This window comes from Lepidochelys olivacea, assembly GCF_965140295.1.
Source record: "Lepidochelys olivacea isolate rLepOli2 genome assembly, chromosome: 18".
NCBI lineage: Eukaryota > Metazoa > Chordata > Testudines > Cheloniidae > Lepidochelys > Lepidochelys olivacea.
The window spans coordinates 15,901,033-15,973,121 of record NC_140428.1 but is presented as its reverse complement, the minus strand read 5'-3'; the positions used below and the strand labels follow the sequence as shown (position 1 = coordinate 15,973,121).

The 72,089-nt window shown below is 47.2% G+C and overlaps 2 long non-coding RNA genes across 2 annotated transcripts in view; one reads left to right on the top strand and one right to left on the bottom strand.

Moving 5' to 3' along the window:
• The window catches only part of LOC311532705, a 16,350-nt gene extending 14,998 nt beyond the window's left edge, over positions 1–1,352 (bottom strand). Inside the window, exon 1 of the long non-coding RNA XR_014714435.1 lies at positions 1,070–1,352. This is a non-coding gene — a long non-coding RNA (uncharacterized lncRNA). The remainder of the gene's footprint in view (positions 1–1,069) is intronic.
• A 21,909-nt stretch (positions 1,353–23,261) lies between these two features.
• LOC311533048 lies at positions 23,262–69,597 on the top strand. Its single transcript, XR_014714495.1, has 3 exons — positions 23,262–23,377; positions 67,939–68,129; positions 69,381–69,597. It is a non-coding gene; the product is annotated as an uncharacterized lncRNA (long non-coding RNA).
• The last annotated feature ends 2,492 nt before the right edge of the window (positions 69,598–72,089 follow it).

Genomic DNA, 72,089 nt, shown 5'->3' with positions numbered 1-72,089 from the left:
ATGGGAGAATTGTATGTCTCCTGCTCTGTGTTTTACCCGCATTCTGCTGTATATTCCATGTTATAACAGCCTTGGATGATGACCCAACACATGTTGTTCGTTTTAAGAACACTTTCACTGCAGAGTTGACAAAACTCAAAGAAGGTACCAATGTGAGATTTCTAAAGATAGCTACAGCACTCAATCCAAGGTTTAAGCATCCAAAGTTCCTTCCAAAATCTGACCGGGACACGGTGTAGAGCATGCTTTTGGAAGTCTTAAAAGAGCAACATTCTGCTGCAGAAACTACAGAACCCAAACCAGCAAAAAAGAAAATCAGCCTTCTACTGGTGGCATCTGACTCAGACGATGAAAATGAACATGCGTTAGTCTGCATTGCTTTGAATCATTATCGAGCAGAACCTGTCATCATGGACACACGTCCCCTGGAATGGTGGTTGAAGTATGAAGGGACATATGACTCTTTAGCACATCTGGCATGTAAATATCTTGCAACGCCGGCTACAACAGTGCCATAAGAACACCTGTTCTCACTTTCAGGTGACGTAAACAGGAAGCAGGCAGCATTATCTTCTGCACATGTAAACAAACTTATTTGTTTGAGTGACTGACTGAACAAGAAGTAGAACTGCATGGACTTGTAGGCACTAACATTTTACATTGTTTTCTTTTTGAATGCAGTTATTTTTTGTACATAATTCTACATTTGTAAGTTCAACTTTCATGATAGAGAAATTGCACCACAGCACTTGTATTAAGTGAATTGAAGAATACTATTTTTTTATTTTTACAGTGCAAATATTGATAATAAAAATGAGCACTGTTCACTTTGTATTCTGTGTTGTAACTGAAATCAATATATTTGAGATTTTATATAAATATATTGGATGTTTTCCACATAGTATTCTATTATTGTTTAACAGCATGATTAATCATGCTTAATTTTTTTAATAGCTTGACAGCCCTAATTAAGTGATTATAAGGGACAACAAACAGATCAAAGCAGATTACCTAGCAAATAAGCTTTGTTTTAATTTGTTAGATAGGATATGAATTAGCAGTTTCTCACCCCAAGAGATAGTATAAGCAGGCTTGCAGATTCGTAAGGGACAAGCTGCATTTGCTTTGCAGGTTGGGATCCCAGGTTTTCATAGACAGGATAGAAATTCCTTTAGCTTGGGTCCAGCATTTCCCCCTGTTCAGTCTTTGTTCCTCAGGTGTCTTCTTGTGTGGGGAGTGAAGAACACCAGATGATGTCACTCCCTGCCTTATATAGTTTTAGCGTAGGTCACTGGAACCCTTTGTTTTAAACTTGGTTCCCAGACCAGTTTGTGGAAAAAATACAGACAGCCCAAGATGGAGTCCAGAGTCATGTGACCTGGTCACGTGCCCTTGCATACCTTGCTGAGTCATAGCAGACATTACTTACAGGCTGCCTGGAATGTTTCCAGGAAGGTTAAGTTCTTCCAAGGTCCATTGCATTTTCACTGTTGTACCTGAAAGGCTAGTTCTGGGTGTTACCCAGAGTAAGCACATTTGAACTACAGATACATAGTCAATATTCATAACTTTAGATACAAAAATGATACATGCACACAAATAGGATAATCACAGTCAGCAAATCATAACTTTTCCAATGACCCCTCATGTGACCTGTCTTGTACCAAATGCCTCAATTATGTCATAACCACATCATAATATCACTCTGAAGAATATGGGATGCAGTGTCACAATCACTCTAGAGCCTGAAATCTTCTGAGCACAGCACTGATGCAGCAGCATGTGTAGGGGGAGTGTTTGTGGGTCCAGGGGTCAGAGAGCAGTCTGATCTCTTTCGAGTGGTGGTCTCGCAGCTGAGGCTGCCAACTCTTGCCAGACATAGTGCTGGTTTCTGGCAAGGCTGAGGGGACTCTGTGTGCATGGTCATGTGATAACCAGGAGCTCTGGTGCAGCTTTTCCAGAAACCAGCCTCCCAAATCATCCTCCCTGCTGAGTACTGCTCACCTGGGAAACCTAGCTCTGCTTGTGTGAACCCTGTTGGACTCAGCCCCCTCCACACATCACGCCCAAACTATCACAAAGACTGGAAGGCCTGGGCCACCTTCCCACTTGCCCCATGAAGTGCAAGGTTGTTCCTACCAGCATGCTTCTGGTGCAGGTCTAACGTCCTAACTGGTGCTTTCAGTGCTCCCTGTCGGTGAGTTTTCTGATAGGGAAAAGTTAGGCAGACTTTCTTTAATGTCCTCCAGTTGCCACTAATGAGCAGCGGGGGTGCCACTCCATGCCACCCTAATTATCACCCCTCTCCCAAGCCTGTGTCTTGTACAGGGGGATGCTAATGCACTAAACACTCCAACAGTTCCTAACTGCAGTATGTGGGCAAGGGATCTTAGTGGTTTGTGGATGGGTCCCCAAGCAAATACCCATTCAAAGCTTCAGTGGCCACTTCTGCTTTCCTCTTAGCCCCACCCCCACCCTTCACTTCCATCCTGGAGGGATAACGGAGCCGCACAGATGGCAGCACTGGGAAGAAGGGTGCATTAGTTCACCCTAATGTGCAGGTTTTATATCTCTAAGGAGCGACAGGGATCTTAACATCTGCAGCTTTTCCTAGAGTATGTGAAACCCCAGCCCCTTAAAGCCAGCACACAATGGTCTTTGTATTCTTACTTAAGGACTGAGCGTTCTATTGAAGACTTTAACCCCCACTAGAACACCAGCCACAAGCATCCAGAGCTGTTGAGCTCAGCAGTGGGTGGGTTCTTCCTTCCTCGGGGACAGACGCTCATGCAGGGCTGCTGATTGAACAGAGAGGGAGCAGTTGGAATTCCAGCCACTGGTCATTAGAGCTCCCTATTCTCCTGAAGGCCATGGCTCCTGGTGCCCCCAAGGTACAGCCCTGGGGTAGGTGTGAGATCCACCCCAGGGGAGCTCCCAGAGCCATGTGCGTCAAGAGGGTGCAACATTTCTGGGAGCCCCCTGGTGTACACCTGCTACTCCACCCTGTAAGGGGTGCAGCAAATGTCTGAGCAGGACCACAGCTAGTCCTTCTCCCGGCATCTTCTCCTCCCCCGCCAGGTTGGGCTGCCTAGTGACTGCAGGAGGGCTCCGCAGGGGCAGCTCCTGCAGCTGGGATTGTTCTGGTCGCAGGCTTCTGCTGAGCCTTGGCTGGAGCGGGCAGCGTATGTGCTTCCTCCATGGCAGTCAGCCCCAGCTATCCCTGAAATCCAGACATTCCTGGGGCTGTGCATGACAGTGCAAAGCATCCCTGCCAGGCAGTTTAAGGACAAGACCTGAAGAACCATCTTTTTAACTGAAACTGCACTGGACATTTTAGCTGGGGGTGAATGTAAACGATCTACGTTAGCGTTTCCCTGGGGTGCTGGAGCTAACACTCCTGCTCTTATTAAAATGCCATCGGACTGTCGGATGGCCACATGCATTCAGGAACCTCAGTGTTATGCCTCATCTTAAATATGCTTCTGAGCACCGTGCCGGGGCACTGGTTCAACCCTGCCTCAGACGGAACCTGAACGGAGTCACCAGCACCGCTTCCTGCAACAAGCTCGGCCCTCCTGGGAATGCTAACTTGGCCCAGCCGTGCCTCGCGTATGAGAAATGCTTGGGATCGCAGCCCAAGGTAGAACTCCTATGAGATGGATAGGGATGGGGGGAGGGCTAAAACATTTCAGAAAGACCCTCTTAGCTTGAACCCTTGTTCAGTTAATACTCTATATTTCATTTACTTCTTGCTAGAGTAGCAAGACCAACAGTCCTTACCCAGACCAAATTCCTTCTGGCTGTGCAAGGCATCTTATCTGAGCAAGGGCTGAAGGGGGTTGGACCCTTTATTACTTAACCCCTTTCAGCAAAATGCAATTTTCATAGAATTAGATCTCCTACTACAGCCAAATTGCACAGGTCCTAAGGCCGTTAATCATTCTCGATGGAAGTAAGTGCTAGGTATGGAAAGACTTCAGGATTAGGGCCCTATACTTTCCCACACAATGTGGGCTGTGCGTGGTTCCAGAGGAAGCTAATGCGGATTAGTGCTGCATCAGTCAGATTACCCCCTGTTCTTGAGTACTTCTGGCTTTCCCAAGGAAGCGCAGATTCACTGTCTCAACACGCCAGGCTGTGCACGGGTTTCACAACATGTCTGCGTTGTGACTGATCGATTTGGTCCTTCCTGTGACACATTTGGCAGGCTGTTTCAAACATATTGCTCTCTTAGGGCCTGACTGGCTGGAGATGTAAAACGCAGGGAAGCTGGCTACGAACCACTTTTGGGTGATTCTTGAAAGAGTCGGAGGCTTCAAGAAGATGGTCACCATGACTACGTCTATGCCTTACTCGCTTCTGTGGGACCCAAGAAATGGTGACAAAACAGCTGTTTTTGTGCTATTTCTACTCTTCTCCTTCTAGTGGGAATACAAAGGCGAGCATCTGTCCTGCCAAACTGGGAACCAAAGCCCAGATCATTTGCTTCTTCCTTTGTCCTTATTACCAAACTACTGGAGTTTCAGTATGAATAAGACTGGAATGGCTACTTTAAAAAAAATCAATTTATTAAATAAAACATCTTTGGTATTTGGGTTGCTCTGAGCTGTAGGGATGGTGTCCCTAGTCTCTGTTTGCCAGTAGCTGGGAATGGGCAATGGATGGATCACTTGATGATTACCTGTTCTGTTCATTCCCTTTGAAGCACTGTCGGAAGTCAGGATCCTGGGCTAGATGGACCTTTGGTCTGACCCAGTCTGGCTGTTCTTATGTTCTTAAACATATGTTTAAGAACATATGTTCTATCCAGATTCCGAAATGCGCCAGACTTGTGCTGAGTGTCATTCAGAGCAGTGGTAGGAGTAAGGCAGGCTAGCTTGTGTGATCTAACACCAGGTAGCCAGAGACAGGATGGTTAGCATCAGCCAGTCACTGCTGGGTGGTGTTAGCTGGTCTACCACCCAGGGGCACTGTTTGAAGTGGACAGCTGGTGGTTTCTAGGACTGTTATGAGAAATAACAGAGGTGCCTTTGTGTGCTCCAGAAGCCTCACTGAAGTGGCATGAACAGCCAGAAAAGGCCTGGGACTCTTGCCCAATGTGAGGAAGGAGAAAGCAGAACAAGTGCCTATTTATTAATGATCTTGTAATGGGGAATCCTCTGTCTACATTGGCTGCCCCAGCCTCTGCTGGTCCAGTTCACGGACTCCATCTGTAAATAAATGGAACCGCCTATTGCAATCACTTCTGAACCAAATGCTCTTACTGACTTCAAGGATGTGGCGTGGGGGAAGGACCTTTAGTGGTTCTTTGTTTTTGGTTTTTAGATGAAAAAAGCCTGTGAGGATCTGAGCTATAACAACTTCTAAAGATTTCTAGGGCTGGCTCTGATCAGGTTTATGGGTTTGGAAGCTGTTGATTTCTAGACATCTTTGTTCTGTGTCAACTCAAATGCAATTATTCCACTTAGCATCCTCCACTGCAAATCATTGATCACCGATCAAAGCAGCCAGTAATTTAGCAAGGCGTTGGGTATTTGAGACAAGAATCACCTGGCCAAAAGAAATGGAAATCACTAGAGAGACTGAACATCACTGACACTGGGTGGTACGATATTGGCCTGGAAAAGCGTGCATTCTGTTAAGAGGAAAGGTTAAGAACCTGATTCTGATCTTGCATTGGTTTAAATAGGGAGGATTCATACTGAAGTTAATGGAGCTATGTCAGTTTTACACCAGTATCTGTAAGATCAGAATCTGGCCCTAATATGTTATGCTGAAATCCTCAAGATTAGGTCCTTAGTCAGGTGTGTGTATCCGACAGCCTTTTATGTAAAAAATTAGTTCTTTATTGTCTTTTCCTGATTGCTCAAGATTATATTTGCTGGATACCGAAAAAGTCCTATTCACTCTCTCTTCTTCCTTACCTCCCTGAATGTGTGCAAAATAGTTAAAACAGAAAATATCAGGGTTGGGTGTAATGTGCAGAATAATATCCCGTTACACAACTAGTCTTTATCTCTCACTATTGACACCGGTTGGAGAAGAGGTACTCAGTCTTTACCAGCTGTCGAGGCACTTTGTCATTCAGTGGAGCCACTAAGCAATCATGGTATGATTACTGTCATATCCTTTTTATAAAGGATGCTGAGACAATCACTCCGACCAGGGCAGTATCCTTACTGCCAGCTGCTATGTTTGGGACAGTTCCTGAAGCAAAAGGGATTCCTTTGCGACACGTGGGTCTCCAGATTGCATCACTCTTTGCTGGTGCATCAGCATTAGTTGTGGTGGTCGGGAATCACTTAGTCAGTGAGTCTTCCATTTGCCAGTGTGAATGCTGGTGAAGGCTCAGTTTGCTGCCTGACTCCAGTGCACTGGGACAGTGTGCAGGGAGGCTTGGCAAGTCAGCAATATTTTCTCCCAAAGCAATGTATTCTGGAATGGATGGCGCAGCTCTGAAGGGCTCCCCAGAAGTTTAACATTGGATGACCCGGGGAGGAGTAGGCTATTGCTAACCCCACCAATCAGACTAGAGTCTGAGGTGCTTTGGACCTCCGGAACGGTATTTTTGGCTTGTATATTTATTTTGCTATGTATTAAAAAAATATATGGTCACGATTACTGAAGTCTACTTTTTTTCCCTATTAAACTGACTGCAGAGTGAGTCAAACATCCCAGACGGCTGGGGTCTGCATTCCAGGCTACCGCCACAAAGCAAAAACAGCATCATTCAAACGCTTTGTGAGATCCCTAATAACTGGGGGGTGCAGTTTAATGTATTTAGCTGACACTGAATCTGATGGCACCTGCACAACCCTGCCCTAGTTGGTGAAAGGGGAAGAATTCTCTCCCTCTCTCCCCTCCTGGAGGCTGGAAGGGCAGCGGGCATCTCTCCACTTCTGCTGATGGCTGCGAGGGAAAAAGATGCACGTGGCTACTTATGTCACACCTGGGATGGGATGGTCGGCTTAGTTCAGCAGTAATCCATTTGCTTTGCACTCTCCATGCTGCCTGGTGAGTGCTAGGCAGCATAAGGAGTGCTCCTGAGATCTGCCATCCCTTGACTGTTCATGAGACCCAGGCCAGAAGTGGAGTGCTTCTAGAGACGTAGGTCCTGATAGACTCTGTGGCGGGAGTTGTGTGACTTGTGGCTGTACCCTGTATATATAAACTGCCTTAGTCTCTAAGAACAAAATTCCAACCAAACAAAACGCCACCGCAAGTCTTGTTTAAAGCATGCAGGGACTTTGTTTTCCATCTCCCTCCTGCAACAGGTGAATAACTTCTCTCTCACTTGCTATGAGCCGGCAAAGGGAACATCAACAGGCGTGTAGAAAACTGTATGTTTTCTCTGAGCCAGCTGAGGATGAAGAGTGAAGCAGGCAGCTGAAAATGACCATGGCTCAGCCACTGTGCAATGGTAATGCTACAGTTATGTTAGTCATATGTGACTAATGTGGCCTTGCTCTTGTGCCATGGATCTAATGCTGTCACGTTGGGATGGGCCATAATCTAAACATGCTGACCAGGGTCTGGTTTTCTCACTATTTGTGTAACGGTCCAAACAAAAACCCTAGCTCCAATAGGGTGACCAAATGTCCTGATTTTATAGGGACAGTCCCGATTTTTGGGTCTTTTTCTTATATAGGCTCCTATTACCTCCCACCCCCTGTCCCAATTTTTCATATTTGCTGTCTGGTCACCCTAAGCGCCAAACACGACTGAAATCTGGTGAAATTCAGGATCTGTCTCTGAAATCCATCGTGCCAGGACTATCCTGGCCCAGCTGTCTCCATATGATTAGGATGTCCTAATAAAACATGCTCCTGACCCAGGTATGGCACAAGAGGGCTGCCTCCATGGTACAATTAGCATGAGACAGATGACATAGCAGAGACATATCCTAGTCGGGGTTATCATGTCACTGATATAAGGATATAGCTGGATATAGGATAATCCTGACTGCCATGCCCTGCTAGTTCAGTCTCACGGCAAGAATATCGTAACCAAAGGGACCGTACCGGCTAAAACATGAAGTTCTCCTGGTGATATTTTTCTCCCTCTGTTTCTCTCTCTCTGAGGTGCTGTATGTAGAGCACACACTGGCACCATGTGATGCTGGAGTTGCTATGGTAACTTACCAATGCACTTGTGTTTGAATATCCGTGTAACAGGTCAGGTGAAGCCACGCAAGTTATTTTCCTATAATTTGCTGAGTGGTCCAGTAACTCAGGATCTTCAATTCCCTTGTTAGGCCAGCTGATGGCTATGGAAATAACTGAGATCGGAGGAGAATTGGGATAATTTAGTTGATACCTCGTGGCACTTGCAGAATTGCTACTTTGGTAATATGCACTGCAAAGCATTTCCTTACAGCAACTTGGCTGTGGTGGAGAGGCGTGCGCGTGTGTGTGTGTGTGTGTCCACATGCACTTTATAAATGCACAGTGAGGGCAACTGGAAATGTTACTGGTGCATGACTTTGAAGCAGTGGGTGCAGGCTGAGCCTCCTTTCTAATGGAACTACTCTCAGCAAGGGTCTCCTCCAAAGCTTTTCAGCCACCTCACTCCACCCAGTTCGGCAAACAAGGGGGAACAACTCCAAAGTTACTGCAAGCTGCAGACTAAAGTGCTGATTGCATCACACACACGCTTGGCAGTAATTGCACACGGGTAATCCCAGCTGTCCGGAGTCTGCCCAGACAGCAGGCAAGGGAAATGCTCTGAACACCTCCTCTTCCCTCCAGCTTGCATGTCTCCTTTGGGATCAGGCCAGGAGTCACACCGGCTTCCCTGCAAAACGTCTTCAAAAGAGGCAGGAATGAACAGTTAAACACCCCCTGGGCTTCAGCTGCTGTTTAATATTTAACAAAACCAGTGGATTTTTTTTTATACTAGCATGAACATTACTGAAGTCAGGGCACATCTGTGAATTCCACTACACATCTATGCAGCACTGCCTGTATTTTAGTTCTTTGGAGATTCTCAGTGCTCACAGCATAGTAACCAGGTATAAAAAATAAGCCTTCTCCTATACACATGAACACACAGCAACAGACAATCAGGGCACCAGATCGGCTGGCGCATAGGTGTGGATCCTTTCATCCTCTAGGTTACAGGTGCCTAGGATCCAAGCCAGGTTCATACTGGTCAATATCCTATAATCATTGGACAGATGTCTGGTAGCCTATGTGAAATGAGCTGGTGGTTTTAATGGGCAGATGGCCATATTTATGAACTAGACCTCTTCCCCGCACCTCACCATTGGCCCTCTTCTTGACAGTCTCCACAGAGAGGCTGTGTCTGAACAGGTTATAAAACATCAATTCTCCTCTGGCCACTAGAGGTGACCCCTTCCAGCCAGTGCAGGAGAAGCAACCTTTTGTGTCTCAGCCAAGCACTGATCTCACGTGGGCAGCTGACAATCTGTGTCAGTGCTGACCAGGCTGAAACTGGTGCATTTTGGAGAAGGCATCCACAGCCTTGGGAATGCCTATGTCCCCGCTAAAAGCCTTCCTCATCCTCTGGTTTCTTTTTGGTTACAATGAACTGATGAGCCCTTAGTTCCTTTCTGCTCAGCATGGACCTTCAACACCTCGAGGACACAGGGTTTGCTTTTCTGTCCCTGGCCAGGATCTTCGTCCTTCTCTTGTTCACTGGTGGCCTGCCTGGCTGCCACTGTCCACTCTAGAGGTGTCAGCACTTCAGGGGGGTGGGGTGTATGAGCTTTCATCTGGTCTCTGGGCCCACCCCCTTTAAAGGGAGAGAAGCCAGAGTGAAAGTATTTTGGTTGTGTGAAACTACAATCCGGTGCAGCAGATCTGGGGTGGAATTCTCAGGACCAAGGCTTATGCAGCAGGCCAGCTGTCCACTGCTGTTGCATAGGTGAAAGAGGTAGCAGGTGCTGCACGCTGCTCTGGTGGCACACGTATGATCCGTGCTGTTCCTGGACACAATGCCCCTGCCCCTTCTGTGGGGAATTACCCCTAATTTCCTTCTCTCCATGTTCCCTTGCAGACACCAGCTATCTCATTCTCACCCATGGCACTGCAGAATCCCTACTTACAACGTTTGCTGATCTGCGCACCAAGCATGCAGCATCTCCACAGATCTGGGGAGCTCCTGTCCCTGTTTGGGGATGTGCTAGGAAATATGTTAAAATATTGCCCAACGTTTCTTTTGCAGGGGGCCTAGAAATGTCCCTTGGGTGGGCCTGTGTCTGAATGCCCCCTGTGGGCAGGATGGATTGCAATCTGCTTTGCTTGGAAGGTAGCTGCCTTGGGTGCAGCAGGTACCTCTCCAGCTCCTCATCCCTTGGCCATGCTTCGTAGGTACAGTACAGCGCCTGCTTGCACAGCGACCGCAGCAGCAGTGGAATTAGCAGTTTGAATAACCCACATAAAAACGAGGTCAGTGTGTTGCGTTGAGAGAGGAAGGCTCGTCTTCGCTGGGGCTGCACACATTCCTCTCCGCCGGGCTCAAGGAATTTGGGCAAAACCAGAAGAAAGATAAACAGGTTAATTATTCAAAACTCGGATTCCAAGATTCCTCTCTGCTGAGCGCTGGAATATAGCACACTCTGAAATATATATTCATTTCCCACTAAACTAGGGCATGTTAAACTAGGCCAGCATTTTACTGCGAAATGATTTATTTATAATACAGAGGAGAAAGGAGGTAGTAACTTTATGCAAACAGTGTGCGCTCTGCTAGTTGGAAAAGCAAGAGGCACTGGTTAGTGGGAGTTGTGTGGCTCAGAGGTTGGTTATCTAGCTTATCTCACTTGTATCGGAGAGCTATCCACGTAAAATCAATAGCAAAGTCCCTAGTGGGCTTTAGAGCTTTTCTCCACTAGGCGAGCAGCAGATCCAGGGATAAAAAGTTGTGTCCATCGCTAGTTAGTATCCTATATGACATGAGTTTGAGGGTCTTGGTCTAATTCCTCAGTTGTTAGGCAGCCCCAGAATCACAAGATTGGCTTAAAAACTGACTTTGAAAAAAAACACCTTCTGGATCTTTTCAGCACCAGAGGACAAATAAAGCCTTTAGGATTTGTATTTTCCAGCTTTTCTCTGCAACCACAAGGGTTAGAAATTTATATTTTTAAAGAACACTTAGATTCTCACAAGTCCAGGAGTTGGGGCTTTAAGAAACACCAAAAATTGTGAGATTCATGATAAAGTCTCAAGAGTTGGCCACGCTGTCAGAGTATGAATCTCTGCGATTTGATTTGAGGACTCTCACCTCGCTTTGCATTTCTTCTCCAGGAAACCTGTTCAGTACAGGGGGCTGAAAAATTTCCAGTTCACAGGTTTCTATTGGAAAATGCAGCTTCGTTTACATCAAAAGACTTCAATGTTTTTTAGTGAGAACAAAACATGTAGAAAGTTTGGAATTTCCTGTGGAACGGAAATTCCATTTTCTGACCATCTCTGTTGCTCAGTTGTCCTTATTTATATTTATTTTGACTGTCCAGTGTATATAGACATTGCTTTCTGAGATCAGGGTTATGACAGTGTGGAAAAGGATCCGTCATTGGGATCCACAAGGCCCGGTGTTGCTCAGTCTTATCGGGGATAAAACTACCTTTTTGGCGAAGGGATCCACTGAGTCCATAATAACTTGTAACTTCCTTTATTACTTGTCTCCAGGTGCTACGGTAATACTCGGATTTGGGATCAGGGCTCCTTTGTAATAGGCGCTGTACGAAAAAGACAGACCCTTTCCAAAATGGCGTACACTATAGGTAGCTGTTGGACAAAACAAATAGTGGCAGGAAGCAAGGAGGAACGGAGAATGAGGTATCAGTAACATAAGCCTATTAATAGCCGACAGCATCTCCTAAGTATCACAGCGGAGGTGAGTTTTAAGAAGGGATGTGAAGGTCCATTCATTTGTATCACTGCCCTCTTCTCTTTTAAACCTACCCCTCTGGCTTCCTGCAACTGCCCCAGAGACATTCAATGAATAAAAAATAAACGTGCGATTCCCCTCTTGAATGCAAAGTGGATACAGGTTTGGGGTCTATTTATAGGCGAGTAGAATGAAATGGAGAGTGACTGCCACACATTGGGTACACTTCCACTGTGACTACATGATGTGGAAAGAAAAGAGAAACAGCAGTCAGTCCTTCCTAACACGGAGTCCCTTTTTCCTGCCTGAGTCCCTCTGGAAGGGACAGTCGGTCAGTCGTAGGATATGCTCCTCGTCGCTAGGGAAAATGAGCCACCATGCACAATGTATATGGCCTGATTCCGCTTCCATTGAAGAGCGTGGTGAAACTCTCATTGATTTCAAAGGGAGCAGGACTGAGCCCTAGTATAAATGTCTTTTGCACGGTTGTTTTCCCTATTGGGGCTGCTTCATTACCTGAGAAGCAAAGTCCTTTCAGCTACTCCATGGATCTATTAGCCATCCTCTGAGCAGTACGTGAGTATGTGATCACATTGCAGGAAAGCTGGTTATTGGGACACAGTTAATTTGTCTGAAAATGTACCTACTCTTATAAATAACAACTAAGGCCCTAGCTATTCTGGGGGTTTTTTTGGTTTTGGGGGTTTTTTTGGTGATGTTTTTGCACCAGTGTAGTCACACAGGTGTAAACAACCAATATAATAACATCCTTATTGTTTTACAAAAGGGAAGTTACATGCAAAGTATAGAGTTAAGGGTTTTTTTAAAAGGAGGTTCTATTGTGGCGGGGTCGGGGGGGGAGGAATGCTTACGCACAAGTCAATTTTAAGAATATTCATACTGGCAATGTCCCTTTAAAACTGCAGTTAAAATGTTTCTGCTACATTTGCACAGATAGGAAGAATATCTTTTTATAGCAATCAGTCTCAAATCCTTCGTGCACAGTCTACGGCCATCAACTGCTTGGGCTGATTTGCTGAAATTTTAATTTGCAGTGATTAACCCAAGATAAAGTATGTGTGAAATAAATGTGACACATTCCATATTCTGTACTGAATTGCTGTCTCTTTGGACAGACTTGTGAGAATATATAAAAGGCAACCTTTCAAAGGGCTTCTTTTAAAAAAATCTGGAATTCTGTTTGTTTGTTTTTCTTTTCCCTTTGCTTCTTTCTGCTGTACAAAAAGAGCCTGACAGGTGAGTGGTTTTGTTTTCTCATGTTTATTACGATGAAATATCTGGAATACGAATTCTGGTTTTGCTGGAAGACTTGCGGTGTCTGTGGGTGTCCGTGTAGGATATATGTTGTTAGTTCTCACCTTAATTGAGGGGAGGGGAAGGTAGATGAATCTTTGACAATGGCTTCCTTTCTCCAAAATGTTAATTATTGAAGTTAATAAAATGTTAACAGAAAGAAAAGCTTTAAGCAGGCTGACTAAATCCCCCCTCCCCCACACACATTCACCTCACTTACTAAACTTTCTCTTTGCTGTTAAGACACTGTCATTTCCCTAGCCCTTCTACAGTCCTCCAGGCTAGACAGGACCTAAAGGTCTTGTGCAAAAAACAGACATGAATCCCCCTTTTCCTTACACATAGTAAAGGAAGGCACGGGACAGGTTAGCCGTCAGAACCCCACACATCACAGCATTTCTCATGTTCTCACTTAAACATTAATTTGCTAACCTTCCCACCCCCATTTCACAGATGGAGAAACAGAGATTAAGTGATTTGTCTCAGGCCACAGTGGGGAGTAAGTGGCAGAGCCAAGATTAGAACTCAGGAGTCTACAGATTCCAGTCCCTTGCTCAGTCTATTAGGGAACACTGCCTATTATAGATGAACACTCATTATAAAAAGACATTGGTTATGGTCCCTCACCCTCGTTACTGGCCACTGTCCCCCTTTTCCCACTACGCCTCACTGTGGCTACCTCTTCCAGACCAAAGTTCACTCTCTTCCCTTCCTCCATAGGGTAGGGAGATGGGAGAGATGCAGGGCGGCTGACCTGCACGAAGTGAACATATCAGGAGAAACAGTCCTTTTCTTGAATCCAGTCTCTCTTATTTGAGTCCAGTCCCATCACACTATGAGGAGGGGACATTGGGTCCAGGGGTGAAAGGAGAAAGATACTTGGAGCTGTGGAGAGAGATCAGAAGTGAAATGTGAAAGAGACTGTGAGGAATGGAAAGAGGTTAGAGGTTTTTACGGTCAGGCTTGACAAAGCCCTGGCTGGGATGATTTAGTTGGGGATTGGTCCTGCTTCGGACTAGATGACCTCCTGAGGTCCCTTCCAACCCTGATATTCTATGAGACCAACAGTGATGGGGAAAGGATACTGGAACCAATAGACAGCAATCAGGAGTGAATGGGGGGAAATACTGGAAGCAGTGGAGATGAATGGAGACAGATACTGGGAGAAATAGGGAGAGATTAGGAAGAAGGAACGATGCTGAGTGGGCACGGAAGAGGAGAGAATGCTAGTAAGACTGGGAGTCACGAGGGTTGAAGGAAGGGTGTGGTTAAGGATCCTGGACAATTGGGAAGAAATCCTCTGGCTACTGTGAGCAGGACACAGTATAGTTCATAAAGGCAGTTCTCTCCAGTGGGTTTTGATTATATCTGTTTCCTCTGGGTGGAATTTCTTTGTGATGATCAGTAATTGTAGGCTGCTGAGCGTGCTAATAGGCTCTGATGTGTAATGCCCAGTGGGTTGAATGTTGATGTCCTGATATTGATAAATACTGTGAAACAAGACAAAAGCTTTTAGTGAAATGGAATTCTCTCTCTCTTACAACAGGACATGTTCACAACCAGGAATATTTTGGTTTGAAAACTAGGCAGATAGGAATCATTCATGAAGGGCAGTGACAAATTTATATGGGCTCAAGGGAATCTAGCAGAGTCGTCGTGAAGCTCAGACTTACGTTAAGATTTGCATACTATAATGTTCCCCCAAACAAAAAATAGGTTACAATTAAAAGGCTGTAAATAACACCCATTAGAGTGTCATCCATTCACATTGCTGAACACTCAAAATATACTCAACTCCATATGTGCACCATGAACTCCCTTGGACTTTCAAGCATAGAAACAGCAACAAGACACACAACCAATCACTAAGGCCAGTAGCACGGCAGTCAAAAGCAAGGAGACTGTGGGAGAAGCCGTGGGAAGGCAGGAAACATTTACGTGATGGGGGGGGAGTCTGGGGGATAGGGTGTCCTGCCCCCAAGTTTTGAAATACCAGATGGAATTTCCCATATTTTAGAGGATTTCAGGCCAAGATTTAGGCAAAATGAAACAGGAAGCCTACGGTACTATAATATTACAAAATGACCTATCAAGGCCAAGTTCCATCCTATTAAAACACCAACTATGCACCAAAACCCTAAGCCCCAAACTAACAGATGGGACTCAGATGCTGGGACTCCGAAGCCCCCAGTTCCTCTCCTTACCAATCTACCTGTCTGTTTCTGCCTCAGATGATTGAAGGAACATTATACCCCTCTAAAGTTGTCCCTGCCCTTTTAAAAACTGGCATGACATTAGCTTTCTTCCAGTCTTCTGGAACTTCCCCAGTGCTCCAAGACTTCTTGAAAATCAATACAAGCAGTCCAGTGAGCTCCTCAGCCAGCTCTTTTGAAACTCTTGGATGCAAGTTCTCTGGACCTGCTGATTTTAAAAATGTCTAACTTTAGTAGCTGCTGTTTAACACCATCCAGAGATATTAGGAAAGGAGTGTTATCACCATATGATGAGACTATGTCATCTGTGTTTCCTCAAATACAAAACAAAAATATTTATTGAATGCTTCTACCTTATTATTGTTAATTCTACCATTTCCATCTAGTAATGGACCAATATCATTGTCAGGATTGCTTTTGTTCCTAATATAAGTATAGATTTCTACTTGTGTCCTTTTGCTTCTCCTATCAGTTTTCTTCAATTCCTAACTTGTGATTTATATTCATTACTATCAGTGTTCCCATTCTTCCATTTGTTATATATTATTTTTTACAGCTGCCTTCACTTCCCCTCTAAACCAGGTTAGTTTTTTAACTAGCGCAGTCTTCTTTCTTTACTGAGCGATTGTGGCTTTTTGAGCATCTAGTAAGTTCTTAAACAATTCCCAATTATCATTCACATTTTCTTCTGATTAAATTCTTCTTCCCAGGTGATTTGGCTCATAATTGTTTTCAGCTTTGTGAAATTGGCTCTTTTAAAGCACCAAGTATATATGTATTTATTCGGCTTGCACATTATAAATGTGATCAAGTTACAATCATTTGTACCTAAGCTAGCATTCCTTTTTAGTTCTGTGACCAGTTTCTCTTTATCTGTTAGGACAAAGTCTAACATAGAATTCCCCCAGGTTGGCTACCGCACTTTTTGTGTTAGGAAATTGTCATCTATAATGTTTAGAAATTCCAAGGATGTTTTAGTACCGGCAACATTTGACCTCCAGCATGTCACTCAAATTTAAGACCCCCGTGGTCACATTGCTTTTTTCCCCCCTGCACATTTTCGATAGGTACATAAGGAGCCAGTCATCCTGTTCCCTAATGTGATTTGGTGGTCTGTAGACTCCCAACTAATATCCTATCTGGTGCTTTATCTGTTAGAACATTAATCCAGAAGTGTTCAAGATCATTTTCTTCTGAGTTATCAGTGATTCTGAAAAGGGTGCGGCCATTTTTGACAGAGTTCCCCTCCCCCATGCCCTTTTGCCCACTCAATCCTTCCTAAAGAGGTTATAACCATTGATTTTAACATTCCAGTTATGCAAGTCATCCCATCAGGCTCCAGTAATACCAACTAGATCGAATTTTATGCACGGAAATGAGCTATTCCAATTCCTCTTGTTTATAACCCAGGCTCCTAGCCTTGGGGTGTTGGCAACTACAAAAATGTAGACTCTGCATGGCCTTCGGTTCCTTGATTAACTTTGTTCTTGACATCTTGATTTTGTGTTGACTGAGTGCTCATATCTTCCATATTTTTATTCTCCCCTTTTGCTATTAGTTTAACCCCATCCTAACTACTCTAGCCAGCCTGGCCTTGTGGAGATTGGTGCCCTCCTCCACTGAGGTGGGACAGACTTACTGAGTCCTGGTTCTTATGTATCTTACTTTGTGCTCTAAATGGATTCAAACAAACCCTGCATCTTAACTCTTGTGTTAGGGTTGGGTTGGAAATATAAAGCTAGAAATGCTTCCTTATCCTAGGGCATTTTTTGCAGGTGTGTCAGCCCTTGTATCCTGGCCAACTTCCAATGTGGGTAATTGCAACCTGCCTTCCTCAATTCTGTGCCTACGTGCTCTGCTGATAGGTGCTCTCTAAACTCCCACGATGGGTAGAAAAAATTCTCTTTGTTGCACGAATTGTGTACAGTATTTGTATTTCCGATAAAATAAGATGTCTTCCCACAAAACATCACCTGCATTTATAACCAAATTCTCACTGAAGCCTTTAGCACCTGATACATTCTGATAACTTTATTGATTTCTTTTTTTCTTTTTTGTTTTTGCTGTCGGCCTTTACACTAGTGCATTTTGTCTGAGATGGGCACCCATGAAATGAACTTTTCATGTTAGGGATTCCAGTTCTGGTCCCACCTGGAACTACAAAGTAGAACAAGGAAGGCAGAGTCTGGGCAAAGTTAGTTCAGTGTTTCCGGCTGACTTTACAAATAGGACTAGAATCAGAAGTGCCAGACCTCTCATGAGAGAGCCTTAATCTCTTGAAGAAAAGGAGGACTTGTGGCACCTAAGAGACTAACCAATTTATTTGAGCCTAAGCTTTCGTGAGCTACAGCTCACTTCATCGGGTGCATGCAGTCGAAAATACAGTGGGGAGATTTATATACACAGAGGACATGAAACAATGGGTGTTACCATACACACTGGAAGGAGAGTGATCACTTAAGATGAGCTAAGACCAGCAGGAGAGCCGCCGGGGGGGGGCAGGGGGGAGGGGAAGAAAACCTTTTGTAGTGAGACTTCTGCCCCGGTTTGGCAGACACTAGAGCCTTGGATAGTTCAGCGAAGCACCTGGATTATAGACTGCCCCCTAGAATCAAAGCTGAACCCTATAACTAGGCACAGCCTTGTTCTAGTCTGGCCAAGGCGGCACTGCAAGTGGTGAAAATCTCCTGTCCTGAGTCACTTACAGGGCCCATCCACACTGCAGCTGGGAGGCGTAGCTCCTAGCTTGGGAAGATTATGTATACATGTTAGGGTTAGGATTAGCAGTGTGACATGGGCGTCGTTCGGGCTAAGCACCCAAGTACGTACCTAGGACGTCCGATAGATACGGTTGTACTCAGGCAACTAGCCTGTGCCACTGTGGACACACTGCTAATTCTAGTGCACTAATTCGATCTGAATTAACACGTGTACGTCTGCCTGAGCTGGGGATGACCACTCCCAGCTGCTGCATGGACATCACCATCGAATCTTCTGTCCAGACTCCAGCTTTACCAAGCTGTGATGAGTAAGGGGGCGTTCTGAGTTCACACTGAAATGCCACCTGCCTTTACAGCACTGCAGTCATCAACATATAACATCTCTGAAATGTGGGGTGGGAGCGGGGGAGGCTGGGCAGTCAGTCAGCACAGACTGGACACACCGCGCTCACCGTTCAGTGGCGAATGAATGGAGGAAGGGCTTATTCAGCTGGCATGCAGGGTTACAGTTAACTGGCACCTATTTCACGCTGTCACCTTATTCTCCAGAATCTAAGTTTCTGTTGAAAAAACACCTCCAACGTCTCTAGCTATCGTGGTGCTGAAAACGCCTTGAAAACATCCTACCTGTCCGCTGCTTCTGCAGACTGCAAGGATAGCTCTCAGTCTAGGTGTGAGCGGCCCCGTTCATCTTACGAGGGGCTCACACAGTTCCAGTGATGACAGTGTTGACATTTAAGCTATTAACTATTTCACTGCTCAAAGCTGGTAGAAAGAGGGATGAGGATGATATGAAATTGACAGTGAGATGCGTCATTTTGGAACCACCAGTGAGTGGGCTTGGGAGAGCCAATGTTCCACACTCCCAAATTGAGGAGCCTGGCAGAGCCCAATGGGGCATCTGAAGGGCCCAAAAGGGGAGCCAATCTCAAGAAGCCCAGTGGGGCATATCAGTCTCACCAAGGGGCAGCCAAACCCAAGGAGCCTAGACATATGCATATGCACTGTCTACTGTACGTGACATCTCATGCAGGTGGGCGGAGCTTGTAAGAGTACCACGACCTTTCTTTTTCCAATCTGATCCCTTAAGAGAGGTGAACCCAGGCCAAATTCATCCTTGTTGTAACTCCCCTAACTACAGAGGAGTTTCCAACACTCACCAATAAATGCTACTGCCACCATTAAACAAGAAACCAAAATTGTCCATCTCCATTGCGCTGTGGACTTTCTCCTCATCCCATCCCAAGGGCAGGGGGTGTGTTCTGTGGCAGGATCCGCTGCAGCCCGACGGATTTTTCTGGATAACAAGAATTGAACAAATCTGGAGGGTCTGAATGGAAATGCAGCGATTGTGAGGCTTTCCCTGTGCCGCCTATCCTTTCCCCCGACCCCCTGACTCCAGAGCTGAGCCACCTATATGACGGCTTCTCTTTTCCAACACCTTTGCCGTGGGCTGGAGCTTTCGCCCTCCTTTTCTTGGCTCTTTATTCTACAGCCACTAGAGGCCACTGAGGTTCTGTGATCCCAGCTTGATTTATTTATACAGGACACTTATTTTCTGCACTCTAACCGGTACTGATTGTTACGACCTGGAACTGCTGTCCGCTGCTGGATCTCTGCCCCATGTTTGTTCCAGCTGCTTGGAGGAACAGGATTTAGTACTTGGTACACTTGAAATGTTGATAGCAAGGTGCTGCATGGATCTGAAAGTCTGGTGTCTCCAGCTGTTCATCAGTTTTCTGCCTTTTTTTTTTTAAATGAGTTGAGAAAAACAGACCAGAAAGAGCTGCCACACAACCTGGACTTGCATGTTTGTAAGAAGTTTCCAAACATCCTTGCTCCCCAGCGGCGTTGTCCATAAACAGAACCCAAATCACTGCCCTGGCACAGAGTGGGAGCTGGAGATGTGACTGGGTCAGCTGTGCATACCTGACAGGTGTTTCCGGTTCCTGTGTGATGAATGAATTGCACTCGGGTGTCTGGCAAAGTCTCAGTGACGCTCAGCCTTAGTTTAGAGTAGACTCACATCAATATTGGCCCCCAACCCTCCTGACCCCCCCACAAAGAAAAACCTGAAAAATCACTCATTACAGCAATGTCAGTGCACACCCTGAGCCCCCAGCTGTACGCAAACTCCACCCTTGCACCATGAACTGCTCCCTTGGTCTTCCAGCATAGCAACTGCCCCAACGCACACAGCCAGTCACTCAGGCCTGTAGCTGGGCAATCAAAATCTGTGGGGAAGCAGGACATATTTGCATGAGGATGAGAGCCCTGGAGGATCTCCCACTCACACCCCCAAATTTTGAAATACCAGTTGTAATTTCCTGCCTTTTAGAGGATTTTCAGACCAACATGGAGGCAAAACAAACCAGAGAGCCTCTGTGCAGTTTATTTGGAACTATAATAAAATTCCTCCAAAAGCTACATTAAAAGAACATTATTAACATTTAAAGTCAAGCCCTCAAACGTTAGGAAATACCAGCATTACAATAGCCTGTGCAACCTCACTTCAGCCCCCTTGTGCATATGCATTAGGGTAATCTTTAATGACATGATCATATTATTTCTTTCCTACTGTTCACTGCACAGAGTGCATGGTGCTCAACAAAAGAACAATTCAATATTTTATTTTATCCTTGTTCAGTGTATGGTCCCAGGCTTTATTTACTGTACACTATTGAAACGTAGTGCTGAAGACAGAAATATTAATTTCCTCATGGGCTCGTCCACGGTGCTCATCACTACGGTGTCTGAGTGCTTCACCAGCATTAATTAATGTTAGCAGCATGCCTGTCAGGTGAGGGGCTATCCTTGTACCCATTTTACAGATGGAGAGCTATGGCACAGAGAGATTAAAGTCAAAAGTATCCATTCATTTTGGATGCCCAATTTGAGAGGCCTAGCACCCCACTCTCCAAAGTATTTAGCGTTATATAGTACTTTGTATGTCCAAAGCACAGCACTCATTGACTTCATTTGCATGTGCTCAGTACTTCTGCAGATCTGACTCCAGGGTCTCAAGTGCAGAAAAGGAGGCACGTCCAATTACTGGTCACCTTTGAAAAACTTGGCTTAAGTGATTTGTCCAGCATCACACAGGATCTCTATGGCAGAGGCAGAATAGAACCAAATTCTCTTAAAGCATTTGACTGCCTCAACCGTGAAACCATCCTTTCTTTTCCTGCAATTCCCTGCCTTGTTCATATGTACCTTCCAATTTTGCAACAAATGAGGCAGGAATCCTGCAAACAACTCTGCTCCACCCCCAAAGGAGCTCCCTCCTGTGCACAGAGGGAGGCAGGGGTCCTGTGGAGTGCACAGAGCAGCAGCCATTGCTACACCCTCTAACATGGTGCAGCAAATGCTTTCTCCCCCCATCCCCTTGGCACTCGCTCTCTGTGCCCCAGATGAGGTGCCCAGGACTCGTGCATGAAAATCCCTTTTGTGCACAGGGAGCATGACAACTTGGTGTTTGCAGTGCGGCTGGGTCCTGCTCAGAGGCTACTCCCATGATCTTCCTTCCTCCCGCCCTTCACTGTGCACCCACCCCTCTACCCCTAAGCTGAACGTGTCCCAGACTTGGAAGTGCGTCCCTGGCCAGAGATGGCTTGCTTCCTCGGCATGTGTATGCTGTTTAGAGTCTGACTGCAAGAGAGGCCCTGGAGCATCAGGCCTAGGTGAAGCAAGTCCTCACATGCTGCTGGCTCTCCGTGGTAGAGCGTTGTTAATGGAAGAGGAGACTGTACAAAGATCTGTCTGCTAGGGACGCTTCTCCTCATCTGCAGTAGATCATTCTCCACTGACCAAAATCTCCTTGTTAACTTCTTCTAAGCTAAAGTTGTTATGAAACCAACTTTGGAGGGTGGGCGTGTTACAGTTTAAAAAAAAAAAACTTGACTGTCTAAAAGACTGGAACCGTGCAGTTCAGGTTCAAACCCGAACCATAACTCAGCCCCCATCTCCCTGCCAACCAGCTGCCTAATGGGGATGCAGGCATACTGCCAACAGAGCGGAGCCCCTGCAAAACAGCCTCCTAGGGCTGGCTGGCTAGAAAGGAGTGTCTAATGTTTTCTCTGGGGATTTTCCTCTTTGACACACGAGTTCTAGCACAAGGGGGATCCCAGGGAGGCTTCACCCCAGGCGAGAGCAGATGGTATAACAGCAGCTTCCCTCCCCCATCCCTTTGGTGTTTATGCTGGAGGGAGGGGCAGCTTTAGCTAACAACCGGGGTACCACAGGATCCATATTGGGAAGCATTTGGTCTCCCATGTCCCACACCAGTGCCCTCGCCCCATGTATGCCCCTTTCTTCCTGACTCAAAACGTGCAGGCTTTGGACCCAGAACGGATGTTTTGTCACCATTCCATTTTTGTGACCGTGTTCAAAAAGCTTTGATAGTTTGGACTGAAAACAAATTTTGAAATCTCAAAAGTGGCTTTGAAATGGGCGTGTCCTCTAGTCAGTTGCACTTGTTTCCTCCCACTATTTTCTTGACACCCTCTCCCCCCCTCCCCCGGCACGCTGCACTTGGCTATAAACATTTGTGGGTTTGACTCTAGTTTTATAGATCCACCAAGTGTGACCAGCTGAAGTAAATACTCAGAGTTGGGAGTGCTTATGCAAACTCTACAGTTGCTGAGGCTAATCTGTCACTAATCAATTTATGTTGCTGCTTTGGAGAGTGCATTTCCTTTGTTTCTTGGGTTTCATGACTTCCAGAATAGAACCCATAAAAACCTGGATTTAAGAGTCCTTTGATATAAGTCATGCAAATGTTGTGCAAGACCTTAGATTTTGTAAACAGTTATTAAAATGACTGATAGGCCCGGGACAAAGTAAGGATAAGGAAAAAGTGAGTAATAATAACAATTATAAAATCAAGACAGTCCATAAATTAAAAAGCTTCAAAGGGAGGGAGTAGTATTCCATGAAGAAACTCCATTTAAACACACCCATGTATACATTTCTCACTGCTTTGTGGAAAGCCCAAGAATGATAGATATATCTTGGTTTTACTGTATGCAGCTGCGTAGCCCTGGAATGTTGGCTTCCAATCAACCCAGAGTCCAAGAGAAACGCAGCTGCAATCACCGAATGTTGCATAATTTCTACAAAAAATCGTAACTGGACCTCAGTCTATTTAAAGCTCCTCTCTCAGGCTTGCTGAAGTTCTGCCCTGGAGCCCAGTGAAAAGTCTCATTAAACTTCACAACCTTTTGGTGGAAGAACCTTGTTTTGTCTGAGTTTGGGGTATGTGAGGAGACCTGAAGCCAGGTGAGTTTCTTTGCGTTTCTTGCATGTGCTGAACGGATTTTCTTCCAAAACGTGTGGTCCGCACTGCCCAGCCCTCTCCTGGACGGTCCAGATACATTAGGTCCATTGCCTAATATATGCTTTCTAGTGCTTATCCTGAATGCTGGAGGGTGCTGCTGGGGAATAGAGATTGGTGTATGGCGCTGCTGGAACTCTTGAGTTTGAACAATTTTCTTACTGATCGGTGGCCCGGGACAACTGCTAGGGAAATTTAACTGGTCCTGAAACCCTTTGTGCCTTGTCACAGCAACCTTTTCCGCCCCAACAAGTTATGAAATACACTTTTTAAAAGGATGCAATTAACTTGAATTTTTTTCATTAAAGAGAGAAATCTTTAAACAAATCACACTTCTGACAAAGCCCCTGTTACAAAGTCTGGGTTAAATATTTATTGTACTACTTACTTCTTTTTCATATTTAATATGTTCTGCTCCCTTGTTTTGTAAGGGCCTTCCAGCAAGGCAGCAAATAACTACCTGAATATACAGGGAATCAGTGAAACTGACTACACACGAAGTTCTTGTCACATGCCAAAAGTACTTCAGCTGAGCTTGGAAACAAAAATCTTTACCAAATTCTTTTAGTGGTAGAGATTTTGGGTGCTACATCTAACTACAGTAGATCCAAAATTTTCATAGAATCATAGAAGATTAGGGTAGGAAGAGAGCTCAGGAGGTCATCTAGTATAACCCCTGCTCAAAGCAGGACCAATCCCCAACTAAATCATCCCAGCCAGGGCTTTGTCAAGCCAGGCCTTAAAAACCTTTAAGGATGGAGATTCCACCACTTCCCTAGGTAGCCCATTCCAGTGTTTCACCACCCTCCTAGTGAAATAGTTTTTCCTAATATCCAACCTAGACCTCCCCCACTGCAATTTGAGACCATTGCTCCTTGTTCTGTCATCAGCCACCACTGAGAACAGCCTGGCTCCATCCTCTATGGAACTCCCCTTCAGGTAGTTGAAGGCTGCTATCAAATCCCCCCTCACTCTTCTCTTCTGCAGACTATATAAGCCCAGTTCCCTCAGCCTTTCCTCATAAGTCATGTTCCCCAGTACCCTAATCGTTTTTGTTGCCCTCCGCTGGACTCTCTCCAATTTGTCCACATCCTTTCTGTAGTGGGGGGCCCAAACCTGGACGCAATACTCCAGATGTGGCCTCACCAGTGCTGAATAGAGGGGAATAATCACTTCCCTCAGTCTGATAGCAATGCTCCTACTAATGCAGCCCAATATGCCGTTGGCCTTCTTGGTAACAAGAGCACACCGTTGACTCGTATCCAGCATCTCGTCCACTGTAATCCCAAGGTCGTTTTCTGCAGAGCTGCCACTTAGCCAGTCAGTCCCCAGCCTGTAGCAGTGCATGGGATTCTTCCGTCCTAAGTGCAGGACTCTGCACTTGTCCTTGTTGAACCTCATCAGATTTCTTTTGGCCCAATCTGTCTAGGTCACTCTGGACCCTACACTCCAGCATATCTACCTCTTCCCCCCAGCTTAGTGTCATCCATGAACTTGCTGAGGGTGCAATCCATCACATCATCCAGATCATTAATGAAGATGTTGAACAAAACTGGCCCCACGACTGAACCCTAGGGCACTCCGCTTGATACCGGCTACCAACCAGTATCCATACCTCATCCAATCCATACTTCTTTAACTTGCTGGCAACAATACTGCAATGTGGTCTCAGCGGGCCAAGCACCCAGCGGCATCCCGGCCCTGACCCTTACCATGGAATCCGGTTTGGTACCAGAAATAATAGGCTGGACCATCACTGAGTAAGTCAGAAAAATACAAGCGGGCAGATTAGAGGAGACAGCTTCTATTTACATATAAATACCTTTAGTAATCATCAGTGATGGGAAGAGAAAATACAAAAGAAACCATACCAAAAAAGCTTTGTTAAAGTCAAGGTATGATCTTACCCCACCAAGTCTCTGTTATTCCAGTCATATCATAGTTCCTTGACTGTGCCAGGACTTCCAATTCTTCCTGCTTGTTTCCCAGGCTTCTTGCGTTCGTGTACAGGCATCTAAGATAACTAGCCGATTGCAGTACTTTCTGAGTATGAATCAGGAGGCCTCCCCTGTTGCACCCTCCTCCTTGTGTTTCCTCCCAGTATCCCACTTCTTCACATACCTCAGGGCTTAGGTCTCCATCCCCTGGCAAACCTAGTTTAAAGCCCTTCTCACTAGGTTAGCAAGCCTGCCTGGGAAAATGTTCTTCCCCCTCTTTGTTAGGTGGATCCCATCTCTTCCTAGCAATCCTTCTTCATGGACCAACATCGCATGGTCAAAGAATCTAAAGCCCTCTCTCCGACACCACCTGTGCAACCATGCATTTAATTCCATAATTGGATAATCCCTACCTGGGCCTTTTCCTTCAACAGAGAGGATGGATGAGAACACAACTTGTGCCTCAAACTCCTTTTTCATTCTTCCCAGAACCACGTAGTCTTCAGTGTCTCGCTCAAGGTCATTCTTGGCAGTATCATTGATGCCCATGTGGAGAAGTCGGAAGGGGTAGCGGTCCGAGGGCTTGATCAGTCTCGGAAGACACTCCATCACATCCTGAATTCTAACTCCAGGCAAACAGCACATGTCTCGAGTTTCCCAGTTTGGATGGCAGATGGATGATTCCATCCCCCTTAGGAGTGTTGGTGATTGAGGATTCCCTCCTAAGGTGGCTTTCAGACAGATGTAATTCTTTACAAGCTGATGGTGTCCCTCTAAAGTCAGCATGTCACCTAAATTGTTAATGGTAGGTGAAAAAAAATTGAAGAAAAATTAAACACGGAAAACTTCAATAAACACCCATATTTTCTCCTCAGCTGTGACTCCATCTCCCAGCAAAGTCTGAATGGCCACTTGAATCCCATGCGTCTGCCACTTATATCTAAAATGGCTCCTACACCCACATTCAAAATGCGTTACAAAAGCTCCATGAAGTTAATTGAATATCTTCTCCACTTAACTTCACTGAGCAGCTGTAGCTCCTCTTATTACAGCTGACTTAAGCATTTGCATATTATTGGAAATTGCCTGTGAGCGCTATTGCATATAGTCTTGCAAGTGCAGTTTAGCTGATTGTATGGGCAGTTGCATCTTGGAGAAATGCTTGTTAGTTGTGGTGCAGTTTGTTGGAAGATGAGTGTATATGAGTAAGGTTTGTTCACTGTATCATTCACTCTGACTGGAATAATTTCTCACCTCTAGACCTACTGCCTGTAAGATATACCTATGCAAGAAAACATTACAACAGCAGCAGTGTGGACCTCAAATAGAACAAATTAGGTAGCATCCTCTGTTAAATCAGGCTATCTTGCTTTTTTCCTCCTCTTAATTCCTCTGTGATTTTTAGCAGCCTGCACTCTTACAAACTTCTAGAACTGAAATGCAATTCTTCATAGGATTTGATTTTTAAAATCTTTTACCATTTGAAATCTGAAGATGACTATGAAATTCAGGTCTGAAATAAGAGATGTAAGAGAAGAGAGATGTAATCAGAAGAGTGATTTCTCCCCCACCCCACCTGCTCCTTCCTCTCAGGGATGGTACCTGTCCACCAGGGCTGGACAAGATTCCCAGTTTTCTATTAGTCCACTGCATTAGTTGGTACCCTCGGTACCCATGAGAGATCATACCTTTTAAGATGATCAGTGGTTCATTAGAAAAAGCAAAAAGACAGCTCAATTTACTAGTCCGATCAATGTGGTCTCAGCGGGCCAAGCACCCAGCGGCATCCCGGCCCTGACCCTTACCATGGAATCTGGTTTGGTACCAGAAATAATAGGCTGGACCATCATTGAGTAAGTCAGAAAAATACAAGCGGGCAGATTAGAGGAGACAGCTTCTATTTACATATAAATACCTTTAGTAATCATCAGTGATGGGAAGAGAAAATACAAAAGAAATATGTGCCTGTTTAGCAAGATTTTGATAAAATATTACACAATACGTTGCATTTGTATGTATTAGAGTCTTAACGTCACAGACCACACCGAAAATAGCGGTTTCCAAGTGAGAGCTGAAGAGAAAACGTACGGGATGGGGGACTCTATCCTGAGAAGCAGTGACTGAAAAAGATGTGAGGGTTGTGGCCGAACATGAACTCCCAGCGTGACCCTGTGACCAAAAGAGCTGCTGTGATCCTGGGGTGCATAAGCAGGGGAATCTCGAGTAGGAGTCGAGAGATTATTTTACTTCTGTGTTTTGCACTGGTGCGACCACTGCTGGATACTGTCTCCAGTTCTGGTGCCCACAGTTCAAGAAGGATGTTGATAAATGGGAGACGGTTCAGAGAAGAGCCCTGAGAATGATTAAAGGATTAGAAAACCTGCCTTCTAGTGCTAGACTCAAAGAGTGCAATCTATTTCACTTAGCAAAGAGAACGCTAAGGGGTGTCTTGATTATAGTCTATAAGTAGCTACATGCAGAACAAATATTTAATAATGGGCTCTTCAGAGAAAGGCGTGTCACGATCCAATGGCTGGAAGTTGAAGGTAGACAAATTCAGACAGGACGTAAGGTGTAAATTTTTGACACTGAGGGTAATTTATTGGAACAATTTACCAAGGGTTGTGGTGGATTCTCCATCACTGATAACTTTTAAATCAATTGGGTGTTTTTCTAAAAGACCTGCTCTAGGAATTATTGTGGGGGAGTTCTCTGGCCTGGGTTATACAGGCGGTCAGACTAGATGATCACAATGGTCCTTTCTGGCCTGTGACTCAACATGTTAGGAGGGGAGAGAGATTTCCAGACAGAGGGAGAAGCACTCATGAGAAATGCACCAACCGTGGTGTATCATAGGGAGGGACCAGAGAGCAAGCCAAGGTTCCGGGCGATCCTGCTTGATCTCACTACCATGAGGAGCCCTGTTGACTCCAGTGGCATTAATTGCATGAGCAAGACTGCTCCTGTGATGGAGGGTTTGCAGGATTGAGACCCCACACGGGAGCAGTGAAGTGATGCATGTAATAATGTGACCAGTCATTGAAAGCCTTTAAAGGAGTCCACTGAGCGTGCAGTAGAAACTGTTGGAAGGCGACCCAGAGGGCAAATTGGCATGAGAGACTGCAGGGACCCGTATGCAGCTCCTCCTAGTCCGTGGTGTGAAAGTGGTTCCAGCATCCACCTAGACCTGTGTAAGGAAGCATGGACACTGAGGGGAGAGAACAGCACCTGCAAACAACCTTCTCTTGAGACTTGGACCTCCCGGGAAAGTCAGTGGGATTTGCAGATGTGCAGCACCTCCCTGGAAGAAAGCAGCTGAAAAGCCTCAAAACGCCCTGGGGGGAATGTCATTTGTCTGACCCATCCATCCTTACTCTTGTCTTGTCTCCTCATGTGATGTGCTGAACTCATAGATACCAAGGAGGCAGTTGCTATAGCAACAGTAACTAGGAACTGGATCTGCTCATGGAACTTACCCTGAGCTGTGTGACATTTTAGTAAGTTAAGAATTGCAATTTGTACCCAAGTGCCTCATCCAAAGATACACCTGCCAATGGACCCAGCTGTGTGGACAAACTTCTCTTGTTTTCCATCTCTTCCCCCACACCTCTGCCCTGCCCAGTCTGTATAGTGACTTCAGCTTATACCAATAGATCTTGGGGGACTATATTATGCAGTTGATTTTTTTAGCCAAGCTTCCCATTGACTTGAATGGAGATTTCTGCTTTAGAAAAAATCAGTGCACAGCGTGACCATAGGTCTCGCAGACTTCCTGTTCCAATAGGGCTGGATGATCAGTCTCTTCTTGATCACAAGCCCAGATGGACTGAATGCATTTTATTGTTGTCACTCTTTTCTTTGACATCATTTATCTGCCAAGTACAGTTTTCACTCATGTCACTGGGTGATGTTATTATGACAATTAGCTCCTAAATGTACCGTTGTCGGTCCCCAGCCCCATGGTCCCACTCAGCTTCCAATCTCCTGCAGCCATCAGCCCTCTGCTCTGACATTCTTGATGTCCCTGTGACAGATTTAGGCCCTTTGGGGTGTCAACTGATGTGCTGGAGTACCACCAAGTCAGCCTATTCTGCCAACCTGGGTCCCCTTTACCTGGCCTTGCTGGGGTAGGCTCACAAGCCTCTTCCAGCCAAGCATACAGGCAGGGCTGCACAGAGAGATAGAGATCCGGTCTGGAAAGATTCAGCCTTATGGCCTCACCCCAGCACTCTGGTGCCCACTCCCTTTAAGGGGTACAAACCCAAAGGTTTTATGAAATTCATCCCCTCCCTCAATGTGGAGGGAGATATGCACAACTTCTTGCCCCGCCCCCCAGTTAGAAATTACATAAACTGGATTATATTATAAATAAGAAATAAGTTTATTAATTACAAAAGGGTGAATTTTAAGTGAATATAAGCAATAACAGATAAAACAAAGCAGACTGGTGAGCAAATAAAACAAAGTATGCAAGCTAAGTTCAATATACTTGAGAAACAGGTTACAAAATGTAATTTCTTACCCTAAATGATATTTTAGGCAGGTTGCAAAGTTTCTGTCGTTCAGAGTTCCAGTTATATTTCTTTTCAGACTGGACCCCTGTCTCAGTCTGGACTCCCCCCCGCCTTCCCTTTAGGTGGCTTTAGCAGTCTTTCTTTTTGGGCAGACAGGCCATGGAGAGGAGGAGTCCTGTTTGCCTTCCTCCCCACCCTTAAATAGGATTTACATAAGGCGGGAATCCTTTTTTTCCCAAACTTCCCCCCCTTCCCTTCCAGTGGAAAGTTACAAGAAGTCCCAGGTAATGTTTAGTATCAGGTGGTGACCAGATCACCTGACCTAGTAGTGTCACAGTTATGTCCCTGGACGCCTCCTAGGAGGGAGAGAGATTAGTATCTTCTTGGTCTTGTTGTTCCTTCCTCATGGCTCATCAACTTTGATGGCCTGTCGTCTGGTGGGCGTCTTCCCAATACACATCTGGTTGTAATTGTTACCTAGTCCATATTTCTATCTTTAGATACAGAAATGATACATGCTGAATTGGATAATCACATTCAGTAAATCAGAACCTTTCCAATGGTCCCTTACAAGACCCATCTTGCATAGAGTATATCTCAGTTATGTCATTGATAAGAATTGCAATCTTTTCATCTTCCTTAGATGTACTGTGGTAGGAGTTATTCTGCAAGCTGTAATGGGTAATCAATTGCAACGATGCACTTACTGGATTCTATCCCTTTTTCTGGCACAGACTTTATTTTCATAAAGAATATGGAGTGAAATGTCACAGCTCCATCCCTCTGCACCCGTCTTCACATCATTGCAGCCCCATCCATCAATCCCATGCCGCACCCAATCTCCCCACCATTGTCAGCAGTTCCACACTCCTCCCAGTTTGTGAACCCCTCTATTAGCCACGTTGTTGCTCCCAGTCCCCATCACTCTATGCATCGATCCAAAGCATTTCACAGTCTATATGTGCCCCAGGAAGTTGATGTCTAGAGGAGTGGGCCATTCTCCTAGGGCTTTTGGTGGCTCAAGATACCTGGGTGGACGAGGAGCCCTTTAGAAATTCCCCATTAACAATTGTCTTTCAATTTTCTTTTCAAAATCTATAAAAGCACAGTCCAAGCTGCTTTCAAATGAGAATGATCTGGTTCTCTGTGGAGCCTGTCTTCCATTTGCTTTCAGGATTAATCGGTAGCGTGTTCAGTGAAGCCAGGGGGCTGTAGCAAGTTGATGTGATATTTTTTTTCAAAAGGCCAAATGCTTCTTACAAACATGTTCCTTTTTGGTAAAATGGAAAAGGATTTAGTGAGGTTTCACTCACCCAGCAACTTTGCTCTGCAAGTCTTAATCTTAGTGCTGTTCCTCTCCAGGGATCTATAAGTTTAACACTCACCAGGGGGTTGTGGCTGGAGTTTTAGCCCTTTAAGCACCTTCTTTTTCTGCTAATTGATCTTTTCGGATCTTGAGTCTAATTACTTAACAGCAGCTCAATGACCGAGAATCCTTCAGCACCCACTGTGGGCTTGCCTCTTGGGACCTCAGCTCTCAACAGCAGGGCGGAGAGCAAGCCTGGGCTTGCCGTTACCACCTCTCCGTCCAGAGAAGCATAGGGTCGGAACCAGCTACTCCTCAGAGCCTTTGTTCACACCTGATGGCCTATACATTCATTTTGGGGGTGGAGGTGTTGAATTTCACTCTTTTTAAGGTGACTGTATGCCTGGTGCTGCACTGGCCACCCTGCATGCTGTTCCATCCACCTCTCTTAGGGGCTTGTATGCCACCCATCGCTGGTGTATCTGAACACCTTCCATATTTGAATGGCAATAACAAAGCCCCTAGTGCACTTCAGGAGTCTCTGGCTCTTCTCCTGCTTTGTGTTCTAGAAAATATTGGTGTCTTGTCTTTATCGACAGCACGGGCAGAGGCAATGCTAGTCAGCGTGTGGTGTGTCTTCTTCCTCCCTGCCTTCCGAGCCTGACCTCCAGAGGCTGAGAGTCAGTAACAATCTCTGAGCTAAAGCTCCACCCTACCTAGCTAAACCACAGCGAGTGAGGGCTTATCCCTCCCTTCATCCCGACATGGGAAAGGTCAGTGGCTTCAAGTCTTCAGCCTCCAGAGAGTCCAACATCTCCAAACTGTTCCTATTCACATGATTTCCATGACTCCTAAAGAGACCTTCTAGGGAAATGCAGGCACAGCACCCCCCATTCCTGCCTGTGGCACATACGGTGAAGCAAATAGTGGTGCCTTGAGAAGACTGCTGCTGGAAGAAGCAGTGCAGGGCTGTAGGGAATCTCAGTCCATATCCAACCTCATCCAGAGATGGTGCTTTGGGAGCTGGAGACTTGGGGGCAAGTTCAACCCAGAGGCAAGTGGAGTTGCACCCACTTGTCCCAGGGTTGAGTTTGACTCTGTCTCTTTCGGCCCCACTTTCATTAGTTAGTCTCTAAGGTGCCACAAGTACTCCTTTTCTTTTTGCGGATACAGACTAACACGGCTGCTACTCTGAAACCTGTCATTAGTTAACCTAGTTACTTTCATTCACCATTAAACTGCTGCCCATGAGTTAGCACTGTACCCGGCCCCTTGGTCTTCTCTGAGCTGCAGTGTAGTCCACTGGCCAGAAATTAGTTCCAAGAAGCTACTCTCCCTAAATGCTGGGAGATGAGTGGGAAGCAGGTCAGGGTCCCAAGCCAAGCAATTCCCTACTCAGGATCTCCCAAGCGTTACTCATCTCAGTTAGGTTTGCAGATAGTGGCTACAACTGCCTCTGTGCTCTTCCTGCTACAGCCTTTTCCCTTAGTCTGCACTGAGACCATGGTAGAGGAATGTGCAATTAATCTTCACTTTGTCTAACATGTCAAGTGACTGATTTTCTCAGTAATAACCGACAGTTTCTTTTCTTTACCTTTAAGTGATTTGGAAGGGAATTGTTGGTCGTTTACATCAAGGGGCTGCAGGTTGTCCCTTGTATTTTTAATGCCAGTCATCTTAGGGTGGGAACTTCTGATTCCAAGTGTGATCAGATATTTTCCTTTTAAGTAGAGCTCTGGGTGTCTTGTCCAAGCAGAGGGTTGAATCAGAAGGAATTGTGTAAATCTCCTCCCTTATACTGTGCCCATCACCATGGTATCTGAGAACAGTAAAAGAACCTGAACAGGATGGAGCCAGGAGCTGTATGTAAAGGGGCCTGCAACCAGATTGCGTGTGTCAGAGGCGCAGGAGCTGTCGGTTGTGTGTGCCAGCTGAGCCAGGCACACCCTGGGCATAGCTTATCTATGCCAACTCGGCCCCTCGAAAAGTGTCTCCATTGTGCACCAAAACATATTTTACATCTTCCACCATACATATGCTACACATGTAAAATGGGCCATGGACACTAGAAACTTCAGAGACGAAAGCAACCCAGACTGGAGGCTTCCGGGCTATCTGTCTAACACCTTTCCCCACTCCTAGGATTCTGGCATCCTCCCTCTTGGGAGTAGACCTCAAAACTCAAATGGGCAGGGTAGCCTCCTGTTCCAGTTCCCAGGATCTGCAGCAGTGCTGTTTCAGTCACTGGCATGCGAATCACAAGGATTAGGATAGGAAAATAAAGGGAATGTTACAATTAATGAATGCTCTCGTGGCTCACATCAGCTGCCCCTGCTCCACGGTCCCCAGGCACAGCTGGGATCTCTCTTCCTTTCTCATGACAGTAAGCCCCACACTGCCCTCACGGCTGTATGCGAGGACACCGCTGAACCCACTGGTTTCACTGTGAACAGAGACTGCCCGGTGGGAAAACCGATTTTTTCCTATGATTGGCAAGGCCACCTTCCCAAGAAAAAAACACATACAACAGCTACATCTAAGCACGGTATCAACACCCCTCCCCCTCCGCTGCCCCCCCTTCCCCCCCCGAGTGGAGAGCTACCCATACAAGCATACATGAGACTTGTACTCAACTTCTAGCTCTGCACACCATGACAAATGTAGCCAGGGAAGGCTGCTCAAGTGCAAAAGTGTGCTGGCCCCGAGAGAGATTCTTAAAGAGGCGGCAACGTCAGTGCTGTATGGTCCCAGCTCTGAGGAGCTTTACCTGCCGCTAAGACAAGATGCACTGGGAGACTTGAAGGAAATGGGCTGTGTTACACCCTGGACCCATACCCAGCTGGTTGCAAGTGAACCTGATCGCTGCGTCCCTCATACATCAAAACCAACTGGACATCCAGCTCTGGGACTCTAGGGCCTATGCCCAGGCTCAGACCTCTTGTCTGACGCCCTCCTTAGGGACGTGGGACACTGCTGCCCTCGACCCTAAACCAATGTCTGAGCTCTCCTGAGCTCCCCAGTCACTTACACGTGCTGCCCCAGAGCTTCACCTGTGCTATGGGCCCTCCGGGCTTCTAGTTTAACCTTTTCAGGGAACGCATGGCAGGACAGTAAGGGACACAGGCATAGCAAAGGGCTTTCTTAACCACAGCGACTGGACTCTTTAAAAGCATTTGATAGTTACAGATCTCTGACAACAAGAAAAGTCCTGAGATGCCCCTTCCCCTCCCCTTCTGCAAGTCTGAGGTAGGTCAGCAGCTCTGGCTGGGCAGAGTCCTTCCTGTGCTCTCTCTCCTACAAGACCTTGCGCTTGGCGCTGCCCAGCCCTCCTATACCGAGCAGATTCCTGCTCTTAAGTAGAGTCTGTCTCTTTGCCATGTGCTCCAGTGGGATGCTCCCATCCCCTCCCCTGCATCACGCGTGCCCCTGTGTAGAAAGTCCATTGTTCCATGGGGCTGGGCCAGTAGTAGGGTCATTCAAAGTCAAGGGTTGAGCTTGGATTCGAGAGGTTTTTCTCAGTGCTAGTCCTTCAGGGAGGTGTCATGCCCTTTTCCTGGGCAAGGTGTTGTCTGGAATACAGTACAGCATGCTGCCCTCAGGCCTGTTTACACGCGGGTTCAACACACGCAAAGTAGAGTTCCTAGACAGATCCCCCTCTGTCACACGATGCAGAGAGCAGTTGGCTGGTGTGAGCTGGTGGGGGGGTGGGGTGGCTGGGGGCTTTGTGGAAAAAGCAGGCCAATAGGCGGGTAGAAGGGGGCATGGGCCTGGCAGACTGGGATCAGGAGGTCATTTAGTGCAGAGGGGGTGGCCTGGGAGAAGCCGAGAGTGGGGGCAGCCAGGCTAGCATCATTGCTACAGGAAAGATAGGGAGGGGAGTGAGGAGCAAGCCGAGACACAGAGCAGGACCGCGTTGTTTGTTCAGGGCCCATTGACAGCAGCAGGAAAATTCTGTATCGTAGGTGATTCCAAGCAGGTTCGCTACTTGGGGCATCGGAGCTGAACCCCCCACATCCTGTACATGAAGGCACACAGCATGCACACGCAAACAGATGATTGCTAAGGCACAGTGCAGATTGCATCTGGCTGGCTCTAGGGCTGGAAGTACTCATTAAAAGGGAGAAGGGTATTCCTCCCCAGCGGGAGGGTGGCAGTGGGGGTGCATAGCCAAAGGAACGTCCCCATCCCTTAGATTAAATCCCAACCCAGGTATTTCCCTTATTACCCAGAGCTGTAGCTCCCAGCCTTGTGAATGCTAGAGTAATGCAAAATGCATGAGAGAGAATTTCCACTTCCCACACTCTTCTCTACTTAATTAAAAGTCATTAACAATGATCTGTACTTGGGACGATCCCCCCTAGGGCTCCATTACTGAAGGGAAACAGGCAGTTGAATCCCAGACACTTAACATTGGTAGGTTACAGGCAGTTCACCAGCCTCGCTCACCCCCTCCCAGTGCACCAAGCTGCTTTTGGTTTTAACCCTGGCTTATCCGAAAGATCCCTACACACACAGCCCCTGGGGCTCAGAGCCTGCTCTGGAGCGAGCTCTGCGGGCTGGGCTCCTGCTTGACTAGGGCGATTTTCTTCCTTTCCCTCCTTTCCCCCCGAGGGGAGAGTGACTTATGCAGGAACCTGCTTACAAGCCTGGCCCATTTATTAGAGCCTAGATTTCCAAGAGGCATCGACTTCTCTGAGACTAGAGCTGCCAAGGGAACTCCTCCCCCCTCTTGTGCCCTTGCCACCCGCTCCCTACCCTCCATTTCCTTCCCAGGCCCCGAAGGTGCTTCTCCTACAGCCACTGCGGGAGCTAAGCTGCCCTCCTCTCTGGCTGGCTGGAAAGCATCTAGCTCCATTCCAGCCTGTTCTTCCACCCAGAATCATGTATGAGCTCTAGGGCAGGGAGTCCCCACTCCCGGCACCCTCTGTCTCTCTCAACCTCTTGCCCCACTGAGATCACTGGGCTTCTACTGGTGTCACTGTGGACAGAATTTGGCCCTTGATTCCCTCTGGACTCTCTCAGTGCTGTTTTGATTGACACCCTACGTAATCCTATTGACTTTCCTGGGTATAAATCCATGCAGAATTTGGCCTAGATTGATCAATCTAGAATCAAACCTACTTAATAGTTAACGCACCTCCCCCACCTCCCCAATACACACACTTTACACATCTCTTCTGTGTTTGCCACCAGTTTTCTGAAATGTGGATTCCTGCTGGATGAGCTCCAGATTGGAAACACAGACCCTGATACCTTTTACATTAAAACCAGGTGGCTCAGCAGAGTCACTGAGACCAGCGTGACCTTGGGAGGGGGGGATTGGAGGAGAGAGCAGCTATAATGCATTAGACATATATTACCTTTGTCATTCTAACTCAGAAGATGGTGGGCTGGCTGGGCAAGGGATGCAACCGCACATGAGGCCTGTGCCTGGAGATTTGCAGTTACAGCGGTGGATCCTTTTCTTGTCTGAAGCCTGCCCCTGCACATGGAGGTGTCTCTGTTTTACTTGCAATCCCAGGGCGCATAGATGCACAGATAGTAGCTGTTGCCCTAAATGGGGCCTGCAGTCTCAGCAGTGCTTTCAGCTTAATTGGAAACCATGGCTGGTTGGGCCTCCGCATGGCGAAGAGGAATTCTCTGGGTTCCCCTGCTCGTCATTCTGTTTATTTCCATCTACTTGTTTGATAGGACTCCACTTGCAGGGAAGGGTGGGGCTGCAGGTCAGAGTCCGGGGAAACATGGTGTATGGAACCTCAATGGGCTTCTTGATTTGTTGGCATTCCCTCCTAGCATGTGCCTACAATCTATCCCACCTGCTGGGTACAGGGATCCCTGGTGGACATGGTTAGCCTGGGTCTACCGAGACAGTGGTCACTGGCAACCCAATGTTGACACGCAGAGGGGCTGGTATAGCAAAGCTGTGCCGGGGCAGAGAAATGGAGGGTGTTGATGTTCAGGTCTCGGGTAGGACAGCTGGACACTCTCCATCCACTGGCCTTCATAAAGCTCACCAGCAAAGGCCTGGGGGGAGAGAGGCCAGGGATGCTCTAGCATCTAGAATCTAGCTAGCCAGAAGACTGTTTCTTTCCTCTTGCACCAGGGACAGGGAAAAGTCACTGGCCCCAGTTCCGCTCATGTAAAACACTCCAGTACTCTGTGGTACTCCACTCAGTACTCCCTACATTCCAGTACTCTGTAATACTTGTCCAGGTCACTGCAGTTACTGATGGGGTGATTGCTGCAGGATTTGTTCACTGCAGAATACTGCAGCATGTTTGTTTTTTCATCACTAGCTGGCACTAAATTCTCCCCCAGCTCCCTAAGGATGTCAGATGGTTTCTGCTTCTATTAACTCATAACCAGAACCTTACCAGACATGTGTGCTGAGCCCAGAGGGCAATTAGACCTCCAGGCTGTCATGCCAAGAGCCTGAGCAATGGTAATGACTCGATTTCCATGTATTTTCAATTAGCGGGATATATTCTCTCCATGCTGCCTGCATCCTGCGTCCCCTCACCGTGAATGCACCACTCCTAGAAGGTTATGTAATCTGTAGGAGAGTTACATAATAATGCAGCAGCAGAGCCAGCAAATTGTTGCCAGAGTGTGGGAGGCGCACCAACTGCCACCCGCCTGGGATGCTAATACCACAGAAGAGAAGCAGACGGGCGCCCACTTCTGCCACAGTGTGGGTGCACTGTCGGTCCAGCAGCGATTCCTTCTTTGGAATGTTTCTGTCAGGGAGGTGCTTGGGCTGCAGGATTGCAGATTTGAAACCCGCAGGCTGCTCTACTCCCTGGGCCAGTCTGGTTCACGTTGTTAAATGACTGGGATTATTTCTCTTGATTGGTTGTTGTCTTTTTGTGATGCACCATGGTCTAGTGGTACAGCAGGGGCCTGAAAATCAAGACTCCTGGGTTCTCCTCCAAACCCTGCCACTGACTTGTTGTGGGACCTTGGCCAAGTCCCTTCCTCTCTTTTTGCCCTCAGTTTCCCCATCTGTAAAGTGAGAGTGATACTGACCCCTTTGTAAGGTGCTTAGTGATCTCTGGATGAAAGTGTTTGCTATTATTTCTAATTGTCATGGCGGCCCTTTCCTGGGACTTGTGAGAGTTAACCCACAATCCTTACAAAACGTAGCTGTCCAATCAGGATACTGTACTTTCCATCTGGATTAGCACTGTAATTTAAACTGGTCTGGTAACATTACCATCCATCAAATTTGCCACTTGAAAGAAAAACAAATGGCATATATGACAATATTCATGTAGTCCTCACAGAGCAAGTGGGCCAGTTCTGCTCTCCCTTACACTGAAGCAGCACCCGTGGCACTGAGAGCAGATTTTTGCCCTGTAATGACTTTAGAACAGGAGGAAATGTGCAGAGAGTTTGGAAATTTTGTCCCATTTTAGTCCGTGTGAGGACGGGACACACCAGGGCCAACATGTTCAGTTTTGGGTACCTCCATTTTTGGGTGCCCAACTTGACACACTTCGGGCCTCTTTTTTCAGAGGTGCCAAATATCTGCAGCTGCAATCGAAGTCAAGGGGCAGCTCATCGCCTCAAAAAAAGCAGGCCCAAAGTATCTCAATCAAAATCAGAGGCTGCTTTTGAGAATTTGGCTGTAGACCGTGAACGTTAATTCCTGGAACCTTCTTTTCTTCAAGAAAAACATTTGGAACAAACATTGCAATGAACTGCATTTCTCACTGGACGGTTTGGTGGTTGTAATTATGGGCTTGGCCATCCTGGAGATTTCCAGAGGTTTAGTCCAGGACATTAAATAAAGCAGGAAAAGAGAAGACTTCCCTCCAGCCCCTGGGTCCAAGTGAACACTATTCCCACTGAGTTAGAGTCTCTGGGGCTGGAAGGGGGCAGGCTGCTAATCACTGAGATCCTTGGAAGCCCAATGCTGCCCTCAATCAATGGGCCAGATCCCCAGCACAGCACCTCTGAAGTCAGTGGAATTATGCTGATTTACACCAGCTGGGGAGCTGGCCCAGTGAGTTAGCACAGGTGTGACCAAGAGCCAAATTTGGCCCAGTTAGTTTCATCACCAGGTCAATCCACGGCACAAAGTGAGCTGAAGGAGGTGCTAAAGCGTGTCCTTACCTGCAGGCACTGGTGCTCTGCTTTGAACCCCGCCGTCTCCAGGGCCCCTTTCTGGGGCTGGATGACAAAAGAATTGTCATCCGCTTCTGAAGTCTGGTTAGGGACCGTGTAACTAAAGTACAGCGGAGGGCAAAACACTGCTGAAGGTGTTGTCCTTCCAAAAGGACACAGACCCCCCCAGGCACTCGTCATTAAACCCTCAGCCTTTCTGGCAACCACTGGGGTGTTTAACCCTCACGCCCGAGCCATATGCTAACTTAGGTCATTACATTCTGCATCCCTCACTCTGCTTTGCTGCTCCAAGTAGGTCGAACAGATATTATTCACTCCTTGGCCTGTTGGGTGTTCAGCGGCTGCTGCTTTCCACCGAGAGGCGTCTGCATATTGCGAGTGTGTGAAATGATTCTTGTGTATGTTTTGGAGCTCGTCCGGCTGCAAAGGAAAGTTCAGCCCACAGGACCAGGCCCATCATTTGTAATGGGCATGGGGATGGAGGGCGCAGCGTACATGTAAGACTATGAATTAGTATTCGATTATTAGCAATAACAGCAGGCATCTCACTCCCCTTCCATCCTAGCCGGACTAATAGCTGGCAGCAAAGCTTGCTGCTTTCACTCCCCGTGATTTGTTCACCGTGGAGCACTGCTTGGGGTAAGGCTCCTGAGGACAGAGGAGGGAAGAAATGAGACAGCACCCTCCGCTAGGAATTGAGAGCAGGAGCAGTTTGGATCAATGCCCTCGGAGCACAGAGTGGGAGGAGGAGCGGGCAGTACTGCCATACCGTATTATGCCAAAACACGGCAAGGAGCATGACAGAAAACATACGACAGGTAGAGTTTGCAGTCCCGAGCTAATGGCTGACAGCAAAGGACGTGGGAGTTTTTAGATTCTGCTTAAAGATAGATGAAGAGACGGAGGCTCTGGTCTGCAGAGGTATTTAGATTCCTAACCACCATTGATTTCAGTGGGAGTCAGGTACCTATATACCTTTGAGGATCTGGGCCAGAGTCCTCTCATGTTCAAGAGAGAATATGGTGGCTCAGTGGCCAAATCAGTGGCCACCGAGTGCAGTATCTTTAGGTCCAAGTGATAAAAATTGGGCAAATCGGAGAGAGTCCAGCGGAGGGCAATGAAAATGCTCAGGGGGCTGGGGCACATGACATACAAGGAGAGGCTGAGGGAACTGTAGTTATTTAGTCTACAGAAAAGGGGGGGATTTGATAGCAGCCTTCAACTACCTGAAGGGGGGTTCCAAAGAGGATGGAGCTCAGGTGTTCTCAGTGGTGGCAGATGACAGAACAAAGAGGAATGGTCTCAAGTTGCACTGGGGGAGGTCTCGGCTGGATATTGGGAAACACTATTTCCCTAGGAGGGTGGTGAAGCACTGGAATGGGTTCCCTAGGGAGGTGGTGGAATCTCCATCCTTAGAGGTTTTTAAGGCCCAGCTTGACAAAGCCCTGGCTGGAATGATTTAGTTGGGGTTGGTCCTGCTTTGAGCAGGGGATTGGACTAGATGACCCCCTAACCCTAACCCTAACCCTGCACTTCTATGATTCTATTCTATTATTCTAAAAGCTGACAAGCATCAGATGATCTTCAAGTCTAAGGAGTGATCAAACGAGAAAGAGAGTTCCCAACAGAATGACCATTCCTTTGAATGGGGCGTGAGGATAAGCCAAGCACATGTGGTGGAGAAGCATATTTATAGCCATGCTGTGCACTTGGATTAGCACCAGACACGTTAACTGGGATAGCCCTTATCTGAAGGGAAAGTTTCCTTTTTGGAAAACGGGTCAAATGGATTGCTCACCCCACCACCTGCACTGACTCCAGCCCTGTTCTCCTTTTACAAATATTCTTCCAAAGGAACCAAAGTCTACCCCGGCTGCATCAAAGATTCCAATAACACGGCCATATTTCCACCAACACCTAACTAGAGATACAGGATTCTGAGTCAACTCTCACCTTAAATTCCAGAGTCCCAGTGCAGAGTCTGCCTGGTCAGCCAGTGTGACACTGTCCATTAGGGCAGGGCAGAGTTTTTCATTGCAACCTGTTGGTTGGATGCATTGTACAAATAGAAAATAACACTACTATCTGGGTGCCATGTTCCATAGTGGACTCTCAGTGCGCTCGCTCCCTGGTGCCTGGGTGCAACGGCCCAGACTGGACTCCCTGCTGTATCAGAAATAGAAATATCTGAATTTCTCAGCTCACTCTCTTGCATAACTCCTAACAGGGAGCTTTAGTGCTTAGAGCAGGGCACAGGGTGCATGGAGTCCTGGGTTCTCATTCCTATTTTGCCAATGGCTCACAGCATCACCTGGGGCAACAGACTTCTGTCAACGTTTTCAGAATCGGCCTCTGATTTCAGGTGTCCAGTCGGAGGCATCGTGGGCCTAATTTTTTCCAGAGGTTCCAAAGTCAGTGGGAGCAGTGTCTGAAATCAGGCACTCAAAATCAGAAGCCACTTGAACCACTCTGTGCCTCAGTTTCCCCTCTGTAATGGGGGGCCGAGGACACCTGCCTTTGCACGGCACCTTGGCTCCCTTGATGAAAGGCAAAGTATTATTCTTACTAAAGATCATCATTTTGCTGCATGACCAGGTGCAGACACAGCCCAAAGATTCCATCTATTTATGCCTCCTTGATGTTTCATTTCTAGCCCTTTATTCAGTTCTCCCTCCCCCGCCCCCCAACTGCCTTTCATCCTCATCCCCCAGGCGGCCTGCAGCCAATTTGGCACTGAACCCGTCGCTATGGAAACCAGTGAGGATTATGAAGCTGCCATAGATCTAATCACACTCCCTCCAAGACTTTAAGGAACAATTCACTTTCTGGATTTCGTTAACCTGCATTACGATGACAACGCTTTAAACGGCGCGACCAAAATGTGGAATTAAGTTAACCAACAGAATCACTGAAGGCTAAGCCCTATGCTCCGTTCTGCCCCCTGCAGCCTCATTCGCCTCAGCTGAATGGGTATAAATGAGGGCAGGCTTTGGCAAACAGGAATGTGAAATGGCAACATCTTGCCAATCCCTGGTGGGGGGGCCTGCAGGGTTGCTCCCGACGGTGGATAGTGAGCGGCTTGTCTTGTTCAGTTTTAACTAACCCAAGTGGTGAGGCTTTCACCACTTCCCCTGGGAACCTACTCCACTTTCTAACAGGTCTCATGGTGAGGAAATTCATCCTGCTCTTCAATTTCCCTTCTCAGTTACAACCCAGCCATTCCCAACTGGCTTGCTGTTCTCTCCTGACCTGGTTTAAAGCTCACCTACTGAGCCCTGCCACTTTTGAATGTGGAAGGTTGGCTGCTTTAGTGCAGACCATTTCAAACCAGCCACCCAGTATTCCTAGAGATCTGTCAGTGCTTTGTGAATCGCAGACTTTCCTCTCTGCATCTCCAGTTCAGCCAGCGGTTGGTCTCCAACATGTCTTCTCATTCCCACTTGGTGATGGAAGGGCCCAGGGGGAAGGTCTTCCACATTGACCTCTGTCTCCAGTTATCTTTCCTAGGTTTGATGTTGTTCTTGATTCCTCCAACTGTACCATCACTCAGATTCTTTGTTCCCATGTGAACAACAATAAACAGAATTTCTTCAGGACAGAATAATAGCAATAAACAATCGTTTGCAGTCACCTAGGGCTTTTCATCCAGGGATCTCAGAGGTGGGCAATCATTACTAGCCCCATTTCACAGATGAAGAAACAGCCATACAGCCAAGGTCTGACCAACATTTTCAAAAGTGGCCACTAATTTTTGGGTGGCTTTGCCTTCCACTCTTTCCACACAAGTCAAAGGCATCTGTGGATGCTCAGCACCTCTATAAAATCAGACACTGGGTGTTCCAAGTGGGCTCCCAAAAACTGAGATGCACAAAAATTTCTATCTCGGAGATTTTTCAGTGACCTAAACCACAATTCCCAGCCCAGTCCACACACTGTCTGCGGCTTTTCATTTCACTAGCCCCTTCTTTCCAACGCTCAGCTAAAGCATCCACGGAGGTTAACAAAATAAAGGAATAATCATTAGGAAAAACGTATTAACTCAAAAAAAAATAAAAAGGATGCATTAATCTTCACCAACAGCTGATAACAACTCAGCCAATATTAACTGAGTCCCATGCCTCGATGCATTATGAGTTCATTTGCCTGCCGATGTCAATGTCTTGGATGGTCCTGATAAGCTCTGGCAATGTCAGAAAATTCATTCTCCCATCTCTATCCTGCCCATGTGATGAAGAGAGGGTCGTTTCTCCTTTAATTAATAAATGTCCCATAAAACGGTTGGGGTTCATTCCTAGCCGTTGACTCATCCCGCTGCTGCCTGGCTTAGGGATTCCTATTCTAGAACATAAACATTTCGCTTCCATGGAGTTTTGTTGTGAAACGTATGAGTCATCTGAGGAGTCTTGTCTTGCATCTCTCCATTGAGAGAGAGTGGTGTTCCCCAGACAAAGGCAGGGGAAAAGAAGAAAGACCAGAGGAAAGGCAGAGATGTCTTCTGCTGCACTCACCCAAAGTGTTATCATCCCCTTAAGAGATGGTGTTAGTCACGCTTTTATATTTATTCTGAGATAATAGACTGAGAAACATACGAGGTCAGCACTGCAGCTTCTTCCCCTGCAGGCTTTTGTGGAAATAAAATTATGAAAAGATCATTACAGGCTCATTTCCAGTATTTGCTGGCAACAGAGGAGGGAAGCGAAGGAGCGTTTGTGGATGAAATAACTTCAAATGCATTTAGCGCCCCGCTCTGAACTCAGAACTCAAGAGCGTTCATTGAATCTGATTGTTCTGGGACAGGCTTGCTGGCTTCAGTATCTTTTTTTTTTTGGAAGGGACGGGGGTGCGTTGCAGTAGTAGCTTGTCATTGTCAGATCTGCCTTTCTTACTGTTCTCAATACTGCTGGGTGCAGATACCTCAGCCAGATGATGGTTGGGTGGATAGGGAGCTAGCCTGTGCTGTGGGAGACCTGGGTTTAATTCTTTGCTTGGCCACAGACAGCCTGTGTGACTTTGGTCAAGTCACTGAGACCCAGATCCACACAGGTATTTAGGCTCTCAATTTCTATTGATTTCAGTTGAAGTTAGGAGTCTAAATGACTTTGTGGAGCTGGGCCCGAGGCTCTCTGTTTCCCCTCTGTAAAGTGGGAATAACACCTTTGCCTACCACAGCAGGGTGTTGTGAAAGTAGGGTTGCCAACTTTCTAATCGCACAAACCAGAACACCCTCGCCCCACCCCCTGTCCCACCCCTTCCCCAAGGCCCTGCCCCCGCTCACTCCATCCCCCTCGCTCTCCCCAACCCTCACTCACTTTCACTGGGCTGGGGCAGGGGGTTGGGGTGCGGGAGGGGATGAGGGCTCCCCTCGGGCTCGGGGTGTAGGCTTTGGGGTGGGGCGGGGGATGAGGGGTTTGGGATGCAGGAGAGGGCTCTGGGCTGGGGCGGGGGTTTGGGGTGCAGACTGCTGGAGGGAGTTTGGGTGCGGGAGGGGGCTCAGGGCTGGGGAAGGGGGTTGGGGTGTAAGAGGGGGTGTGGGAGGGAGTTTGGATGCCAGAGGGGGCTCAGGGCTGGGGCAGGGGTGTGGAAGAGGGTGAGGGGTGCAGGCTCTGGGAGGGAGTTAGGGTGTGGAGGGGGCTCAGGACTGGGGCAGGGGGTTGGGGTGAGGGAGGAGGTGAGGGGTGCGGGCTCTGGCCAGGTGGTGCTTACCTTGGGGGGCTCCCGGAAGCAACCAGCTCCTAGGCTCCGGGGCAGCCAGGAGGCTCCACGCGCTGCCCCTGCCTGCAGGCACTGTCCCCACAGCGCCCACTGGCCATGGTTTATGGCCAATGGGAGCTGCAGAGAAGGTGCTTGGGGCGGGGGTGGTGTGCAGAGACCCCCTGGCCACCCCTGCACCTAGGAACCAGGTATGCCGGCCGCTTCAGGGAGCCCTGTGGAGCCAGGGCAGGTAGGGAGCCTACCTTAAGCCCGCTGAGCCACCGATCAGACTTTTAGCAGCCTATTCAAATCTCCTGGATTGCTTTCAGTAGTCCCTCGGAGATCTATGACAATTCCGGTAGACTCCCGGCCAATCCAGGAGGGTTGGCAACTAGGTGAAAGTAAAATGTTAAAGACTGCGAGGCACTTAGATACCAGGTAATATGGGCCACATAAGCACCCAAGATATCTAGATAAAGATTTATCATGGAGCCCAACTATGTGCTGCTATCCTGGTCTGAAATATCAGAGCTGGGGATGCAAACCGTCCAAAGAATATGATTACATCATGCCAGCAAGTATCACTCTGCTCCAATTAGATCTCCAAGACAGCAAAGGCCTTTAGGCCTCATTGTGCCTGGCTAGATGCCATTCAATAAGACTTGAGTGGTATGACAAGCTTTGCCAAAGTGTATGAAAAATGTCAGGCCCCCGAGACAGGGCCACAGAGGACCGATCCATTTGTCATTACTCTCCATGCGTGATCGGGTGCTAAGAAGCTACCTAATGCCATGTCATCGCGTGGGTATGTGTGCACACAAGAGGAAGGGGCCAGGAGTCTGTCCCTTAAAGTACAGTCGCTCTTCTGAGCCCAGGGACTGCTCTTTGTTAGCTGCCCCAAGGTACAAGCTCCCCCACTTTTGGAAATACCTTGCCCCTTTCAGGTCCGCTCAAGCCAGGGCAGCTCCAGAGGGGAGCGTATGCTGCACCCTCCGCAGGGGTTATGTAGTGGCGCTCTTCCCCGGTGCGGCCGGGGGAAGAGGCTCTGGGGGTCTCTGCACGATCCCCACAGCAGTCTGCCTCTGTCTCTCATCTTTGCCCCCAGATGGCTCTCTTCGGCCAACTCCTTTGGATTGAACAGACAATTTCATTACAAGGCAGTGAGGCTCAGCCCATCTTTTCCCAGCCAAAAATGTCACTTTTTGTAGCCGGGGAACTCCCTCTTCTGAGGAGAAAATGGGGGCTGGCTCCCGGAAGTAGTTAGTTTTTTTCGGGAGGAGTGAGACGGGGGGGGGGGCAGTCTGTGGTCACACATTTAAAGTGACAGCACACTCGAAGGCGATTGTCTAGGAACTTTCAAATGCATTTAATGTGTGTGCAGTGTGTTTTTTCAAAAATCACTGCTTCTTGGGCTGGGGCTGGGAGCCCAAGGGTAGCAGGCCATGGGTCTCTGGAAGGGCCCCAGTGGGTGGTGGAACTGACCTGGCAGGAAGCAGCTGTTAATGCTCTGGCTGCAGATCAGTGGGCACCTGGAACAAGACAGTCTCATGTTGCTCTCAAGCCACCTCCCCTCCTGATAACAAATGAACCCCAGGGGGAACTGTGGCAACCTGCCTCCCCCCATCCCAGACAGAGGGAGAGGAGGAGGAACAAAGGAGACCATGGGGGTACCCTGGAAGATTCTTCCACCCCCTCATGTCCCATAGCACAGTGGGATTTGCTGCAATGAAATCTAGCTGACCACTAACTGTGAAATGAGAGTGGAGACCACAGAGCACATGGCATGTGGCTGGAGGGTGCATGTGCGTGGTAGGTGTTTTTTGTGGTACCTACACAAAGTCTTTAAGGTTTCTCAGCCACAGAATGCTGCACAACCCCATCTCCTTTCGTCTTGAGCTGCCCTCCTGGTGCCAGGGCCAGGAGCCCCATGATGACACGAGCATTCCTGGTTTGTTCTATTCAACTGCGTCCTGCCATGCAGCTGAGCACATGGCTGGGGGGAGGGGCAGGGAGACAACAGACAGGTATAATGAGGCTGGAGGTGGGGGGGGGGTGCCAGGGGATTAACTGAGCGGACCAGGCTGATTAGTGCCAATGTTAATTAGCAGTTTAGGTCAGAGCCTCCCACGGTAACCATTTATGAGGAAGTGCAGCTTATTAAGCTCATAGATCCATCCAGCTGCTTTGAGATCATCTACGGGCTCGCCCAGGCAGCAGCTGCTGGAAGCCAAGAATAAATGAGGAAACTCTCTGTCTAAATGATCAAAAGGAGAAAGAGAAAAAAAAACACCATTCAAACCTATCAAAATACAATTTATTTTAAATCAAACATATCCGTGTTACAAACAAATCAGCCCTCCAAGACAGCCGTTCACTGAAAGGAAGGTCTGATTATCCCCCCTTCCTTCTCCTGCTTATTCTTGTTTTGCAAACGTGAGTGGAATGGCAAGCTGTCTGGTAATTGAAATCTCAGAAATGTTCTGTTCTAGCAAAGGAAGAAAGGTTGGGATTGTATCCAAACAAACTCTCTTCCTCGCTGGGTGAGTCACTCCAGAAAGGGTGCATAGCTTTCCTTGCTCTGGATTCATGACCTGCTCCGGGGCCCTCCCTACAGCAGGGATCCTCACCCAAGAGGCCCTTCAGCTAAACTCTCAACCCGAGGCCCCCTGTAAGCACTAATCCCCACCCAAGAGGTCCCCTCTCAAGTGCACATTTTGCTGGGTTGGGGCACATTTTGTTGGGTTGGATAGGACCAAATCATGTGAGAACCTTGCTGTAAGCATGTCCATCCCTGCAGATTTCAGAGTGGTAGCCGTGTTAGTCTGTATCAGCAAAAACAATGAGGAGTCCTTGTGGCACCTTAGAGACTAACAAATTTGTTTGGGCATAAGCTTTTGTGGGCTAGAACCCACTTCATCAGATGCATGGAGTGGAAAATACAGTAGCAGGTATAAATACACAGCACATGAAAAGATGGGAGTTGCCTGGGTTGGTGTTTTTGTTGTGTGGTGTGTAGTTTCTGGTGCATATTTGCTTCAGGTTGGGGGCTGTCTGTAAGTGAGGAATGGCCTGTCTCCCAAGGTCTGTGAGAGTGAGGGATCATCCTTTAGGATAGGTTGTAGATCCTTGATGATGCGCTGGAGAGGCAAATGAGCTGTAACATCATACCACAACACAGTGGCACATGTGCTCTAGTCTGGTGCTGGCTAAAGGAAGGCACACAGCCTTGTAAAAGTTTTCACTGAGCTGCATATTATACCCTGAAGACCCCTGGTGGTGCACCCAGACAGCTGGGAAGCTTGCAGAGTGAGAGACCAGAGTATTCACCAGTAGCAACATAATAGGGACCCTCCTCTGACATAGATTCTGAAAGAAAGGACCTCAGGAAATATATTACTGTAGATTCCGTTGGGAGGTCATGAAGGATTTAACCGTGCCTAATAGGGTACAGAATGTGAGTGAGGCCAAACAGCAAAAATTAAGATGTTTGTACACTAATGCAAGGAGCCTAGGTAACAAAATGGAGGAACTAGAGTTACTGGTGCAGGAAGTGAAACCAGATATTATAGGTATAACAGAGACCTGGTGGAATAGTAGTCATGACTGGGCTACAGGTATTGAAGGGTATGTGCTGTTTAGGAAAGACCGAAAAAAAGGTAAAGGTGGTGGAGTAGCACTGTATATCAATGATGAGATAGAATGTAAAGAAATAAGAAGCGATGAAATGGATATGACTGAGTCTGTCTGGGCAATAATTAAATTGGGGAAGAAAACTATTAGAGCCTCCCCTGGGATAGTGCTTGGGGTGTGCTATAGACCGCCGGGATCTAATTTGGATATGGATAGAGCCCTTTTTAATGTTTTTAATAAAGTAAATACTAATGGAAACTGTGTGATCATGGGAGACTTTAACTTCCCAGATATAGACTGGAGGATGAGTGCTAGTAATAATAATAGGGCTCAGATTTTCCTAGATGCGATAGCTGATGGATTCCTTCAACAAGTAGTTGCTGAACCGACTAGAGGGGATGCCATTTTAGATTTGGTCTTGGCGAGTAATGAGGATCTCATAGAGGAAATGGTTGTAGGGGATAATCTTGGCTCAAGTGATCATGAGCTAATTCAGTTCAAACTGAATGGAAGGATTAACAAAAATAAATCTGCAACTAGGGTTTTTGATTTCAAAAGGGCTGACTTTCAAAAATTAAGGAAATTAGTTAGGGAAGTGGATTGGACTGAAGAATTTATGGGTTTAAAGGTAGAGGAGGCCTGGGATTATTTTAAATTAAAGCTGCAGAAGCTATCGGAAGCCTGCATCCCAAGAAAGGGGAAAAAATTCATAGGCAGGAGTTGTAGACCAAGCTGGATGAGCAAGCATCTTAGAGAGGTAATTAAGAAAAAGCAGAAAGCATATAGGGAGTGGAAGAAGGGAGGGATCAGTAAGGAAAGCTACCTTATTGAGGTCAGAATATGTAGGGATAAAGTGAGACAGGCTAAAAGTCAAGTAGAGTTGGACCTTGCAAAGGGAATTAAAACCAATAGTAAAAGGTTCTATAGTCATATAAATAGGAAGAAAACAAAGAAAGAAGAAGTGGGACCGCTAAAAACTGAGGATGGAGTGGAGGTCAAGGATAATCTAGGCATGGCCCAATATCTAAACAAATACTTTGCCTCAGTCTTTAATAAGACTAAAGAGGATCTTAGGGATAATGGTAGCATGATAAATGGGAATGAGGATATGGAGGTAGACATCACCATATCTGAGGTAGAAGCGAAACTCAAACAGCTTAATGGGGCTAAATCGGGGGGCCCAGATAATCTTCATCCAAGAATATTAAAAGAATTGGCACAAGAAATTGCAAGCCCATTAGCAAGAATTTTTAATGAATCTGTAAATTCAGGGGTTGTACCATATGATTGGAGAATTGCTAACATAGTTCCTATTTTTAAGAAAGGGAAAAAAAGTGATCCAAGTAATTATAGGCCTGTTAGTTTGACATCTGTAGTATGCAAGGTCTTGGAAAAAATTTTGAAGGAGAAGGTAGTTAAGGACATTGAAGTCAATGGTAAATGGGACAAAATACAACATGGTTTTACAAAAGGTAGATCGTGCCAAACCAACCTGATTTCCTTCTTTGAGAGAGTAACAGATTTTTTAGATAAAGGAAACGCAGTGGATCTAATTTATTTAGATTTTAGTAAGGCGTTTGATACTGTGCCACATAGGGAATTATTAGTTAAATTGGATAAGATGGGCATCAATAGGAAAATTGAAAGGTGGATAGGGAATTGGTTAAAGGGGAGACTACAACGGGTTCTACTGAAAGGTGAACTGTCAAGTTGGAGGGAGGTTACCAGTGGAGTTCCTCAAGGATCAGTTTTGGGACCAATCTTATTTAATCTTTTTATTACTGACCTGGGCACAAAAAGTGGGAGTGTGCTAATAAAGTTTGCAGATGATACAAAGCTGGGAGGTATTGCTAATTTAGAGAAGGACAGGGATACCCTACAGGAGGATCTGGATGACCTTGTAAACTGGAGTAATAGGAATAGGATGAAATTTAATAGTGAGAAGTGTAAGGTCATGCATTTAGGGATTAATAACAAGAATTTTAGTTATAAGCTAGGGACGCATCAACTAGAAGTAACGGAGGAGGAAAAGGACCTTGGAGTATTGGTTGATCATAGGTTGACTATGAGCTGCCAATGTGATATGGCTGTGAAAAAAGCTAATGTCGTCTTGGGATGCATCAGGAGAGGTATTTCCAGTAGGGATAAGGAGGTTTTAGTACCGTTATATAAGGCACTGGTGAGACCTCACCTGGAATACTGTGTGCAGTTCTGGTCTCCCATGTTTAAGAAGGATGAATTCAAACTGGAACAGGTACAGAGAAGGGCTACTAGGATGATCCGAGGAATGGAAAATTTGTCTTATGAAAGGAGACTCAGGGAGCTTGGCTTGTTTAGCCTAACTAAAAGAAGGTTGAGGGGAGATATGATTGCTCTCTATAAATATATCAGAGGGATAAATACCAGAGAGGGAGAGGAATTATTTAAACTCAATACCAATGTGGACACAAGAACAAATGGATATAAACTGGCCACTAGGAAATTTAGATTAGAAATTAGACGAAGGTTTCTAACCATCAGAGGAGTGAAGTTTTGGAATAGCCTTCCGAGGGAAGTAGTGGGGGCAGAAGATCTATCTTGCTTTAAGATTAAACTCGATAAGTTTATGGAGGAGATGGTATGATGGGATAACATGGTTTTGGTAATTAAATATTCATGGTAAATAGGCCCAATGGCCTGTGATGGGTTTTTAGATGGGGTAAGATCCAAGTTACCCGGGAAAGAATTTTCTGTAGTATCTGGCTGATGAATCTTGCCCATATGCTCAGGGTTTAGCTGATCGCCATATTTGGGGTCGGGAAGGAATTTTCCTCCAGGGCAGATTGGAAGGCCCTGGAGGTTTTTCGCCTTCCTCTGTAGCATGGGGCACGGGTCACTTGCTGGAGGATTCTCTGCTCCTTGAGGTCTTCAAACTACAATTTGGGGACTTCAATAGCACAGATATAGGTGTGAGGTCTTTTTTAGGTGTGGTGGGTGAAATTCTGTGGCCTGCGTTGTGCAGGAGGTCGGACTAGATGATCATAATGGTCCCTTCTGACCTAAATATCTATGAATCTATGAATCTATGATTTCCAACCCCAGCGAGAGCAGACTGGAGCGAACACGATGTTTGCAAGCCAGCATTCTAAACAGTCTGCTAGTGCTCTGTATTGCTGTCTCCCTCCCACTCTTTGCCTGCCTTCTCTATTAGGGCAGGGACCACCCCCACCACAGCAGGGTCCCGATCTCAGTTGGAGCCTTTTGTCACTCCTGTAATACAAATAATAATTAATGAGTCTAATGGCCTAAACAGAGCATCTTGGACCCCCAGGAACTATCTGGTTCTAATCCTGGCTCTGACACTACCTCCTCTGTATGGCCACAGGCAAACCACTTAACCTGGCTGCGACTGGCTTTTACGGCGATTCGGACCAGCTGGAGAGCTGATGCTGTATGTGACAGAGGCAAAGCCACCATAACAGATCACTTTCCCAAGCAGGGTCAGCAGACGGAGGGATCAGCAAGAAAAGCTACCTTATTGAGGTCAGAATATGTAGGGTTAAAGTGAGAATGGCCAAAAGCCTTGCAAAGGAAATTAAAACCAATAGTAAAAGGTTCTATAGTCACATAAATAAGAAGAAAACAAAGAAAGAAGAAGTGGGACTGCTAAACACTGAGGATGGAGTGGAGGTTAAGGATAATTTAGGCATGGCCCAATATCTCAACAAATACTTTGCCTCAGTCTTTAATGAGGCTAATGAGGAGCTTAGGGATAATGGCAGGATGACAAATGGGAATGAGAATATGGAGGTAGATATTACCACGTCCGAGGTAGAAGCCAGACTTGAACAGCTTAATGGGACTACATCGGGGGGCTCAGATAATCTTCATCCAAGAATATTAAAGGAATTGGCACATGAAATTGCAAGTCCATTAGCAAGAATTTTTAATGAATCTGTAAACTCAGGGGTTGTACCATATGACTGAAGAATTGCTAACATAGTTCCTGTTTTTAAGAAAGGGGGAAAAAAGTGATCCGGGTAACAGGCCTGTTAGTTTGACATCTGTAATATGCAAGGTCTTGGAAAAATTTTTGAAGGAGAAAGTAGTTAAGAACATTGAGGTCAATAGTAATTAGGACAAAACACAACATGGTTTTACAAAAGGTAGATTGTGCCAAACCAACCTGATCTCCTCCTTTGAGAAGGTAATAGATTTTTTAGACAAAGGAAATGGCAGTGGATCTAATTTACCTTGATTTCAGTAAGGCATTTGATACGGTTATTCCACATGGGGAATTATTAGCTCAATTGGAAAAGATGGGGATCAATATGAAAATTGAAATGTGTATAAGGAACTGGTTAAAGGGGAGACTACAGCGGGTCATACTGAAAGGTGAACTGTCAGGCTGGAGGGAGGTTACTAGTGGAGTTCCTCAGGGATCGGTTTTGGGACCAATCTTATTCAATCTTTTTATTACTGACCTTGGCACAAAAAGTGGGAGTGTGCTAATAAAGTTTGTGGATGACACAAAGCTGGGAGGTATTGCCAATACAGAGAGGGACCAGGATATCAAACTGGAAGATCTGGATGACCTTGTAAACTGGAGTAATAGTAATAGGATGAAATTTAATAGTGAAAAGTGCAAGGTCATGCATTTAGGAATGAATAACAAGAATTTTTGTTGTAAGCTGGGGACGCATCACTTGGAAGTAACAGAGGAGGAGAAGGACCTCGGAGTATTGTTTGATCACAGGAAGACTATGAGCTGTCAATGTGATATGGCTGTGAAAAAAGCTAATGCGGCCTTGGGATGCATCAGGCAAGGTATTTCCAGTAGAGATAAGGAGGTGTTAGTACCATTATACAAGGCACTGGTGAAACCTCACCTGGAATACTGTGTGCAGTTCTGGTGTCCCATGTTTAAGAAAGATGAATTCAAACTGGAACAGGTACAGAAAAGGGCTACTAGGATGATCCGAGGAATGGAAAACCTTTCTTATGAAAGGAGACTCAAGGAGCTTGGCTTGTTTAGCCTAACCAAAAGAAGGCTGAGAGGAGATATGATTGTTCTCTATAAATATATCAGAGGGATAAATACCGGAGAGGGAGAGGAATTATTTAAGCTCAGTACCAATGTGGACACAAGAACAAATAGATATAAACTGGCCATTGGGAAGTTTAGACTTGAAATTATACGAAGGTTTCTAACCATCAGAGGCGTGAGGTTCTGGAATAGCCTTCCAAGGGGAGCAGTGGAGGCAAAAGACATATCTGGCTTCAAGACTAAGCTTGATAAGTTTATGGAGGGGATGGTGTGATGGGATAGCCTAATTTTGGCAATTAATTGATCTTTGACAATTAGCGGTAAATATGCCCAATGTCTTGTGATGGGACACTAGATAGGGTGGGATCTGAGTTACCACAGAGAATTCTTCCTGGGTGTCTGGCTGGTGAGTCTTGCCCACATGCTCAGGGTTTAGCTGATCACCATATTTGGGGTCAGGAAGGAATTTTCCTCCAGGGCAGATTGGAAGAGGCCCTGGGGGTTTTTCGCCTTCCTCTGCAGTGTGGGGCACAGGTCACTTGCTGGAGGATTTTCTGCGCCTTGAAGTCTTTAAACCATGATTTGAGGACTTCAGTAGCTCAGACATAGATCAGGGGTTTGTTACAGGACTGGGTGGGTGAGATTCTGTGGCCTGCGTTGTGCAGGAGGTCAGACTAGATGATCATAATGGTCCCTTCTGACCTTAAAGTCTGTGAGTCTATGAGACGGGATCTGCTTTCCATGCAGCTCACACCCTCAAGGTCCCAAGTCACTTCGGGAGACTTGGTGTATTTGTTTTCATTTTTATGAGTTTAGCTCAGAAATGGAAAACACAGAGCTGGGGGGGAGGGGACACAGCCCCCTCCAGCTAACACAGATCACCAGGCTGAGTCAGAAACAGCAGCAGATTCTAAATCCAGACCTGGATCAGAATTAGTTGTGCATATGGTGCCATGACTAATCGCACGTTGTTTTCAGGTGTTAGATCATGTGGTCCAGGTTTGTTTGTTTATTTTTATCTGCCCAGATTGCCGTGGGTGGTAGCTATGGCAACAGGAATAAGGTGAAACTCATCCACGTACTGAGCATTCACTGGGAACGCTTCCCTGCTACTTAGGGGGTTGGGACTGCCACGTGCATGTTCCTGAAAATAATGATGGAAGAACCTCAGAGGATTTGTGGCTCAGTTCAGAGAAGCACTCAGTTGGTTAGAGTCTCAGCCAGAGCTTACTGGAAATAACCGTAGCTCTTCAGACTTCAAAACTGGGGCTGGAAGCCTTGTGGTAACGTGTTTGCTCACAAGACTCCTGGGCTTGTGGGCCAGAAATACCATGCTAAGAGCTTGCCTGGCAGTATTTTGACCCTTCTGCTTTTGGTCCTGGGTGGAAGCAGGAGATAGTCACACAAAGGAAAAACAGCTGGGAACATTAAGGGAACTTTTTCAAACCTCAGAACCTCCTGGGAGTGACACATTGAACCCTCATTGCCCTCCTGAGCTGAAAACTCCTAGCCCAGGTCATCCAGTACACTGCACCTTCCCCCTCCCCGGCTAAATGATCTGTCACGGGGTGGCTGGCCCCTTTAAATGAAGCAGATCCAGCGCCCATATGCTAGAACAGATGTTCCCAGTTTTGCCATTTAAGGGGTGGGGCAGCAACATGTCCTGGAAAGAACCCAATTGCCCGTAAGGGGAAACAAAAACAGCAAGGAGTGTCTGGGGGAAAAGGCTGATAAATCCCATGGCGAGGCGAGGCAGTGAGGGAACTAGGGGAGAAGGGCTTTTAGGGAGAAAGCTCTGAGAGCTGGTGCTCAGTTAAAAGAGCAAGGAAGAATCCTGCAATAGGCCCTGAAGCAGGAGGGACAGAGAGTCAAAAGGAAACATCCCCTGGGAGCTGTAGCCCAGGGTGCTCTGAGGGACTCTGTTGGTTTTAGAGTAACAGCCGTGTTAGTCTGTATTAACCTTCAGATCAGCGGCACTGCTATGGGTACCCGCATGGCCCCACAGTATGGCAACATTTTTATGGCTGATTTAGAACAACGCTTCCTCAGCTCTCGTCCCCTAAAGCCGCTACTCTACTTGCGCTATATTGATGACATCTTCATCATCTGGACTCATGGAAAAGAAGCCCTTGAGGAATTCCACCATGATTTCAACAATTTCCATCCCACCACCAACCTCAGCCTGGTCCAGTCCACACAAGAGATCCACTTCCTGGACACTACAGTGCTAATAAACAATGGTCACATAAACACCACCCTATACCAGAAACCTACTGACCGCTATTCCTACCTGCATGCCTCCAGCTTTCACCCTGACCACACCACACGATCCATCGTCTACAGCCAAGCTCTGCGATACAACCGCATTTGCTCCAACCCCTCAGACAGAGACAAACACCTACAAGATCTCTGTCAAGCTTTCTTACAACTACAATACCCACCTGCAGAAGTAAAGAAACAGATTGATAGAGCCAGAAGAGTTCCCAGAAGTTACCTACTACAGGACAGGCCTAACAAAGAAAATAACAGAACGCCACTAGCCGTCACCTTCAGCCCCCAACTAAAACCCCTCCAACGCATTATTAAGGATCTACAACCTATCCTAAAGGATGACCCAACACTCTCACAAATCTTGGGAGACAGGCCAGTCCTTGCCTACAGACAGCCCCACAACCTGAAGCAAATACTCACCAACAACCACATACCACACAACAGAACCACTAACCCAGGAACTTATCCTTGCAACAAAGCCCGTTGCCAATTGTGCGCACATATCTATTCAGGGGACACCATCACAGGGCCTAATAACATCAGCCACACTATCAGAGGCTCGTATTCCTGCACATCCACCAATGTAATATATGCCATCATGTGCCAGCAATGCCCCTCTGCCATGTACATTGGTCAAACTGGACAGTCTCTATGTAAAAGAATAAATGGACACAAATCAGATGTCAAGAATTATAACATTCATAAACCAGTCGGAGAACACTTCAATCTCTCTGGTCACGCAATCACAGACATGAAGGTCGCTATCTTAAAACAAAAAAACTTCAAATCCAGACTCCAGCGAGAAACTGCTGAATTGGAATTCATTTGCAAATTGGATACTATTAATTTAGGCTTAAATAGAGACTGGGAGTGGCTAAGTCATTATGCAAGGTAGCCTATTTCCTCTTGTTTTTTCCTACCCCCCCCCCCCCGATGTTCTGGTTTAACTTGGATTTAAACTTGGAGAGTGGTCAGTTTTGAAGGGGTTTTACCAGCAGGAGAGTGAGTTTGTGTGTGTATGGGGGTGGGGGGGATGTGAGAAAACCTGGATTTGTGCTGGAAATGGCCCACCTTAATTATGCACATTGTAGGGAGAATGGTCACTTTGGATGAGCTATTACCAACAGGATAGTGAGTTTGTGTGTGTGGTTTTTGGGAGGGGGGTGAGAGAACCTGGATTTGTGCAGGAAATGGCCCAACTTTATTATCATGCACATTGTGTAAAGAGTTGTCACTTTGGATGGGCTATCACCAGCAGGAGAGTGAATCTGTGTGGGGGGGTGGAGGGTGAGAAAACCTGGATTTGTGCTAGAAATGGCCCACCTGGTGATTACTTTAGATAAGCTATTACCAGCTGGACAGTGGGGTGGGAGGAGGTATTTTTTCATATTCTCTGTGTATATATAAAGTCTGCTACAGTTTCCACGGCATGCATCCGATGAAGTGAGCTGTAGCTCACGAAAGCTCATGCTCAAATAAATTGGTTAGTCTCTAAGGTGCCACACGTCCTCCTTTTCTGTTGGTTTTGCCTCTGTTTGGAAAATAAGTGAGTCTGACTGCAACCAGGTGTCCTTCACTGGCTGGGGACAAGCCCTGACCTGACCTGACCTGGCCCTTTCTCCCAGTCCTGTTCAACAAACCTGACAAGTGAGCACTGGGAGAGAGCAGCCTAGCACTGTGCAGTGGGTGAAAAGCCACCCAGGCTGCTGCATCATCAGCAATTGTAGCTCCACTGTTACTCCATTATTGTGCTTCAGGAGGAGAGTGACACACACACAGCCACCGGCAGAAGGAGAAGGAAGGGTGGATTGTTGTGAACTGAGCTGCTCTCCCAAGCTCAGATTTAATTAAGACGGGGGGGGCGATTTCACTGGAGCAAAGGAAGAAAATGAAAAGTTTGTTATTAAAAAACTTTTCAGGTAACAGGAGAGGACAGGGGCCTTTAGAACAAGTAAGCATAGTAGGTGGTTGTGCACACACATGCTACCAGCTCTGCCTATAAGCTGTCTATCGATATTATTGCAATATGTGAAAGGGCAGAAGAGATTCTTATGGAAAAAATAAAATCTCTCAAGCAGGTATTTTGTGAGCCAAGCTTTAGCCCAGTGAAACGTTCAACTCCATCTTTAAAATATTATTGCCCTTCATCACCTGTAACATCAATTAACAGGACACCGAACTTCCCAAGTAACTAATTCCCTTGTGTATCCAGTTTATGGGGTTCCAAATGTAGCCACTGTTGGGGATCGGGATATGGAGCCTCAACAACCTTAACTGTGTCCCAAATGTTACTGCTTCTGATGCCCTTTTTCTTTGGACCTCTACCCATGTTGGGGAGAATCGACAGATAGTATGAGCCAGTGAGAAGAATCACTCAGGGGCATTAGTAGCATATGCAAAGTAGGAGGGAGTGTAATATTCCCAGATAACTTAACTGCTATAAAAAACTTATTCAGCCCTCTCCCCAGCCCTTAAGGTCTCTTGATATACATACTTTACCACTGTTAATAGCATCATTATTGGCACCGAGGCGACAGCAGGAGGCGGAGCAGAAACTGCTAACAGAATTACCAAGTGTGGTTTGAGGTGTTTTTTCTCTTCGGGATCGGGAGGCAGTTGAATTGTAATCCTGGCTCACTGCCCACCCAAAAGCCTCAGTGAGTAATTCAGAGCCCCTAGCACAGGGCAGGTTGTTGGAGCTGCGGGGCGAGTCTGGGAGAAAGCACTGGTCAGCAAGATGCTCCTTCTCCCTCCGGCTCCCTTCCCCCACCTCTTTCCTTCTCTCTGGGTGAAATCCTGACCCCATTGAGGTCAATGGCAAAACTCCCATTTCAGCTAAGATTTCATCAGTGCCTTTTTCATCCTCCTCCTCCCCTCTTTTTTTCTCCCTCCCTCCATATCTGCTTTCTCGCCTTTTGTACTCCAGCGTCCTTCTCTCCATCTCTCTGCGCAGGGGCTCAGACCGACACTGCAAAGCTCTTTTAAGAGCAATGTCTCACTTGCCCTGATAAGCATCATTTGAAACCAGCTGTACTGCCTGGTAGCTTAGTTCACACCCAAGGCACATCTAAACTGTAATCAGAGGTGTGACTTCAGCACTCATAGGCATACGGGGGCTAGTTTCGATCTAGCGAGTTCCAATAACAAGAGCAGTGAAACCGCAACAGCACAGGCTAGTCGCTCAAGTATGTACCCAGGATCCTGGGTGGGTTGGTACAGCCCCTGCTGCCATTGTGATTGGAGCTAGCTAGATCAAAGCTCGCTTGGATCTGTCTACACCTGCTGCAGTCACACCTCTGATTGCAGCGTAGACACCCTCTCCCAAGTGTTTGCATCAGAAACAGAAAAATCTCTGGTTTCAGAGTAGCAGCCGTGTTAGTCTGTATTCGCAAAAGAAAAGGAGGACTTGTGGCACCTTAGAGACTAACCAATTTATTTGTGCATAAGCTTTCGTGAGCTACAGCTCACTTCATCGGATGCATACTGCGGAAAGTGTAGAAGATCTTTTTATATACACACAAAGCATGAAAAAATACCTCCTCCCACCCCACTCTCCTGCTGGTAATAGCTTATCTAAAGTGATCACTCTCCTTACAATGTGTATGATAATCAAGTTGGGCCATTTCCAGCACAAATCCAGGTTTTCTCACACACACACACCCCTGCCCTCCTGGGTAGAGAAAAATCTCTGTAAGCCAATAGCTTCCCAGCTGTGGCCTGTAGCTTTTTGGTGGTCTGTAGGAGCCTGCAGACAGGTGACATGGTACTGGTTCTTCCTCCTTATTCCCAGCTTCTAAAGTGTATTCATAGGCAGCAAAAATATAGTAATGACTTTCCTACAAGTAACGGCATTGCTTGCCACTGGGATGTGATAGGATCATTAATGGAAGTGGGATGGTCCACAGGAGGCATGTTTATAGGCAATCTCTCTGAGAAAATGGGAGCTGCTGGAAAAGTTTGAGAAATCATCACACAATTAGAGGCAGGGGAGAAGAAGTACTTGCTGTATGTGCTGGATTTCGTGCATCATGAACCACTGCAGTTCATGGTGTGTGAATAGTCAGTTCAGCTGTAGCCTCTCAAGCATTTCCCACAGGTTATCCCTTATGGTTATCCTTGTATTTTAGGGAATGATCTCTAATGTGTAAGGTCTCGGGGCAGGGATTGTCTGTCTGTTCTGTGTGTGTACAGCCTCACACACAACAGAATCCTGGTCTGTGACTGGGTCTCCTCGGGCCTCCACTGGTACTAATAACAGTGTGGTGACCCCATGCCATTGGGCTACATGATCCACTCCAGAGGTTGTTTAGAGACCCTGGGTTAAACTCAAGCCACTCCTGGTTTAACCGCAAGGCCCAGTGGTTTGGACAAACGGGGCTTGAGATGGACAAACCAGTTTGGAACTGATTAGACCAGGCTCAGTCTTGATTCTGAAACTCAAAGGGTCTGAACCAAAGGCCACAGGAGCCTTCCCATTGACTTCAATTGGCTTTGGATCAAGACCAAAGTGACCACAAAATGAGCCATTTTCGTGGTTTCAATAGGTTAGGTGAATGTTTGAAAATGCTATAATTATTTTCCTTTGCTGCCTCTGTGCTTCCTCCCTCCAGAGGGGGTGGGGAGTGACAGCATCCAACCACCATGATCCTCCAGCCTAAATGCTCACTCTGGGGAGATTTCCAGTCAAGGTTTACAGACCCGAGAGGTCCTGGTAGCTGGGACAGACCCCCAGGATGCATGGCACCCCTTGTAGCGGAGCTATTCATTATCTGATGGGAAGCTGTTCGGGCTGCTCAAGGTCTCTCTCATTTCCTCACATTTCAGCGCACACAGTGATCGCCAGCCATCAAACGCCAGAGAACAAAGCTGCATGGATGAAAAGATGAGAGCGTGAGAGAGGGAGTGGGGCTTGTAAAACAAGTGTGCAAGGTATTTTGCTTGAGTGGCCCTGAGATCTGGGCTTCTGAGACACGTCCTGCTACCCGGGAGGCAGTGTCGGATCTGGCCCTGTCACTGAAGTGATGGCAAGGAGATTGCAAAAGCCTTCCCAAAGGGACCAATTAGACATGTAAAACCTCACTTCAGCCATCTCGGCATTGTTTTTATCATTTCCCTTTCTCTGTGTTACTAGAGCATGCTGTTGGTTTGAATGTAAACAGGCACATCTGGGTTCAGCCTCATGCCAGTTGTTGGGGCCTGAGCCAGAATCATTTAGCTGCACCCCTGAATATGGGATCCCAGATCCAAGTGTAACCCACACTGTGTGTGTGTGTGCGTGTGTGTGTGTGCACGTGAGCATGCGCTCTGCAGCCTTAGCTTTTAACTCAGGCGGTAGAGGCTCATGCACTAAGCTCCAGGTTCGATCCTGCCCACCGACGACCACGATCTGTCAGCGTTACACAAGCAACTTATTTTGCAAAAGCAAAATCCAGTTCAGGAGATTTTGCAAACCGGAATCTCCCTTGATTTTCTCCTCTAATCTCTCTGCCTCTGAAAGCCCATCTGGTGCATTTGGGGAATATGTTCTCAGCTGCTGCTTCTCCTACTACCTCTACAAAACATTCCAGAAGAACAGAGCTGGGGGATTACTATGAGAAACCTGGACTGGTGTTGAGACTAACTTGCCAAGCTCAGTGCAGCATGATCTGTGGGGTTGTATTATTAGTTATTCTGCTGCTTTCTAACGACCCCTGGGCATTGCTGAAACATTCACAAATCACCAAAGTCTCATGAATTTGAGTGCAAATTATTATTGGTCTGAAAATCCAAACTAGGCAGTGTCTCCATTGCCATTTGCCATTGGCTAGTCATCACTCTAATGTAAGAACTTTGTCATCCAATGAGAGGGCAGACTCAGTACCACGTGACTTACGTAACACACCCCAAGTAGTGAATAGATGAAGTAAACACTTTGCAAATGGCCAATAGGCTGGAAATGGTTTGTCCAAACTGGCCAGTGAATGAGCTCTTTTGGTCATGGATTATCTTTTACGCAGTTTGTGCAGTGCCTAGCACAAAGGGGGCCATATCCTGACTGGGACCTATCGGCTCTTCTGGAATACAACTACAATAATAACAATAATAATAAATTCAAAGACAAATTGGATTGAGTCACAAAGAGAAACGGGGGGGAAGGGGCTGAGGACACAAGGAATGTTATTCTCAGTGCATAATTCAACCCAGTCCTAATTCCACACATGACTTGTCCTCTGCATTAAGATGCTGTAGGTCACAGGAACATCTTCAAACCCTTCTCCTTTCCTGAATCTTACATTCTAAGATGTTGCCTCCATCTTTCGTTCTATGCTTAGGAATCACATACCCCCTGAAACTTGTCCCCTTAGTTGACTCTATTCTAATGCCCAGCACCTGTCTGCTGCAGGCACGGAGTTAGTTGCTGGCTTTTGGTTTCTGCGATCAGTCCCTGAATTGTTTCTTGGTCATGGTGTTGCAGTTTGGAAGGCCATTGTTCAGCCCTTTTTTTATTTCTTTCCTTTATTTCTTGTTCAATCCTCTATGTCAGCCCCTACTTCCAGGCTTTGCATGGGGTCTCTGGTCTTTTGAGTTCTCATTGCAACTAGAACCAGACATGCCAGAGGACCATGAAAGAAGCGGTTCTCGTGAGCTCAGTTTTGCAGCATCACTTTTGGTTAGCTCAGATGAGTATGCAAACTTCTTGGTGTTTTTCGGACCGCAACTGAACTTCTCAGGAGTTCACCCATCACCTGCCCACTCCAAAAATTCAGTCAAGCCCACAGGGGGCTTGGTTCCCATGCTGACTAGTAGCCACCTGCCAGACTCTGATGGAACTGGAGATAGGACGGTAACTCATGTTTCTTGTCTCAGTGCTTACATCAAAGCACTGAGACAAGATGGTGAAGGACACAATGATGAGCTCTACTGGCCATGTTCGCACTGCATGGGTAGTCAAACAGCACTCGCTAATCTTCCAAAGTCTAGGTCCAGCATCCACGAGGCTCAGAGTAAAATCTGGGTTGGGCTCTCTGGTTTTCCATAGTTCTGGCCCGGGAGCTGGAGAGGATGCCCCCAGGACGTTACAGAGGGCAACACAGCATTCTAGAGAGTGCACTATAGAGCCTCTCTGCTCCTTCCACATTAAGTTCAAGCAGCTGAGCCTCTGCCCTTGTCTACACCACTGCTCTGTTCTCCTCCTACATCGCTGGCAGCTCCTGCGGCACCTTTGCCCGTTTCAGACTTCATGCCTTCTCTCGGGCTACCCTGTGAGCTCAGAACAGCTTCCCAATGAACAGCCACCAAAGGCCACATTGGCTTTCCCCGGCAGGCAATGGGAGTCTTTGCACTGATGTTAGTGGGAGCTGGATGGGATTCCTCACCTGCAGCTTTAAAAAGCTAGCAATGGCCCATTCAGGCTGCTGCATAAGACCAGACTCCAGCCTGTCTTTGACCTCCTCTGAATTGTCCCCGCTCATGCATCTGGGCTGTGAGCTCTTCAGGGCAGGGACACTTACTTTTCAGCAGACCTGCCTTCTGCGCGGCACTGTGGCCGACTCTGGACACGCTAAATACTGCTCTTGCTAAAGGGCATGTTTTCAGCATGCTGCTGCCTCAGGACTGGGAATGCCTGTGCTTAACCAGGAGTGTACAGCGGCCTCCCCCTATGCCAGGCTGTGTTTTCTTTGACATCACTGTGCAGAGAGCTCAGCGCATGTCATTGCTTTCAAGACTTCTCTGCTCTCTGTAGGTTTTTATACTCCCTCCTCCCCCCACAACCCCCGGCCCTGCATTATCCGCCCACCGTTCTGGCTGGCTTCCTTCAGCACTGCTCCTGGTTGTGCTTTGCATAACTGCAGTGGTTGGGTTTTATAGCCTGGGAGTCCTCGGTGTTACAGGAATGCTCTCTGTCTCTAGAGGGTTCTTTAGTAGATCCACAGTAGAGGGTGCTCATGAATCTTCAGCGTAGCTGCCGATTTTGTAGGACCAAAAGCTCTGGTTGTTGCAGACTGCAGCTGGCTTCTTTTGTGCAGCTCTTACCACTGGGCACTGTTCAGATACTGAGTTCACTAACACGTGGGAGCTGGAGGTAGAATTCCCAGCTCGAGGAGACACCTGATGGAGCTCGCACACCAAATACAGAAGTGTAGCCATGGTGGTGCAGATCTAGGGTCTTGGACGGGATCGTACTGGGGGCAACTAGCCACACACACAACTGCAGCTATACTTCTGTCTGAGCTTGTGTGTGTCGCATTGTTTTATATTTGAGTAATCCATTGGTCTTAATAACTATTCATTGTCAGTAATTTAACAACAGTCTTCATCAGATCATCTTAACTCCGGTCAATCTCTGTCTACCCTAAACCCATCCACCTCCTCCCACTGTCAGCTCCCACACGCTGGAGAGTCTGATCAGCCTCTTAAAGACACAGTAAGACCACACCGCTGTGCCTCTTTGAGCCGGAAATGACCCCTCCTGCTGCACCGTGTACATCCCTGAAGTTACACAAGGCTGAATTCAACCCATTGTATTTTGCCACACCGCCAGTGGCTGTGAGGAGACGGAACCTGGGTGTAATGCATGTAAAGGGGATTCTTCGCTGTTGCTCCTGCTGGCTCCTTAGCTCCCAGATTCACTAATGTCGCCAGAAAGGGTCTCTCTAAGTCATGGATGGGACCGTTTGTGAAATCCCTTTGCGTGGCCCATCCTGGAAGGCACTGCAGAGGGAACCTGTGCTGCCCCTGGCTGCCTTTCCCTCCGCTGGAGAAACCATTCTGTGCTTTTAACACACATAGCAGCAGCTGGTGCCACTCTCCAGCCCCTCCCTAGCACAAGCTGGCTGTCCTTTTTGGGCATCCACTTTAGCGCCCTGACAGCAAGCAGCATCCCTTTGATTCAGGCAGACGGTGCAGGTTTAATTATTCTAATTTCCTTTGTCTCTTCCACACTGCATCATTCACAGGGCAGGGATGAAAAGCCTGCAATGTGGTAATTGCTATTGCAGACGCATCCCACTAAAACGCCGGGGAGAAACCTTTGCAGAAAAATCTCTAGCATTAAATATTCTGCCAAGACTAATGAGACCAGTAACTAGGACAGAGAAAGACCAGCCACAGCTGGCGGGGCCCAGTGTGCTGCTCTTAAAGCACAGAGAACACAGCAATGATATTTTTCTGGCCACTGAGGGTGTTAAAACGCATCTCCTGCCTCTGCATTCCACTCCTTAGGATTCATTCCCTTCCCTGTGTAAATTTGCAGACCACCCACCCACCAGCTCTGCATGGATTTAACTCCTTCCCCTTCTCCTCCTAACCCTGCATAAGCCCAGGGGAAATTCTTCCCAGTCAGCCCCCTTCCTACCTGGATTGAGTTCATTTCCATCTAACCCATTCTACCATAATCTCTGCATGAAACAGAGTGAATGTTTCCCCCTAGCCCAATGGACTGGGGTGAATCCCCACCCCCAGTCCAGCTGCCTCCATGTCTCTAAGTGAAGCTGGGAGCAGTCTGGGTCCTTGAGTTACAGATCTGAGCTGTGGGGTGAGCAATGACCTTGCCCTGGCTCCCTCTCTGGACATAAAGATAACACACGCTTGTTCTCTTCTCAGTTGCACCGATCCAACCCAATTCACTGCAGGATCTGGCCCATTCCACTGAAAATAGACTGGACACCTTGTGCAAACCTCACAGCTCTCATTGACCGGCTCCTTCCCTCCCTCAACATTTGATAATCCAGGAGCTACGCAGAGACCTTGAGTTACGGACAAACTAGTGCAGCCAGCGTTTGGCTCAGGTCCATTCACAGTCAAAGAGACGGGATGGGCTTGAAACAAAGCCTCATAGCAGAGCTGGTTGAAACTTGGAATTCCCTTTTGGGGGAAATTCTGATATTTCAGATTTCTTTTCTGTTCCAATTCCAGGCTCACTGACTTCCCAGGCTTCCAGGGACCCAAGGAGCCTGGAAACCCCAGGACCCCTGGCTGCGTGGCAGCTCCCAAATGGGCTGCTGCGGAAGTAGTGGGCTGAGAAGCCTGGGGGAGCCCCACCAGGAGGGCTGCTGGGGACCTTGAGCTTTTGTTTAGATTTTCTCAGTGGAAAAATCAAAATTTTCTGGCACAACTGAAATTTTCCTGCAGAAAATGTCAGTCTCGCCCAAGGTGCATTTTCTGTCGGAAAAGCCTTCTGATGGAAAATTCCCAGCCAGCTCTTCTTCACTGGTTTGGCCCAAGGAGAGCAGGAACCCAGACAGCACAGGAGGGGGACGAAGCTTGGCCCATTTGTTTTTCTCTCTTCAGAGATCACAAACTCAGTTTTGTGGTCTCCCACTCCCACAGCAGTGGTCTTTGGGTTTGGGAAGCCAATGAATTCCATCTCAGCTGGCAGATTCAGCTCCCTGACCAGCCTCCTTTAAGGTGTCTCAGATTGGTAATAAGATCACTAGTGATGTGGCCAGATTTTATCAGATCATATTGCTTCTTAGTAGCAAATGTTACGATACCATTTGCAAGAGGTTAGGCACCAAATAAGGGACTTGCTTTAAAACATCAGACAGGTAGTCACCCTATCCTATAGCAGTACTCAGACCCATCCCCTGGTACAATTGTTATCCAGGGCCCAGAGCAAAGGACAGTCTGCATGGTAATTACTTCTAGGTTTGTTAAGTGGCATTACCAAGTAAGCTAAAGGAACCTGTCTCATTTTTATGCTAGTTGCAAGGTGCCCCTTGTACCCTATCAAACATTACAGAGCCAGATCTTCAGCTACTGTAAATCAGTGCAGCTTCCTTGACTGTGATAGTTCTACACAGGTTTACTCCAGCTGAGAATCTGGCCCCCAGTGGTCCTGTTCCCTCCGACATTTAGCTTTACAAGGGCACATGTGAAACATTTCTTCATATGAAACCATGCTGAGAGACTGGTTGAGACTTAAATCTTTTAAAGAAAAGCTGATGTTTTGGAGCAAGCATTAGAATATATCAAGTCGAAGGCAAATCCACTCACACCAAGAAGTTGTTCTTATCTCAGGCCTTACTACTGTGTGTGTACGCATGTCTGTCTGTCTGTCCCACTGCCCCCTGCTGGATGGAATCAGACCTGCTCAACTGTGTGTCATCAGCCCTGTATGGCTACCAGTGGATGGAGATACTCCTTCAGCTGACATAGTAACAGTCTATGCTTTTGAAGCAGAAGATCTGGGTTCTATCATGGCAGTTGCAGTGTAATTCTAAGTGGCCAAAGCAAATAGGACAAGTCTTTCCCATCTGATATTTCTTCACATTTTGGCACAAATCTGCCTTTGTATTCATGCCCCATTGTGTTCTCTTCCTGCCAAGATCCCCCTGATTGAGTTTTCATGCATGAATGCTCACAGAGATGGATTTTAAGCTCTGATACTCGTGGAAAGCAAATTTTAAATTAGCTTTCCACAAGCATTTGCACTGGGAATGTGATCATAAGAGTTACACAAACCCATTTGGGGCCCAGACACAGTGAGTGCTCTGTGTCCTCTGCGGCCATGCACTAGAAATGCAAACATAAGAGTTAGATTGGTCCCAGTGGGACGCACAGGCAGTACCCCATGACAATGTCTCTGGCCACTCACCACTGAACAGAAGAGTGCACATTCTAAATATTAAAACAAAAAATTCTAGTAAACTGGATTGATTTGAAAACAAACGTGGTTGGGGAAATCCATCAAACCAGTTATTTGTTACCTATTATTTGTTCAGCTCCAGTGACAAGCTAGAAGTCATAGATTCATTACACCCTGTTTGCTAATTACCAAAGCTCCATGGGCTTCCTCCCTCCCAGCCCAGTCTCCCCTCCCCCCACATGCTCCAGTCTTTATTTATTTATTAAGCACACAGCTGGTGCTTAATAAATACATTAATAAATAAGGACATAAATCGGGAAATAATAGCTTGTGCCCCTGCAGCGAGGTCATTAACAAGCTGACTCCATTTCGTCCCAGCCCCTTCCCTAGCAGGACAGGCAGTGGGGTTCTAAACTGAGGATTACAACTTCTCTGCAGGAAGGAGCAGCCCGGAGAGTTGAGCTGGGAATGGGGAAACCGTCATTAAAACGACTCTGCCATCATTGCAAAGAATGTACTGGGAAAATATCGACCCGCTGCATTTCGTGGGGGAGGGGGAAGAAGAAACGATCCGTCAGCTTGAGCTTGCTGCAGTCAGCATGAAAATCCCTCTCTAAAGAAGATAACAGGTAACATTTTCAAAAGCACCTAAATGACTATGCTACAGTGGCACAGCCAAATGGGGTTTTCCGGGCGACGTAGTTAATCCTTCTCTCCGAGAGGCGGAAGCTAGGGCCACAGACGAATTCCTTCATTGACCTGGCTGCATCTACAGGGGTTAGATCAACCGAACTACAGCACTCAGAGTGCCAAATTTTTCTCATCCCTGAGCAAGGTAGCTTGGTTGATCTAATTTTTAAGTGTAGACCAGGCCTAAGTCCCATTTACAAAGTGACTTAGGGCCAGATCCTCAAAGATATTTAGGCATCTGTAGCTGGGATTTTAGAAAGAACCTAAGCAGCTTTGGAAAATCCCACTCAGTGCCTATCTGCCTCTTTAGGCACCTAAATACCTTTGAAAATCTCCCTCTTAGGAGCCTAAGACCTGGTCCGTAATTAAAATTTAGCTTGACACAGCTACATCACTCAGGGGTGTGAAAAATCCACACCATAACCCCGTAGTTAAGCCAACCTAACCCCCAGCTTAGATGCAGCTACGTGGTCAGAAGGAATTCTTCCACTGACCTAGCTACTGCCGCGCAGGGTGGTATTTTAACGATGTTGATGGAAAACCCCCTTCCATCACTGTAGCAAGGGTCTACACTGCAGTGCCAGGGTGCTATTGCTGCAGGGATGTAGCTGTAGCATCTGTAATATAGACATGGCCTTAGTCTCATTGAGATACAGGGGGACTTGGCCCCCTAAGAGCCTAAATTCCTGTTGAAAATGGGATTTAGGCAGGGCCAGATTTTTATATTTAGGCACCTAGTGGGATTTTTCCAGTCTAAATGCCTCTGAGACTCTGGCTGTGAAGTCACTTAGGGTACGTCTACACCGTATTTTGGAGCCTGCAGGAGTGAACCTCCCAGCCCAGGTCGACAGCACCAGCTCTCTAAAAAATGCTTTGAAGCTGCAGTTCTAGAGCCCGGGGGGGGGGGGGGGGAAGGGGGAGGTCTGCAGCCTAAGGAGGTGGGCGGGCATTGGAGTCTGCAGGCCAAACAGCCATTGTGTGGGAATGTTTGGTGATGACTATGGCCCTGAGGCAGACTGCAAGCTAGAGGTGAAAGACTCCATTGGCATCCAATCCCCTGTTACATCAGTCCCAGCCCGCCCCCAGGATTCCCTCCATCCTAAATCTGTAGTTCCTTGCTCAGAGAAATCAGGGTTGGTTTGTTTTGCTTCAGTCTCAATTGTTTGTTGGCCTCCAAATAAACTACACAGGATAAGAATCCGGAAAACAAATCTGAACCTTCTTGTCTCTGATGGGCTGATCCTGCATGGTGCTGAGAGCTCTCCTTCCTCACTGACTTCAGTGGGATCCCTCCACCCCATGGAAAGAACGTCTCTCTCTCTCCGTGCAGACAATAGACGGTAATATTTATTTACACAGCGTGAAGGGGTTATTTATTAAGATACGCCTGACAACTGGATCCAAACTAATTTCTCTTAATAAAGGCACTTGTGGTCTCTATGGCAACAGCATTGTAGTTTCCATGTTAATGTGATTTCTCATCTGAAAACAAATTAACCGCCCCAAAAATCCCCTCTGGCCTAGGGAGAATAGAGATGGAGCAAGCCCCTCGCACGCAGCTGACTGTCTGTACCAGGCTGACAGCATCACGGCCTCCAAAAAGGCTGCAGATGGACAGGCAGACAGTTCACCCAGCCCCATTACTGGGAGACACGCGTCCCCCACACAGTCTCATCGAGATGCATTTCATCTTTCTCTAGACAGTCTGATCACTGGTCGGTAGCTGCCGGGAAAGGCTTAATTGGCAGGACTCAGGTAGCAGGTGAATGTGGCTGAGGCTCGTTTTTGAGGATGAAAGGAAGGCAGGAGCTGGGGGGAGAAAGAAAGACGGTGCATGCAATCTGTCTGCACTGATACCAAAGATGTGGAAAGCACCAGAGTGGCAATGCATGGCAGCCCATCCTGTGAGAGGCTGAACCCACCTCCCCGGGAGTCCCACGGAGAACAGGGCCCAGCATCTGGCACTGCACTAACAGGGGTCCCTTTATTGCACAACACACATGATAACCCCGTGCCCTACATTCCCCTGCTCCCTGGGAGGGGGAATCCCCCCAAAGATCCGCTGGGTGGAGCAGGCTCAGCACAAAGCCGGAGGGGCTGGGGCTACAGCCTCCAGGATGCTCGCTGGGCTGACATGGAAACCCTGCAGCTCTCTGCCCAGCCCAACCCCTTGACTTCACCGTGCTTCCCAGTCTTCTTTGCAGCCCCAAGCCAACTGCCTGGATCCTTCCTATAACCTGCACAGGGGGCTGGGCTGGGCTGGGCTGGAGTCTGGTGAGTTACTTGGTTATTAGGCATGAAGGTCAGGTATTAAATCAGCTGGTAGAGCAATGTGCTACCTAGTGGTTAGAGCAGCAGATCCACTCCTAAGAATACCCCAACCCCTCAGCACGGGCTCTATTAAACGCACAGGAGGAACATGCCCTTGGGATGACACCATCTCTGCTTAGTTGCTGAATGATTAATAGGATCCCAGGAGCCCTGATGTGTGGCCTCATGTAACAGGGCAGCCTGCCCTTTTAAAGGCCAGGAGGCTTGGGCTAGCCAGCCCTGGTCAGTTAGCCCCATCAGTGCCAGAATTAGCTGCCTCAGCCTGAAGAGGTGGGAGGAGTGGGGGCAGAGGTCAGTATGGTGAACAACACCCAGGCCTCAGATAAAGGCTTGAGGGAGAGGAAGCTGTGGTCAAGGCTGTAGAGAGCAGGATCTAGGCTCGGCCTAGCTGCTGTGGGAAGCCCTGAGGTGAGGACTGCGGTTGGTAGGAGCTTGGAAGAAGTCACCTATGGAGGCAGCAGCTAGGGGTCTGGAGGAGCAAACTGTAGCTGCTTGTTATCGGGTCCCCGGACTGGAACCCCGTGAGGTGGGAACACCTGGGTTCCCTGACCACCCACTGGGAAGCTGGTACCAAGCCCCTGAGGAGGAGCTTAGGACAGTTGAAAGCCCTGAGAGGAAGCATGTAAGGACCATGGGCAGAAGACTGGATATCAGGATTGGGACTATTATTGGTTGGGCTTTTGTTACCCCAGCAGGGGATAGAGCTTGACCAGTGACCTGGCTGGAAGGCCGGGCCCCGGACAACGCAGGTCACAGCAGAAGCAGGTCATCGGAGGTGCTAGAGTGGGAGAACCTCAGCTGGGCTATAACCTAGAGTGAGTGGATGCTCTGGCGGTGAGTTCCTCCCCCCCCCCCCATTACACAGCCCCTTGGCAAGACCAGGACTTCCACCTTGGTCAGAACATGGCCTCCCTCCACCGGTCCTGAGCTGCCCAGGGCCTCTGCCCAGGACCTCTGCCCACATCAAAACCCACCCGCACCATCGCCGCCTGCAGAGCTACAGGTGTTCGGATGCACTGATATTACAGTGCCCTCCGTGTGGTTTTTCTGGGGGGAACCTGCAAGGATGTGTCCTTCCCACCAGGTGCGTGTCTGAGCTCCCCCTCCCCCATCTCTGGGTCAGGGTCACGGTCACAGCCTCCCTGTGGTCCCGTCAGTTCACTGGTCGCTGCTCTTTGTAAATGGGCAGCCGCCCCCGCACTGGCTGGTGAGAAGGCACAAAGCAGCCACCAGGAGCTACCCTACTCGGTGCTATAAAAGCCTCTCCAGTCACCTGACAGAGGAGGAGAGCTGGACCAGCTGCACTTCAGAGGTTCCTGGATAAAGGCAGGAAGGGTGGAGTGGGATTTGTCCAGGGAGAACTAGGGAATGGGATGGGGGGACTGGTCTGGCTGGTGCTCCCCCAGCCCCTCTGGCTACCACACTGCTAGAAAGGCGGTCTTGTTCCGGTGGCAAAGGCCCCAGTTTATCATTCCCCCCGCTGTGGTCCTTGGGCGCCAGCTGTGTGTATGGCGGCAGGTGCAGATGGATCCTATGGCCAGGTGCACAGTCCACTCTACCAGCTATAT